A 72089-nucleotide genomic window follows, 5' to 3' on the forward strand; every position below is an offset into this window, starting at 1 on the left:
AAGGGCAACTAGGGTTGGGAAATAAATGCTGGCCTAGCCAGTGATGCCCATATCACGTGAATGAATAAATTAAACAAAATTAGAACAGGTGACCAAATGCTTGATCAAAAAGGTAGGTTTTAAGGAGTGTCTTAAAGGAAAAGGGAGGTAGAGAGGCAGAAAGATATAGAGAGAGACTTCTGGAGCATAGGACTTAGACAGCTAAAGATATGGCTGCCAATGATGGGGTAAATAAAAGAGATCAGAGTTTGAAGAGCAGCTCAAAGTGATGCTCAGAGTGAATCACTTTTGACTGCAATGATTGTTGGTAAGATAACAAATACTAATTCTATGTTCTCTGTCAGAGTGAGTATAAGACAGAGAGGCCAAATAGGACTAAAAAACAAAGAGTCTGAATTCTATATGGAGACACTAGGACATTGTTTTTGGGGGGTTAAAGGCATTTATAATTTACAACAGAAGTGTGAAGTCAGGTGATGTAAGATCTGACAAACAAACAGATGCGTCCACACATTAATCAATAAAGATATTCTACAATGAGTTTAAAATAGAAAAACATCTCAATACACCTCATAAATTTTTTTTCAAAATTCATTCTCAAGAAATGGACATCACTGGCAAAGGCTGTCAGTTATTGTCCATTGTTGGTTGCCCTTTAGAAGGTAGTGGTGGGCCTTCATTTTGAACTGTTGCAGTCTGTGTGGTGAAGGTACTCCCACAGAGCTGTTAGGTAGAGAGTTACGTAGGAACAAAAGGAGGCCGTTCAGTTGTTCCACCATTCAATGAGATCATGTTTGATTCGTATCTTATTTCCATTTCTGCACCTTCATTCTGTAACCCTTAATGTCCTTGCCTCGCAAAAATTGAACAGTCTCAGTTTTGAAATTTTCAATTGATCCCTAGCCTCAACAACATTTTGCGGGACAGAGTTCCAGATTTCTACTACCCTTTGTGTGAAGAAGTGCTTCCTGACATCATCCCTGAATGGCCGGTCTCTAACTTGAAGGTTATGCCCCCTTGTTCTGGACACCTCCACCAGAGGAAATAGCTTCTCTCTCTCTACCCTATCGAATCCTTTAATCATCTATAATACCTCAGTTAGACTCCCCCCACAATCTTCGACACTGAAACCTAGACTATGCAGTAAACTGACTCAGCGACAAAAAGCTGGATGCCAATGGAAAAGAGGAGAGATTGGATGGGGTGACATGAAGCTTGCTCGCAAAGAATAGCCTGAAAGAGGGAGAGGGACATGGAGAGGTGAAAGCAGGCAAGTGCAGAGCATGGGTCTCAGGTGGCCTACAGCATGGTCACCAATGTCGAGTCCATGGGAAAGGAGGCTGGAGCTCTTCATTTCCTATTCCAAAATAAAAACTCAAATCATTTACATTACGTGGTGCCTGAAACGTCTATGCATTCCTGCCCATGCTACACAGGGTGTTCATTTCTCAAGTTAACAAAAGGGAAACGTGTGTGATACAATCAAGACTTTCCATCAGAATTATCAATTTCCATTGGAATTTCCACTGACCCTTGTAACTAAATAGTATTGCCATGGTGATGGTATCCAGTTCCAAAGCATTGTTAAAAATTCAGCAGCTTGCTGTTCAAGTTCCCTCCGGAACAACAGCTCACCAGGTTCTGCAAGTGTAAAACTAGAGGGTGCAGGTTTTAACGTCTCCAGGACTCAACTGAGATTGGACATTGGAGCTGCTTTATCCACCACAAGAGTTGTGGATCTGGAGGACAAACTTATTACCGTTAAGAACATTTGACACTGCGTCAGTTAGTCAGCACTTAATAAAAGTTGCATAAATATTCTAAGTTGGATAATTTTCACACGGCTAACTTTTCATGATTTCAATGACAACACAAAGCTTTAACCGTGGAACCATAGAAAAGTTATGGTGCAGAAAGAGGCCATTCAGCCCATCATGTCTGCGCCAGCCAAAAAGAGAAAAAAGAATCCAGCCGGTCATTTTAATCCCACTTTCCAGCACCAGGTCCATAGCCTTGCAGGTTACAGCACTTCAGATGCAGATCCAGGTACCTTTTAAATGAGTTGAGCGTTTCAGCCTCAGTCACCAACTTAGGCAGTGAATTCCAGACGCCCACGACCCTCTGGGTCAAAAAGTTTTCCTCATGTCCCCACTAATCCTTTAGTTTTACCCCCTGGCAAACCTTTGCTACTGTGAAGCAACTTTATAGAATTATAAAACACAGAAGGAGGCAATTTGGCCCATTGTGCTTGTGCTGGCTCTCGGACAGAGTTATCCAATTAGTTCCATTCCCCGACTCTTTCCCCTTGGCCCTGCATTTTTCTTTCTATTTTCAGATATACATCCAATTCCCTTTAGAAAGTTACTATTGAAGTTGCTTCCACTGCCCTTTCAGACAGAGACTTCCGGATAAGAGCAATTCAGTGTATAAAAACAATTCTCATCAACCCACCCCTAGCTTTTTGCCAATTACCTTAACTCTGTGTCCTTTGGTCACAGTGTCTCCTATCTAACGCTATCAAAATCGCTCATAATTTCGAACATGTCTGTTCAATCTCCCCTTAACCTTCTCTACTCTAAAGGGAATAATCTCACTTTCTCTAATCTCATCTAGGTAAGTGAAATCCCTCATCTCTAGTGCCATTCTAGCAACTCCCCTGTGCACTTTGCCCAAGGCATTGGCATTCTTTCAAAAGTGTGGCTTCAGCTAAACAAAATTGGTGACAGCCATTTGCTGACTCATTTCTAAGGGCAATGCCTCAACCAATCAGGGTCAAGCTGTCTGGGTTTAAATTTCAAACAATGCTTGGCAGTTAAGTGTCAGTCACTATCAGTGGTGCATTCCCCATGACAATGCCACTTGCCAGCAAATCAGCACTCTCTCCACATACAGTATAAATTGTTGTTTTCTCCTTATATTGGTATTCTTGCGAGCATCCTGATGAGTGCAAGACAAAAAGCTTTGACAAATCTCTTTCTTCAGCAATATTATAATGTGGTTTCTTGATGAATTAATTTGATGTGAATTATTTTTGGGGGTTGGGGGTTGGGGGTTGGTGGGGGGGGGGGGGGGTGCTTGAACCTCTATGAAAATACATAAATATGTTTTGAGAAAGCATGGCCAATTTAAACTTAATGGGACTAAACTGAGGTGAGAGATAAAGATTTCTTTTTCACTGTATGAACTGATTGTTATTTCTGTAAACTCCAATCTCATTTCCAAATGGGCCAGTTCTAAATATAAAACTAAGGCCCCTTGTCGGGACTCCCTGACAAATGGAAAGACTCTGTCTACCATAGCAAATTCTTTAGTCATCTTATACATTGCCATCGGATCACTCCTTAAGCTTCTGCACTCGAGGGAATACAAGGTTGGTCTACTCAGCCTGTCCTTACAGTTTAACACTTTTAGGCCCAGTATCATACTGGTGACCAACTTGTGCCAACTCCAATTACCAATGCGGTCTCTCTTTAGTAGATCATGCTTCTGGCCCTGGCATCATGCAATGAAACATATACTGTACAAGGTGGCAAATTTCATCTTTAATTACTTACCTCAAATTTGCAGTACCTCAATTCCATTCTTGTTTTAAGGTGTGTCACTGCATTCATTTTAGGAAGCAGAATCTGAAGATTTAGAGAGGCCTTGATACACTCTGGAGCACATGCTGTACTATTACAAGTCCTGCATTTCATTTGGGATGTGAAACCAGGATCCCTTGTACCTATTCAGGTGAATGTCAAAGCTGTAATGTGCAGACAATAATTTTGGAAACTGATAAGACAAGTCCAAATTGTTTGAAGTGGTTAAAAGCAAAATACTGTGGATGCTGGAAATCTGAAACCAAAACAAAAAATAGCTGAAAAACTCAGCAGGTCTGAAAGCATCTGTGGAGAGGAACACAATGTTTCGAGAATGTATGACTCTTCACCAAAACCAAAGAAATATAGAAATGTGGTGAAATATAAGCTGGATGAGAGGGGTGGGACAGGTAGAGCTGGATAGAGGGCCATTGATAGGTGGAGGAAAAGAAGAGATTGCCAAAGATGTCAAAGACAAAAGGACGAAGGGGCATTCGTTGCTCCCAATGCGGTTTCCTCTACATTGGAGAAACCAAACGCAGACTGGGTGACCACTTTGCAGAACACCTTCGGTCTGTCCACAAGCATGACCCAGATCTCCCTGTCGCTTGCCATTTCAACACTCCACCCTGCTCTCATACCCACATGTCCGTCCTTGGCCTGCTGCATTGTTCCAGTGAAGCTCAACGCAAACTGGAGGAACAGCACCTCATCTTCTGACTAGGCACTTTACAGCCTTCCGGACTTAACATTGAGTTCAACAACTTTAGATCATGAACTCTTTCCTCCGTCCCCACCCCCTTTCTGATCCCCCTTTTTCCAATAATTTATAATTTTTTAAATATATTTTTATTTTCCCACCTATTTTAAAATTTATTTTGATCTATCGTTTTACCTCCACCTTTTAGCCCATTTCGATCCCTTCCCCCCCACCCACCCCCACTAGAGCTATCTGTCACTTGTTTGTCCTGCTTTCCACTCTTAATGTCACCATTAGCACATTCCTTAGATAATATCACCATTATCAACACCTCTTTGTCCTTTTGTCTATGACATCTTTGGCAATCTCTTCTTTGCCTCCACCTATCACTGGCCCTCTATCCAGCTCTACCTGTCCCACCCCCCTCTACCAGCTTATATTTCACCACATTTCCATATTTCTTTGGTTTTGATGAATTCATATGCACTTGAAACGTTAACTGTGTTCCTCTCCGCAGATACTGTCAGACCTGTTGAGTTTTTCCAGCTATTTTTGTTTTTGCTTGAAGTGGTTTCCTTATCCAATTATATCTTGTGAGTTATCGTCTTTCTGGGATGAATATATCCAAAATGTTGAATGGTACTGACCTTCTCAATCATTAATACATTTAATTCCTCTTGTTCTTGACTTCTCTGCCTGAAGATAGGTCCAACCCACAGTGCTGCCATCTCTACCATGGGTAGGGCAAGGAGACAAATCCTGCATCCCACCCCAGCCAGAACAGGAATCAAACCCCAGGCTGTTGGCACCAGTCTAATCCATACCAGCCATCCAGTCAACTGGACGCCCAAGGAGTCCAAGTTATTGTGGCAACATATACTGTTACATGCATGTTGTAGTCTGGAGCTATGGATGGTGATGGTAGAGGCTCCAACTTCTATCCATCACATAATTGACCAGAAATCTCTCCTACGCTTACCACCTGCCATTGGTGTGTGTTGGAAGAATTCATAAGTTGATACTCAACCTGTTTGGCCACACTATGAATGTACCTTCCTTGGTTATCAAGTCCTGAGTTGGGGCTTGAACCCAGAGCTTCTAGCTCAGGGGCAGGGATGTTACCCACTGCACCACAAGAGCGCTCCATTTATTTATAATTAAATATTATAAATTTTCAGTTTTGGAAGTGTGATTTTTCCTTGACAGGTATATGGAGTTTTCAGAAAGTTTTCTTGGTGAAAAATAATATCGATGTGGGGAAATGGAGAGGAAAATTAGCAAATAATGATGGAATTTATATATTGTACGAGGAGTGGGTAAATTTAAGAAAATGAACTGCAACACAGGTTAAGTTTTGGAAAAAAGTTTTATTTCTGCATGATTGTTATCCAGTCTTGCTCTGTATCTTCTGTACACTTAGTAATTCCAGCTAAGGCTATTCAGTGGAGACTCATATATCAAGAATGTATCATTATAAAGACCAAGTCAGTGTTCAAAATAGGACAAGGGCCTGGAGTTAAATAGGAAGGCACGCTTCTCTCGGGATGTTCAACACAACGTCCATGTCTGGTGTGCACCTGTAGGGTGATGGAAAAGAGGAGTTACTACTGTGAGTGAATCAGAGAATCTGTATCAACATCTGTCTCAGTGACTGCAATTCACCAAAGCCAATACTTGCAGCCAGTACCTTAAAATGCACCAAAGGAAAAAACTTTAAAAGATTAAACTAGTGGAACTATGGCTTTTTTTAAATTCATTCACAGGTTGAGGGCATAGCTGGTAAGGCCAACATTTTTTGCCCATCCCTAAGGTTCTCCTTGAATATAACTGCCCTCTGAAATGGCCACTCAGTTAACAGTCAACTGCATTACTTGTGTCTAGACTTGCATATAGGCCAGACCCAGGTAAGGAGGGCAGATCTTCCTGTCCTAAAGGACACTGGTAAAGCAGATGGGTTTTAACAGCAATCCAACGGTTTCCTGATCTCCGTTACCGTTACGGGCTTTTTCCAAGGTGGGATTGGGACTCACGTTGGCAGATCATTAGTCCAGGCCTCTGGATCACTAGCCCAGTAACATAACCAATATGCTACTGTACCCCAACACGCAACATAAATTTACCGGGAATGCGTCAAAAAGCAAAGGAGCTGGCAGTGATGTGACCCACACCCCCAATTTAAGCAAGGCGGAAACACTCGGCTGAATTTTAACGCTATGGTTTTACAGTTAGAATGTGTTAACTCCCAAGCCTTTATCTTTGTGCCGCTGATCAGTTGCCTCCTGGTGGTCAGGATTGGAGTAAAGGTGGAAGGGGTGAACTAAAAGAGGTCTTTAAAATAATGATGGATGTCGATAAAATGTTTTCACTTGTGGGAAGGCCAGGAATAGGTGCTATCAATGTAAGGCAGTCACTAATAAATCCAGTAGGGAATTCCGGAGAAATTTCTTTACTTCAAAGAGTAGTTAGGATGTTGAACATGTTACCACAGGGGGTAAGTTGAGGCAAATAGAATGAAATTTAATTAAGGGAAGCTCAATATGTATTTTGGAGAAGGAAAGAATAGAAGGATTTGTTGATACCATGACATCATATAGGGAGGGAGACTAGTGTGGAGCACAAACACCAGCTAAATCAAATGGGATGAATGGCCCTGTGGCTGTATTGCAAATTCTATATATATATACTCTCATATATTTTACTTTTTATTGGCAAGCATCTAGTTTCACATCAATGGTACTGTTTATGTTGGGAGTGGAGGAGGCTATTTGATCATTCAGCAATTTCCATTATCCAGCAATATGGGGAGAATCCCCTACTCTGGCGCAACAATTACTGTAATTACGTCAATAAACGGATAGCGGCCGAGGTGGGCAATCCCAATCTATTAACACCACTTCTTTTCGGAGTCTGCTTTTTATTTCTCTCTCCCCCGCAACCCCCTCCCTACCACCATCCCCCCCCCGCCCCCCCCAACTCCCTCCGGAGGCAGTCCTTGGCAACATCATTTTGTACAAGTGGGACATTTTCCCATGGGAAAATTGAACGAATAAATATATATATTTTTTTAAAAATCGGAGTCTCTGGCTTTCCCTTTCCTCTCTGCTGTTCAGCACGGAACTACTATCAGGCGGCTCCACCAGGAAAGCTGGATAAATTGCACTAGAAATGCTCCTACTGCTCGACCAAAGACGCAAACAGCCTTACTGGATCTGCTTCTAATCCTTCAAACGGCCACCACACCGCCACCGCCCCCCCCCAACCCCCAACCCACCCGTTCCTTCGCAAACATCAAAATGTACCTGAACAACAATAATTTACATACGTTCAATGTAGTGAAACATCCCAAGGCGCTTCACAGAAATGTTATCAAATACAATTTGACACCGAGCCACACAACGAGGTTTTATCTCCATACAACTTCCAGATAGGAGAATTACCCATTTGTTGATACCATGGCATCATATAGGGAGGGAGACTAGTGTGGAGCACAAACACCAGCTGAATCAAATGGGATGAATGGCCCTGTGGCTGTGTTGCAAATTCTATATATATATATATTTGTTTGAAGAGGTAGGTTTAAAGGACAGTCTTAAAGATGGGAGACAATACCTTGGCCAAGGATGCTGATAAGTAACACAATTAATCTCTGGGCTAGTGTGGTTCTTAAACCCTGATATTTTCTTCGTCTTCAGTATTGGTGACTGTGCCTTCAGCTGCCTTAGGCCTTGAGCCTAAGTCTCTCCCTAAATCTCTGTTTTCTTCAAGAAGCTCCTTAAAACCTACCTCTTTGACCAAGCTTTTAGTTAGTTGTCCTAATGTCTCCTATGTGGCCCGACTTCTAATTTTGTTTGATAATGCTCCTCTGAAGTGCCTTGGGCATAAAAGGTGCAAGATGTTTATATATATATATATATATATATTTATTGTCCACCCAGCATTGGACCTCACCATTTCACAAGGGGGCCATGTCAATCATGGCAGGAATACTCTCAAAACATTCAAAGGGGGTGCAGAAAGTTGGGTTAGGAGTGTTAGAGGTACAGGCATTTGAAAAGAAGATTTTTCTTGTTAATAATTCTAATGTCTACATAGTGCAGGCTAACACTCAGTGCCATACTGTGGCTGCAATGTTGAGGTGTCACCTTCCAAGATGGTGTTAAACCAAGGTCCCATCTACTTTGAGGCGACAGCAAAAAGATCCCTCAGACACTATTTCAAGAAAAGTAGGTGAGTTCTCCCTGGTGTCCTGACCAACATTTATCCGTCAATCAACACTTACAACAGATAATCTGGTAATTTGTTTAATTGATTGTGGGAGCGTGCTGTGCACAAATTGCCTGCCCCAACATCTTACATTATATCATTGACTACACTGCAAAAGTACTTTTTTTAATGAAACACTTTGGAATGTCTGAGGTCAGCAAAGGTGTAAATAAAATGTCGACTTTTTTAGTTAAAAGCAATGAATACAATCATAGTTTGTTTAAATAATGCACATCTCTTTTTTAATGTATATCATTCATGTATTCTTACAAGAGAGTGATAACTAAGGGAAAGTAGCAGGAGACTGAGCTGTGTTGGGTGACAGCTGCCATCTGCATGCTATATTTAGGGGAACTACTAAATTTAGCAGAAAAATGCAAGTACTAACAATTTCCTTTTAACGAAGAGGTTACTTTATATGGTTAGCTCGTCAGTGAAGAAGCCATAATGAACGTGCATTTTTACCGGTTATAGTCCTTTCAGCAAGCAGTGTGCTGTGGCGGATATTTTATTCATTTCTTCTTATTAGAGAGGCACACATGAATAATGTAAAGGGATTTAGTCTCACCATGCAGAGTTAGTGCTGATTGGAAACAAATGAGCCCAATTCATGTTGTGGCATCGGCTAGCTCATTTAATGTTGGGTGCAGCAAGAGCGGAAAACCAGTTCTAAGTTATATTCAACACTAAATCCACACCAGGCGTCAAACTACCCTCAAGCAGTGCACACAGCAAGTTTTCACTACGCTCACAGTTTAGCTTGAGGTACCAAGTAATGCAAATCTTTACAAATAGATTTATAATATTGTTACACAATGGAATTGGAGGTCGTAGACTGGGGATTTTTACTGAACGCAGAGGGAAGGACTGATGAAGGATGACTATTACAAGTGCCCATTCCACTCAATTTTAAGGGATCATGCTGCTTGAAACATGGGAAAAGGTGCAGACCATTCAGCCCCCCTCAGCATTTTCCTCCAATCAATGACGTCATGGGTGATGTACACCTTAGCACTATAGACGCTCTTTGGTTTTGTAATTCTTAACCCCCTTTGCTTGACAAAAGACAAGTAGTTTCAGCTTCGAAATTTTCAGTTGACCCGAAGCATCTTCAGATGTTTTGGGGTAGATTTCCATGAACCTTTTGTGTGAAGAACTGCTTCCTGACACCACGCTGAAAAGCCTCACTCTCATTTTAAGGTAATGGCCCCTTGTTCTGGACTCTCCCATTGGAGGAAAGCTTTTCCCATTTACCCTATTCAGTCCTTTAAGCATAAACATCTCAAATTAGAACATCCCTTGATCTTCTACACTGAAGAAGGGGATAAAGCTTTCCTGGTGATAAACTCTGCAGTGGTGTTCCTGAACTTGACAGGATGGTAGGACAAGGCTGAGGGATGAGGGTGCAGTGATCCCTTTCACTGCAGCCCCTGCAACATTGCTCTCTGAAAGTGGTTTTGGGAATTTTTTCAACCGACTTGATGGGTGATGTGACGCTATCATTGTATAAATTTGATTTCCTTTTTAAATTGGAAAAAAAAAATAGATGTTACAACTCTCCTCTGTTTCATCTGGATATTCTTGCAACTCATTAACCAACATCACAGGCATATGTTGTTCTGATGAAAGATCATGGCCCTGAAACATCAACTCTGCATCCCTCTTCAACAGATACTGCCTCCGGCCTGCTGAGCGTTTGCAGAATTTTCTGGGTTTTATCATTACATATTTGTTGGGTTGGGATTTTCCAGCCCTGTCATGGTGGGACGCACTGCGGGAGACTCAGCAGCCCAGCCAAAAGCCTACTGACTTTCGGCGGGACCGGACGATCCTGGTAGCAGGCGGGGCCAGAAGATCCCGCCCACGGTAGCGGTTCTGAAGCAAGTTATTTGAAAGTTAAACAAGTAGAAAACTCGTGCCAATGCTTATGCCAAGTTGCTCAGGTTTTGGATTTTTTTATGTCCCACCCCTCCTTGGATTGGTTCAGTATCAGTGGCGACGCCCACCCACCCAGTGGATTCCTGCAGTTGAATCCAATGGATTGCCTTCCTCCTTGGAAACCCATCGATCAGTTCCAGAAGGATGTGATTGCACTGGAGAGGGTGCAGAGGAGATTTACCTGGATGCTGCCTGGGCTGGAGGGTCTGAGCTATGAGGTAAGATTGGATAGGCCGGGGTTGTTTTCCTTGAAGCAGCAAAGGTTGAGAGGGGACCTGAAAGAGGTGTATAAGGTTATGAGGGGCAAAGATAGGGTGGATAGAAAGGCACTTTTCAATTAGTTGAGGGGTCAATAACCAGGGGCATAGATTTAAGGTAAGAGGTAGAAGGCTAAGGAATGATGAAAGATGACTATTACAAGTGCCCATTCCACTCAATTTTAAGGGATCATGCTGCTTGAAACATGGGAAAAGGTGCAGACAAGGTGGGAGTTGACGAGAAATATTTTCACCCAGAGGGTAGTGGGTGTCTGGAACTCACTGCCTGAAAGGGTGGTCGAGTCAGAAACTCTTGTAACATTTAAGAAGTATTTAAATATTCACGTGTTGCCATAGCCTCCAGGGCTATGGGTCAAGCGCTGGAAAATGGGATTATTGTAGTCAGATCTTTGTTGACCGGCACAGACACAATGGGCCGAATGGCCTCCTTCTGTACTGTAAACATCTGAGTTTACAATTTGAATAATCTGTGAGGCTTGATTCCGGTCCAAAATAATGCTTGCCAACAATTTAATTGGCGTTAGTGGAAGATTATACTTGCCTTGGAGATAGTGCAATGAAGGTTCACTAGATTGATCCCTGGTAAGAGATGGTTATGATATGAAGAGAGATTGAGCAGAATGGACCTATGCTGTCTGGAGTTTAGAAGGATGACAAGCCTCGGCATGCTAGATGCTGTGAAGCTGTTCCCCTGGCTGGAGAATCTAGAACTGGGGGTCATAGTTTCAGGATGAAAAGGTCAACTATTTAGGACTTTTGTGAGGAGAAATTTCTTTATTCAGAGGGTTACAAACCTTTAGAATTCTCTACCTTGGAGGGCTGTTGATGCTCAGTTGTTGAATATAATCAAGAGATCAATAGGTTTTTGGGACACCAAAGGTGTCAAGATATATGGGGATAGGGTGGGAAAAGGGGGATGAAATAGTAGATCGGCCATGATCTTATTGAACAATGGGATAGACTCTAGGGGCTGTGTGATCTACTCCTGTTCCTATTTCTTATGTTTTTATACCACAGTCTTCAGCATATCTTATATTTTATACAATGTGACAGCATGGCTGACAGCAACCAATTTTAAAATATGCACTGTAACCAGCAATAAAAAAATTCATCGAATAATTAATCATGGTCAAAATGTTCCATTCTTTTTATTACAGTGAGGCACATGACATAGCAGAAGTTTGAGAGAGATGTGGAGAGAGATATGGAGAGACAAAGTGAAATAAATGGGAAAGTGAAGATGATTATTGGTTAAAATTTCCCAAGAACCAATGTCATTGTTCATCAACGTCTCTCAAACAGCAAACAGCAGTTGGTTTAACTCAGCCCAGTGGAAAGAGGGCAAATGGGCAGTTAAAAACCAGCAGGTGATTTACCTGTTCAGATCTGGACCACTTCAACAACAACTTGCATTTATATGACATCCTTCATTGTAGTACAACATCTCCCAGGCACTTCAGAGGAGTGTTATCAAACAAAGTTTGATGTCGAACTACATAAGGAGATCAAAAGCACGGTCAGCTGGTAAGAGACCAGAAATTGGAGGAATGCAAATATTTCAGAGGGTTGGCAGGACAGAAATGGTTACAGAGTTGGGGTGGGTTGAGGCCACACAGCGATTTGAAAACAAGGATGGGAATTTTAACAAAGGCATTGCCAGAGCTTTTGTGATGTTACTCTACAGTGGTCCTACTACATGAATAGGACTCGGATGTAACTGCAACCAGGACCTGTGGGGCAAGCAGGTCAGTAGCAGCTTCCTGCCCACTGTCCCTCACACATATTTCTCAGCCCCACTCGCTGAGACTTCCCTACTCACCACTTAACTGGGAATTAACAGATAAAGGGTAGCCTGATCTTTGCCTGCCAGCAGCCTCTTATACACCCTCAACAGGTAGGTTCTGGGCAGGGAGGGAGGTGAGTGGCAGCATTTGAACATGGCATATTGGTTAAAATTGCTGTGGTCTTCATCTCCCTCTGCTGTGTGGGGAAAACAACTTGCTGGACCAGTTTATCTACATTGTTGTGGTGATCAGTTAATGATTAGGTAATATCCAGCTTGGGTTTTAAAACTTCATAGACTGTAGGAAGAGTAATCTATGAGGGAATGTTCAAAGAAGAGTGACTACAAGGATGAGACTGCAGTGCTCAAGAAGGCAGCTCACCACCACCTTGTCCAGGGTAATTAGGGATGGGCAACAAATGCTGGCTAACCATTGACGCCCACATCCCGTAAATGAATAAAAAGAAAAGACAAAGAGGGCGAATGAGGAAAGAAAACGGCAGAGTAAAGAAAATGATCCAACAATCATTTCAGGATATGGGAGCATCCTTGCATGATTTAGAAGGTAGTGGCTATATGGCTGAGTGAACTTTAATAAAAGGGTCTATGGAATGAGCCTTAGAAAGGATAGAGGAGGTTTACCAAGATGTTACTGGGGGGTGAGGGACTTCATTTATGAGAAGCGACTGGAGAAGGTGGGATTGTTCTTGGAACACAGAAGGTTAAGAGCTGACCTCAGAGGTTTTTGCAATGATGAGCTGATTTGATAGGGTGGATAAAGAAAAATTATTATCCTGGAAAGTGGCTCAATGACCAGTGTTAACAGATTTCAAATCTTTGCCAACAGATCTAAAGGAGGCATGAGGGGAATTTTTTCACCGAGTCGTCAGCATCTGGAGCTTTCCTGGAAAGGTAGTGGAAATTGATTCCACAAATAATTTTTAAAGAGAGTTGAACAAGTATTTGTGGATAAGAAACTTACAGGATTACTGACAACAAAGCAGGGGTGTGGGATTAAACATGATGGTTCTTTCAAAGCGTCAGCACAGGCAAGATGGGCCATGACCTTATCCTCAGCTGTTAAGTTTCTCTGATACTAAAGGACTTGTTTTAGCATTTTTCTTCCAGACTCTGGCCTTGTAATTATGCTGCAATGTTAAGAAAGCTTATCCCGTAAAAGCCAAATACCAGACACATTCCGCTGCCTATTGAACTACACAACAGAACAAACTCTTCAATGCCACTCTTTATACATCCTTTTACAAATTAGCACAACTTTTACTCACTTTGCAGCGTGCACAAACATTAACATTCACTGACAACCAGTCAATACCTCGTTAGTTCAACATAAATGACCATTGCAACTGGCCTAACCACCCTGCTCATCAGCAGTAAACATGAGTTGCAACCGAATGCAATGCACAAGGCTTTCACACCTGTACGTCTGTTCAGAAGGAGCAATATTTTCTTAACATCTTCTTTGTTTTTCAAAGTTTATTTTGTGCTAACTTAAAACATGCGCTGTGAGTAAAATGGAGGAATAAGATCCAATGGTTTACCAGAAGGGTTAGTCATGAGTGGCACTGGAACACAATCAAGATTCTGCATTATATGCCCACTCTATTATACATTAACAAACAAGTAATCTTTAAGAGAAATTTCTTTTTATACAGAGGTTGTCAGGATGCGGAATGCCTGAAAAAGAAACAGCAAAGGAAGCAGAATCCCTTTCTATCATTTAAAAGAGCAATGAATGTTGGATAAAGAAAGATTTAAGGTGATACTCATGGGAACACCACAACCTGCAAGTTCCCCTCCAATTCACACACAATCCTGACTTGGAACTATATCACTGTTCCTTAACAGCACTGTGGGTGTACCTACACCACAGGGACTGCAGCGGTTCAAGAAGGCAGTTCAGCACCACCTTCTCAAGGGAAATCAGTAATGGGCAATAAATCCTGGCACGGCCAGCGATGCCCACATCCCATGAATGAATTTTTAAAAAATGCAAGGATGAGGAAACGTGAGCTTTTCCAGAGAACCAGCACAGGAGTAATGTGCCGAATAGCCTCCTCCTGTGCTGTAAAACCTGGTTACTATAGGTCTCCACAGGGACACTGCAGCTATCTTATTCTCGATGGTTTACTTGGAAAATGTTCTAGAAAATGGCTATTAATTTGTTCCTTTGTTTTTGTGAATTGGTTTGCTTCATATCTGCCCCTGGTTTTCATATTTATCTTATTTCTTCCCCGCTCCGTTTTCTCTCTGGCACATCTGGCACACAGTTGTAAGGGTAATGGGCAAACTCCTGAATTGCTGCTCTTTATTCTTTGATTTGTTCTCAGCAGTGAGAGTCAGCTCCTAACAGTGCATCACGAGCTGTTCAGGCCATCATGTCCAGTATGAGTAAGTAGGTCACAATCAAGGGCAGGAACTGTCCTCAGTAAGAGTTCTGTAGCCAAAGCCCCATTGTTGAACACCCTCCATTCAGTTCACAAGCGTGACCTTGGGCTTCCAGTTGCTTGAAACTTCAATTTTCTGTCCTACTCTGAACTCTCTGTCCCCAGCCTCCCACACTGTTCCAATGAAACCCAACATTAGCTTGAGAAACAGCACCTCATCTTTCAATTGGGCCTTTATAACCTTCCGACCTCCATTAGAGTTCAATGATTTAAAATTGTAGCCATCGCTTCCATTTTTGTCCAGCAAGGTGCTGGTTCTGTTGTACCCATTCACACCTCCTCTAGACCCACCTTTTGTTTCTTTACTTGCCCCATTACCATCCTCTTCCGCCTTACACTGCCGTTCCTTTCATCATTTATTCACTCCTGCCTTCAATCACATCACTGATTTGCTCTGGGTTCCTTTCCTCTCATCCCTGCCTCCACCAACTCCCCGCCCCCCACCCACACACACACACACACACACACACACACACACACACACACACACACACACAATCTTCTCCACCTCTGGGTTTGCTTAGAATTTGTTAAATCTCTAACAACTTCCAGTTCCGATGAAAGAGCATCGCCTTGAAACGTTAATTCTGTTTCTCTCTCCACTGATGTTGTCTGACCTGCTGCATGTTCCCAGCATCCGCAGTCTTTGGTTTATGTCTTCCATAGTTGCCCCAGCCTGTGATCAGCAACTTGAGCACAGACCAGGGCTGAAACCGCAATTTCTCAGGCTATGGGGCTCTGTGCTACGCTGGGCCCCGTGCTTTTGGGGAAACTTTTTATTTATTTCAAACAAACAATGAGCTTCGCCTAGCGTCTGGAAGGATAAAAGCAAAAAACTGCGGATGATGGAAATCCAAAACAAAAACAAAAATAAAAATACCTGGAAAAACTCAGCAGGTCTGACAGGAAGGATATGTTGCTCAAAGTTTTGTTGACAGTTTGTTCCATTGTTCTGCAATGAATGATGGAGTTAAAACTTTTAACAGATTGACCCATCGAGGCGTAACTCCCGATCTGACAGGATTAGGAGTCCAAAAATCCCAATATGGGCACAGCAAACTCTGAAATCTTTTGGCTCAAGTCGCTAGAATGTTTTGTTTTGTACAAAAACACAGCCAAAGTATTTAGAACAGGAGCTAAGCTTAGGGAGATACCATCGCCAGCATATCATGCAGTCTCAGAGAGCCTGGTTGTGTCTGTTCACAAACAAAGTATCACCTTTGATGCTACAAAACTATGCAACCTGAATTATCCCCTGCGGTGTAATGACCATTGTTGTGGGGCAGGACACAGTGGTACGTGTGGGAGGAAGGGATAGAAGGATACACTGATCGGGTTGGATGGAACAGGGTGGGATGGGGCTTATTTGGAGCCTATACGCCAACATGAACCAGGTGGGCCGAATGGCCTGTTTCTGTATTGTAAACTTCTATGAAGTCTGTCTGTCTGAGGGTGCCAGCAAGGATGCTGCTGGATTAATTGGGATAACCTGGGCAATTACCTCACGCTGGGAGCTTGTCTTTGTTTTGTCTGGTATATAGACCTGCAGTAGGCCATTCAGCCCCTCGAGCATATTCTGCTTTTCTACGCGATCATGGCTAATCTGCATCTTACCTCCATTCGCCCACCTTGGCCCCAAATCCTTTCATGCCCTTGATTAGCAAAAATCTATTGATCTCAGATTTGAAATCATTAGTTGAGCTAGCATCTACTGCATTTTGTGGGATAGAGTTCTACACTCTACCATCCTTTGCATGAGCAAATGTTTCCTAATTTCTATCCAGAATGGCCAGGCTCTGATTTTCTGGTAATGTCCCCTTGTTCTAGATTCACCTAGCATAAAAGTAGTTTCTCTCCACCTATCTCGTTAACTCCTTTCAAAATGTGAAAATCTCAATTAAATCACCTCTTGCTCTTTCACATTCCATGATTGTACACACCTAGTTTATGTAATCTCACTCTTAATCCAACCCTTGGGTCTGTGGTAACATTCTGGCGAATCTTTGCTGCCCTAATTCTGAGGCCAATATATCCTCTTTAAGGGTCAGAGCCCAGAACTGTGCACAGCCCTTCAAATGTGGTTTAACCAGGGATCTGCAAACTTGAGGTCAACTAAAACTCTGCTGCTCATGTTTTAACTTGCATCAAGTCCTGTTCAGCCTGCACTTGCTGGTTCGTTGGTTCACAGTTAAAGTAACACCTCGATTTTAAAATTCTTACACTTGTTTCCTCCATGGCCTCGCTCCTCCCCATCTCTGTAACCTCCACCAGTACTCCTACCCACAACGCTGCTCCGATTCTGGCCTCTTGAACATCTATTATTTGAATCACTCCACCATTAACAACCATGCCTCAGCTGCCTGGACGCTATGCTCTGGAAATCCTCCCCTATAACTCTTTGCCTCTTTCCTCCTTTAAGACGGTCCTTAAAACAAAGCATCTGGACATCAGCACTAACTTCTCCTTCCTTGGTTCGGTGTTAAATTCTGTTTATGAAGTGCCTTGGGACATTTTACCACATTAGAGGCACCGTATCAATATGAGTTGTTGTTGTATAGCTGGAACAGAACTTCCTCCCCTTTATATCCTAACCCTCTAGTCTGAAGGACTAGAAGGTCTGCTGCAGTTTGAAAGGACAAACGCTTCAAAACTTTGTTTTGTATATCGTGAAGACATTTCCTTGTGTAAGGATGTGAAAGAGGACCACTGCAGCATCTATGATGGTTCACATATTGCACTCCATATCTATCACAATGGTTCCCTGACGCTGTGCCCAACGTAAATAATGTAGTATTTGTTAAGTTGCACTGGCACCAAACTCCTGCAGGAATCAAACGCCTCCTGCTTACTTCTCACAAGCAATCATTCTAAGGGAGGGAGAAAACCTGTCCAACAGCCTCTGAGGCTGAACTGCTTCGAAGGCTGAACTTCAGAATGTTCCAGCCTCTCACCTTCCACTGACCCCTGTTAGTTTGGGATTACAGAGTCTTTTACGTTTCCTTGATAACATCATTTAAAAAACAAACCAAAACCCCTTGTCCACAGCTTTAGCTTGTTACAGCAGCTGCCTAGGCCCTAAGCTCTGGCATTCCTTCCTGAATTCTCCTTGGCTTTCTATCTTCCTCTCCTCCTTTAAAGTACTCTTCTTTGATTAAGTTTTGGGTCACCTAATATCCCTTAATGCGAATCATTGTTAAGTTTTGTTTGAAAACCCTCTTGTGAAACAGCCTGTGATGTTTTTCAATGTTGCAGGTGCTATACAAATGCAAGATGTTGTTGTAGCTTTGCCACCTTAGGCCAGCTGATCATAGTGAACCCAGGTTGTCCCATCAGCAGTTTTTCTTACTTTAAAGAGAGATGGTAGTTTATCCGCACATTTACCTCATTTTGGTGTCCCTGGCGAAACCAAAACCTCCATCTTTTGAGGAACTGAGATGCAAATCCCACATCCAGTGCTCACCTGATGCCGAAAGTCTCAGCAAAGTCGGTGTCCAATGGATGGATCAGAAATCCCGGGTGATATTTTCCTCCCCTTTCTAAGCCAAAGGCAGAGACCAGTTGGAGCTGTCCTCCCCTTACCCTGGCTGAGCTCAGCTAACCCAGCATAGACCCAGGACCTCTCTGTTCTGAGAGGTTGAGTACCTTGTCGGATAAACTTTATGAAGCATCAGCAAAGCTTCACAGCCTATTCCTTTTTCTATAATTGCATTTCATACCTTTAACCAGTTTTATGCCACTGGACAACATCCGATTCACTTATACTTTAATAAAATCCTTGCAACAGTTTCAGTCGACCGACTGTTCCTGACCAGTGAAGGTACATACTTTGGCTGCTTTTTAAGAATATCTGCGAAGATCTCCTCTCTGGAGTCGCTCTTTGATTTCAGTAGTTGTAACAGTTTCTGCTGTAACGTCAAGTTATTTCTTTCCATATTCTTGTTCACCTGCATATTAAGAAAAAGTTTATAAAGTTAGCGAAACTAGTTTTCTACCTGGCACCAATTCTGATGTCAGAAAACAGATGATGGCATCTGATTGCTTCTTAAATGATTCTGAGTTTTTTTGTCCCCACTATTCTATCTTTAAGCTTATTTAATGTTGAAGCAGTTCAGAGAAGGTTCACTAGGCTGATTCTTGGGATAAGGGATTTGGCTTATTAGAAAAGGTTGAGCAGTTTGGGCCTATACTCATTGAAGTGCAGAAGAATGACAGGTGAGCTTATTGAAACATATAAGATTCTGAGGGGGCTTAACAGGGGAGATACGGAAAGGATATTTATCCTCGAGGGGGTTTCTAGAGCTAGGGGACACAGTTTCAAAATAAAGGGTCTCCCATTTAAGACGAAGGCGAGGAGAAATTTATTTTCTCAGAAGGTCATTCTCTTCCCCAGCAAGCAGTGAAGGCTGAATCATTGAATGTATTCAAGGCTGAGTTAGATATTTGATTGATAAGGGAGTCAAGGGTTATGAAGGTAGGTAGGGAAGTGGAGTTAAGGCCACAATCAGATCAGCCATGATCTTACTGAATGATGGAGGCTTGAGAGGCCAAATGGTCTAATTCTGCTTCCATTTCTAATGTAATAAAAACAAAAAAACTGCGGATGCTGGAAATCCAAAACAAAAACAGAATTACCTGGAAAAACTCAGCAGGTCTGGCAGCATCGGCGGAGAAGAAAAGAGTTGACGTTTCGAGTCCTCATGACCCTTCGACAGAACTTGCCAAAGTTTGGCAAGTTCTGTCGAAGGGTCATGAGGACTCGAAACGTCAACTCTTTTCTTCTCCGCCGAGGCTGCCAGACCTGCTGAGTTTTTCCAGGTAATTCTGTTTTTGTTTTCCATTTCTAATGTTCTTGTTTTTAATTCATTCATGGGATGTGGGTGTCGCTGGCTAAGCCAGCATTTATTGCCCATCTCTAATTGCCCTTGTTCAGAGGGCATTTAAGGGTCAACCACATTGCTGTGGGCCTAGAGTCACATGTAGACAGATGCCCTTCCCTACAGAGCATTAGTGAACCAGATAGATTTTTGTGGTCATCATCAGACTGTGAATTAAAATTTCACCATTTGCCATTGTGGATTTGAACCTGGGTCTCTGGAATACTAGTCCAGTGACAATAACACTATGCCAACCACCTCTTGGGTAGCAAACAATTTCCTGATAAATGTACTGAAAGGACTCTTCTCTAGTTTTAACCCATATCCCCTGGTTTTGGTCTCACAGTTTAAAGTAAACTCTGTATAAAGACCATGGGGGAACAGGGAAACATGGCGGGCAGGTAATTTTAATTTGACTCGCAGGTTGTGCAACTCATGGGATGCGCTCGAATGATGGTTTCACACCCCACCCAATATCACTATCCTGTGACTTCAATGGACAGGAAAACCAGGTGGGGTGTAAAACCATGTTGTGCCCTATCTCATCGGTTTCAGGAGGGGCAGGAAATAGATGAAAATTAACTCCATAATCTCTGCAAATACCCATGGCTAGACTGGCAAACCAACTTGACAACACAGACACCTCCGTCGCACACAGCTGGTGGTGTCACAGCCTCAAACTTCTACAGCATCAGGGACACTTCAAATAATGGCAGGAGGCATCTGCTGAATTACTCACCGCTGCAGCAGTCCCTAACCCCTCTCAGGACATCATGTGTTGTGGAGCTTGCATTATGGTGCAAAGGTCGTTCTCAGTTGAACTGTAATGTTTGGAGCACTGAGGCCTGAGCACAGCAGAGACATGACTGTGGCTCCTGTACTGCATTCAAGTGGCAGCACCACTTTGTTCAAACCAGAGTTCAGGGATATATCCACACAATACATGGAAATCGGAGTCAATGCTATGCATGTGCATTCAAACAGGTCAGAGATTATTCAAGTTATCATGATTCTCAGGACTTACCTCTCTGTGAACTTCTATTTCCTTCTTCATCACTGTATTGTGAAACATTAGCTCTTGCAATCCTGGAGGAATGAAACGGAATTGTTCCTGCCAGCATAAAATAATAACCATTAAAAAAAAAATCACTGCTCAACAGTGTCATAAATCTGCATTATAGCTGAAGTTGGGAGGATCTGGTAGTGTAATGGTTATGTTACTGGAGGGACCTTGACTAATAAGCAAAAGGATGGAAGTTCAAATCCTGCCATGGCACATTGAGAATTTGAATTCAGTATTAACAAGGACATTTGGAAGTGAAAATGACGAGGAAGTTGTGGGATTGTCGTAAGAACCCAACTGGCTTACTAACATTCGTTAGAGAAGAAAACCTGCTGTCCTCACCTGATCTGGCCAAAATTTGCCTCCAGTCCCACACCAATGTGGTTAATTTTTAACTGCCCTCAGTGGTAGTTCAGTGAGCCACTCAGTTTTATGTGGCTCAGTGTGAATTTTTGTTTGATAATGGCCCTGCGAAGCCGCTTGGGGTCTTTTACCATATTAAAGCTGTTATATAAATGCAGGTTGTTATCAGCAAAACTATTAAACATTTTCAGGGCAACCAGGAATGGGCAATAAATGCCAGCCCTAGTAACTGCACCTACATCCCAATGTTGAATAATTAAAAAAAACACTTGCAGTGTTGCACTACAGCATTGTTCTGCTTCAGAGTGCTGATTATGTTCCAACTGCATGCAATCACGATTGAGGAGGTCTTGCCAAATCGTGGTTATTTTCCGCTCTTTATGTTGAACATGCTGCAAGTCCCAGTGGAAAAGTTTCACAGGCAACACTCCTTTACATAAATGACTTTCCTAAAGGTGGAGTTTTATATTTGGCATAATTGTGAGGTCAAGAATTTCAAAACAAGGAATCCGTTCACATTTAGGTTTCAAAGAACCATGAGAAAATAACATTTTGGGATACAGTATGTAAGTAATTTGCGACCTGATGTGGAGAATGTAGCATGCTTGGAAAGAACAGGTGTCTTCAGACTTATGGCTTGCAAAGTTTTACACCACTGAGGGATTTCCTCACCTCACGTCTGATTCTGACATACATTAACTGATGAAGTCTGATTGCTACGATTAGCTAACAACTCCATAGTTCTTGCATCATGCAGCTAGAAGGCGAAATAGATGGACCTTGGTATTTCTTTCTAGCAATGTCCAAGTTTCTAAGTTTACCAGACAGAAGTGGAAATCAAGAAAAGCAAAATGAAGAAAATGTTAGCCTTCAGCCTCCTTAGTAAATTTGGTGATACAGTATTTATGAAGTGTTGGTGACATCTGGTGGTAGATGGTCAATACTGGACCCTTCCAAAACAAACCTGCCAACAGAAGATTGCTCAATTATAGCACCATTACATTTTTCTATAACTGCTGAAAATACAGTAAAGGAAGCCATTTGGCCCAAGTGCCCATGACCGCTCTTTGAAATGCTGTTCAATAAGCCCCATTCCCCTGTTCTTTGTCCATAACGTAACAAATTTTTCCTTTTCGTGTTATTTGTCAAATTCTCCTTTGAAAGTTACAATTGAATTTGCTCCCCCTACCTCTTTCAGGTAATACATTCCAGATCATAACTCACTGCATAAAAATAAATCTTATCTCCCTTACAGTATTATGCCAGTTAACCTCCTTGTTTCTGACTCTCCTGGCTGCTAGTCCCTATTTTTGTAGCTTTCCCATATTCTTTATAATTGTCCTTGCTCTCACTAATTATCTATCCAGTAAGGAGCAAAATCTTTTAAGTTTCAGCACTAACAACTACTTGCATTTATATAGTGCATTTAACTTAGAAAAATGACCCAAGATGCTCAACTGGAGCAACATGAATAAAACACAGAAAATGCTGGAAAAGCTGAAAATGCTGAAGACATCATATTGAACTTGAAACGTTAAATCTGTTGCTCTCTCCACAGATGCTGCCAGACCTTCTGAGATTTTCCAGAATGTTCTGCTTTTGTTTCAGATTTCCAGCATCCACAGTATTTTGCATTTATGTGAATACAAACACATCTGACTTTTTTTGACATCGAGCCACTGAAGGAGAAATCACAAAAAAATTGGTCAAAGTGTTAGGCTTTTAGCAGCATCTTAAAGGAGGAGAACAATAGAGGTTTAGAGGCAGAATTCCAGAGCTCAGGGACAAAGCCGCTGAAAGCACAGTCACCAACGGCGGAGCGATTAAATTCAGAGATGTGCAGGTAATCAGAATTGGTGGAGCCAAGAGAACTCAAAGACTTATAGGGCTGGAGTCTCCTATAAATACTGAAAATAGTCTCCCTATTCATTCAGTGAACTTGTTATTTTGCTTTACTCACTTTTAGGCTTACTGCATCATATTTGACTTGTATTCTTTTCTTCCCCACTTTTGCTTAAATATTAAGGACTGCTCATCTAGGTTGTCTACTTGCCAAATTTCCATTGTTTAATCTAGGGAAGGTCAGCCGTTAAAGTTTGTTTTTTTATTTTCCTAGTTAAATACTGTTGTGTTTGACTGCACATTCTGCAGGACAAGAACTTCCGACCTCCAAACGGATGATTCCATTGCCAAGAGCTCAACCTGATTAGTGAAATTTAAACATCAATACCTTGCATCTTACAACAACACATTTAACATCCCAAGGCATTTCACAGAAACATTATCAAACAAAACTTGACAGCAAGCAACAATAGAAGATATGAGGTCAGATGTTCAACGAGGTGGGCTTTAAGGTGTGTCTTAAAGGAGGAAAGAGAGTTAAAGAGGCAGAGCGTTTAGGGAGGAAGTTTCAGAGATTAGAGGCAAAATATTGCGCTCGTAGGGTGGGCACGCGCCTGACCCAAACAAGCATAGCGTGATGTGCGATGATGTCGGGTGAGGGTCCTGATGTCATCATGCAATATTCCGGTCGGTGGGTGTACGTGGGAGTCGGCAGCATGCCCGCCGACAATTAAGTAGCCTATTAAGGCCCTAAATCAACTGATTGTTTGGAGTTTTTCACTGCCCATCCAACTGTCTGGTCGGCGGATGGACAAAAAGGCCAAGCGGCCTTTGCATTTTTGACGAAACCTCATCCACGATGAGGTTGAGGATGAGATTTCGTCCAGTGATTAAAAAAGAACTTTTGCACTCATATTTTACATGTCCCTGCTCATGTGACAGAGTCAATTAACAAACCTTTGGGAGTAAGGAAAAATGGATTCTTCAAATAGGAAGGGTAAGCCATTCAGCCCCTTGAGTCTGTGCCTAAATTTAATTAGATCATGGCTAATCTGTACTTTAACATCATTTGCCTGCTTTGGTCCTGTGACTCATAATACCCATGCAAAACAAAACTCTTTCAATCTCAGTTGTGAAATAGTCAATTGACACCGCGCCTTGCCACCACTCCACCAACCTCAACATCTTTTATGGAGGATGGGGGGTGGAAGAGAAAAAGAGTTCCAGATTTCCACCAACCTTTACTACCTTATGCAGCTATCTACAATCTCACTCAGTCGCTAACCTCAGCGATCTTATGTAATATTTCTTGTTCTCTCTCCTTCAATGCACTTTCCAACTTCTTCTTTTCTTCAAGTGCAATCTGCTCTATATCATCCAGCTCAGCCTGTTCAATATCAAAGAAGGTTTAAATTAGAACACCTACCCATGATTTGTAGTTATGTTGCTTCTGGAACTTTTCATTCAAAGCCAAGCTCAGGCAACACCAAACACACATTACGTTAAGTGTAGAAATGCAATGGAATGCTGAACCTCCTCCTCATCTTGCATTACAGTGCTGTTCTGAAGCTTGGGCTACCATGGGTTACAGCTGCAATGTAACAGGCGCATGAATTGTTTCATAACAGATGTTTGGGAATGACATGAACAGTTCCTCTTACCTGGTGCTTTTCTGCGAGTTTCCCAATTTCTCTTTGCAGCTCTGCAATTTTCAAAGAGTATACAGGGAGCTCTTTGTCTCTATAGCCCTTCAGCATGTTAAGTTCCTCCTGTGCATTTCGAATGTTGGAGTCAACTTCTTCCAATTGACGATGCAACTCTTGGAAAGTAAAAATATTTATGACCGATTTGTTTGGTACTCCATTTTATTAAAATAAAAACAAAATATTGCAGATGCTGGAAATCTAAAATAAAAACAAAGTTCTAGAAATATTCAGCAAGACTGGCAGCATCTGTGTAGAGAGAAACAGAGTTTAATGTGTTTCTTCAGAACTCTGAAGAATCATAGTTGACTTGAAATTCCACAAATTTTTTTTTAAACAGTGCAGGAGGAGGCCATTTGGCCCATCGAGTCTGCACGGGCTCTCTGAATGGGCAATTTACTTCATGCCACTCTTCTGCCTTCTCCCTATAACGTTGCACATTGTTCTTTTTCAAATAAGTCTAAATGCCTTTCAAATGCTTCAATTGAACCTGCCTCCACCACACTCTCAGCAGTGCATTCCAGACCTTAACCACTTGCTGCGTGAAGACGTTCACTCTCATATTGCTTTTGCTTCTTTTGCAAATTAACTAATTATGTGCCCTCTTGTTCTCGATCCTTTCATAAGTGGGAACAGTTTCTCCCTATTCTGTCCGGTCCCTCATGATTTTATATATCTCTGTCAAATCCCCTCTGAGCTTCTTTTCCAAAGGAAAACAGTCCCAACTTTGCCAATCTATCTTCATAACTGAAGGTGTGATATGTCGTAGCTGAAATGATAAATCTGTTCCTCTCTCCATAAATGCTGTCAGACCTGCTGAGTATTTCCAGCACTTTCAGTTTTTACTCCATGTTATTACATCGTTTAGCATCTTTATTACATATAATACAGAGTCTGGTAACAGGGCGTTTGGCTAGACTGATCCATGTCGATGTTTCTTCTCCACACCAACCTTCTCCCACATAATTTCATCTCACCCTATCAACATTTTCCTTTTTCCCTCCTGTGTTTATCGCCTTAACTATGTCTTGTGGTAATCAGATCCACATTGTAGCTCATACCTGTACCTCAAGCTAGGGTATCTCTAAGCTTTTCCTCTGGATGGAGAGAAAGCAAGATCTTTCTCTTCGTTGACTATTCCAGACTCAAAATTACTGTCTTTTCCCCGCACCCCAACCCCACCCCCAACCTCTGCACACTCACAGAGAGAAGCAGCAAAGAGTTAACCTTTGCCCCTCCCCAACCACCCCTGTACAGCAGGCTAATTTAGTTAGCTGCCAATAAAAATTACCAACCCTCCTACTGGTGCTGGGGCTATGATGGCTGCACTGCCAATTTTTCTAGGACTCCTGCTCCACTCAATGAATGGAAGCCACTGTAACATTACAGGTGTAAGTATTTCTTGGAGGTAACCGTTGGTCCCCTTAAATCAAACTAAACTCATTTGCAAGAAATGCAATTCTGTAAACTACCTTGTTTGACTCCCGCTAGTGGCCTCAACGCACATCCTGAATCCCTTGGGTATTTCTGTGATTTAACCCCTTAGGAGTTGAATTTAACTTCGTAGCAACATTAAAATCAAAATGAACACAAAAGCCTTTTAGGCCAAATAGCCAAAAAGTTTAAAGGTGACAATTACTGACTAATGAACACACAGATTTTAAGTGATGTGTTACTACTACTGAGGCACTTGAAGGTCAATCTTACTGACTCAGTTCCATCATGCTACTGGGCTTAGCAACTCTTCCAAGTCAGTTTCTCCAAGTAGGTGCCCTAAACTCAATTATGACCAAAAACTTAGAAGGTCCTTCCTGATTTTCCAGAAGTACTGGATAGCAATCTGGAAGAATAGCCATGGCTGATTTCCCTTCTCTTTCAAAGGGAAATGAAGTGAGTTGCACTGCACATACTTACAAAAGAAATACATTCACAATACACAAATAGTTCTTCACTGACCTCCAGATTTTTGCCCCACTATTTCCTCAGTGTCTTTGAGGTCAATTTTTGCTGCTTCAATCTCCTGTCGCTTCCATTCACTTACACCAGAAATTCCTTTCTTACATACAAAACGAGGGAGGAAATTGAAAGAGCAACGTCAGAATTGACAGAACCAATCCAATTTAACCACACTCATTTCTGCTCCATTCTGCTCACAGTTTCTTGTTGTAAAATATTCTGGTACAAACAAACCATAGCTCTCATTCTGCAGCCTGCTGAAAAGGTGACATACTAAAGTTAATACTCGGGCCGTGAGTGCACTTTTCTGTTTGGCACCAGCAAATCAGCTGATTCTCCTGGCTTGGGAGTCTTGCGTGTTGAGCCTATTTTTATTCAGGTACTAGATGTTTAATTAAACAGTTAATTTTATGTCAATTTTGTACACTAGTTTCCATGCAAATTCCTTAGATCTATTAAAAAGATTTGATTCTCTTATTTTTCCCTGAGACAACTCCAGCTCTTTAAAATTACACATGCTTTGGTTCTTTAAATGCTTGTATTTTCCAGTCATATCCATGACCTACTTCTGTTCCTATTCTCTTGCTAGTCTCTCACCAGAGGTCCACACACTCCCACTTACTCAATGGTAAGCAGCCAGCTCCTAGCCTTTGCCAATCTCACTCTTCAATGAGATGCAATAGAATGGTTAGGTTTGACTGACCTTCCACATTTCACACTGGGGCTGAGTCTGGGAGCAAGAAATTGCAACGTAACACAGACAGGCTAAAAATGAATGAGGAAAACTATCACAGTTCAATCTGAGGGAAGTACCAGGTTATCTATTTTGAATTAGACAACTTCTAGTCTTTTAGACTTACAGCTAAGAAATGTGCTCAAATGGATATCACACGGCACACAGTCGGTCACATACCTTAAACTTGGTGTACTGAACCAGGAGGTTTCTGGAATCTTTCATAGCAACTTCATCCATCTCTTTCATTTCCTTTGCCAGTTTCATGTTCATATCCAGGAGGTTCTTGCTATATTGCTTGCACTCATCCATCTGCTTCTTCTTTGCTGTTATTAGATACTATGAAGCAGTATGGTTAAACATGAGGCTTTCAAACTACAAATGGATGCTCAGGTGAAGAGTTGAAATTGAAAAAGTGACCAGCTGCGGTGGGGTTTAATGGACTTCTTTAACCAAGCCCCGATCTCCCCACTTTATGTCCTTAACACAGATTTACACCTTGTGAATTCCAGGGCACCTATATTTGTAAAGAATTTAAAAAACTCTGTGCATTCCTTCTATAATGTAACACCCGATGTGTCTTAATTTCTTTTGCCTCTATTCTGTGTGAATAACCCAAGCTATACTGCTCTGTTAATCAAATTCACTGATGCAATCTGCTTGCAGGCCCCTACCAAAGATTTCCCATAACCAGATGCTTTGATGCACATAAAAGCAGTCCAGAAGTGATGCGTCTTCCAAATTCCCCTTCCTTACTGTGTGGAATTGTTTGCCTTGACAGGGAATTTTCATCAGCCTGAGTAAGGCAGTATGTTTTTCATAGGATATACTTCTCCAGAGGGAATGAAGCTGAGGAAGCAGTGATTTGCACAGAATGGTTCTATGCAGATTTTAGAATACTACTAGAGAGGAGAAGTAATAGCTTGTGTTCATAGAAACACCTTATTATGCTTCTGAGAAACATTTCAAAGTGCTTTGAGAATTATTTTGTAGAGCGGTGATGATTTACATGGAAGGAAATGATCATATTTCAGGATTCTGTGGAGTTCTAGGACTCCAAATACTACAACAGTAACTTCATCACATAATTAACTACAAAGTTAAAACGCATAGCAAAGTATTTTAGGTGAACATGTTATCCGGTGTGCTAAAACTAGCGCAAGGAGAATCCTGATGGTTGAATGGAAGTGTGATATGGAAATGTCACATAGCTGCAATGAGGGGTCAGGTCCTCTCCTGCTTTCCTTGCTTGGTGCTCAGCGAGAATGCACATCGCTAGTCAATTTGTTCAGCTACCTTTGCCCCAGCAGGAGTATTTTTCTTTTGTATAGGAAAATAGTTGCACTGATTGCTCAAAATTATGCAAGTGAAATAATTCAACTCGCGTTCATTGATCAGCTGCAGTTTTATATTTTGAACTACCAAAATGTATTTTTCCATCTGGGGAGCTAAAGTTGGATGTCTCTGCTCCCCTGGTTTATTTCAGTACATCAGGCTTGAGGTAGTGGCAGCAGTGTGTACATCCCTGCTATCTAACTTGGACGAGAGTTGATGAGGGGCAGCACTCTGGTGCAGGAGGTAAAAGAACAGGGAAAACTAGGGAAGGTGATTGAGTAGGAGATTTTGTCTCTTTATTCAAGATAGCAAGGAGCAAGTGTATGGTCAGGTAGATGGTGTGAGTAGGTTGGGGGAGGAGGAGCAGGTGTGTGGAACTGGGGAGACAGGGTTTCCTACTTTAAAGAAATAAATACTTGTGGCTTAGGCGAGCAACTTCAGCAGCTGTCAACGAGTCTTGTGGTCTCCCTCTAAATATGGAGATTACAAGAAGGGCAGGTGGCACAGAACTGAACATATAATAACACAGGCATCAAACTGTAAAGGGACGATAATTCTAACAAGTACTGAAGCAGCAAAAACGTTTTTCTTTGAACTCAACAGGTCAAAAATAAAGACCTTTTCTGACAATACCAGCATGTCCCTTAAGACAGTGCCTAATGAACCCTTGTGGAATCAGGACCACCAAGTTTTACCAGAAACAAAATGCCCCTGAACCAAACCCGGTGTTGTTGGGGCGAAGTTTTAAGTGCAAAAAATCTTTGACATTCATCTGTGTGAAATTTACATTGCTGTAACACCCTGCAGGTGCTGACACCAGAAAGGTCGTGGGGGAGATTTGCATGCTGTAAAGGAGCAAAAGATGAGCAAATTTTCTGCTGCATTGGACACATTTCTTGAGCACTATTTGCGAGCAAAGCAGAGGGAAATCTTTAAGATTTACTTCCAAGAAAGATAGAACCTTTCTCCCATGGCTAATTGATGTATTTATCAACTTGCAAGAGCTTGATGTTGACACTGAATGCACATGTTGGAAATACATCCTATCAAGGTGCCCCTCTTGAAACATTATTCATAAAATAATCCTTGTTCATACAGCTTAATAGATTTAGGAAATATTAAATGTTACATTTCAATATGAAATGTAGGTAATAGCAAGTAGACAGAAGTATTAATGGAAAATTAAAGTACAAGTCAAAAGTTAGACTAATAGGAATACATACCATGGGTGTATATTGAAAATGGTAGGGAATATAACTTTGTTTTTAAATAATTTACAAAGGGAAGAAGTTCCTTCTCATTCAGTGGATTTCCATGGAGTAGTTCAGATACAATTTCAAACCAAAGGCTTCGCTAATTATTTGATGCTTATTGGAATCAGTACACTGGTTTAGGGAAAAAATAAAATTGGGCAGCAATGCAGCTCTGTACACCAGCCGGTGGCCCTTGATGGTAATGCAGGTGTGTGAATGGTGGGTGAGGACAGTGACAGGCTGAGTGATGTGCTCCATGGTGGATCCTCATGATCCAGTAACAACCACTTGGGTGACTTACTTGGGTCACTCAGACAGGCAATTAACCAAATATGAAGCAAATTCCAGCAGGGACACCTCTTCGGCAAAAAGTACATTTTCTACTGTGTGGTCGCTCCAGTGACACACAGACACGCACACGTATATTATGAGGAAACACATTAAGCAAAAAATATACAAGACTTTCTTTCACATCCAGCAAACACTTGTAGTACTAGGTCTATACACTATAACAGTAATAGCATTATTAATAATTACCTTAAGTATAGCAATTTTTTTTTGCATTTCAACATAGCAGGGATCATCCTCCCTTACAACAATTCTTTTCTGCCAGGGATAATTGCATTTGCTTGAAGAGAGCTGATCTATATTCGGCCGGAACATACCTAACATAGACCAAGGTCTTCAGGTTATCCCGTCGGATACTGGCATAAGGTTGATATTGTACTGCAGGTCAAGTCAACATTGCTGTTAAAATGGTTGAATTTCATATAAATGAACTAAATGATCAAAAGTTCGTGCATTATGCTACATCAAGCACAAAGTGTTTTGAAATGCAATTCAGCTAGAAACATGGGGTAACATGGATTTTTTTTTTGCTATGGTAACAGGTAACCATAAGCTTATTATAAAGGCAGTGACATCAAGAGTGAAATCATTGTTGTAAGTTGTTAATCATCTTACCCCAAGATGTGTTAAAGTTTAAATAATATCTTCTGCTATTGACTGGTGATCAAGTCATCTTTTGGCTGAAGCTGGAAGTGCTGTGATTTGCAGCAGGGCCATTCTAGGGTAAATGGGGCAAGTCCCAAACAATTTACCAGGACAAAAGACGGGAAGATACGAAACTGCCAAACAATTTTTTAATGTATCTTTTTCTCTATAAAATACCTTGGAGATATATATATATATATATATATATATATATATATATATACACACACAATAGGGGAGCATGAAAGCGGCAGCAACAGAGCCATCCACCAAGGTGGGAGACTAAAGTTCAAAGCTAAGTCATAATTGACATCTATAGTCACGATGAGGAAACAAATATCAACCGGTCTCATTTGTTAGAAATTTGCAGGTTTGAGCTCCACAGCTCATGATCTAAGCAGATACACCAGTGCAATACTTTGGAGGTGCGTTATTGTTTGTATTTTGGATATGAGAGCCTCGAACTCAGAAGATTATGGGGTCAAGTCCTAATAAAGAGATTTGAGCACGAAATCTAAGTTGGTACTGCATTGTCACCCGGGTCACAAAGTCTGCCCTCTTACGTAAAAAGATCCCATGTAACTATTTCAAAGGAGAGCAGGGGAGTTACCCTAAGCATCCTGGCTAATGTTTATCCCTCAACCAACGTCCAGTCATTATGAAATTGCTGTCTGTGGCTTGCTGCTGTGTGCAAATTGTTTCCGACGTTACATTACAAGACTGACCATACTTCAAAAGTACTTACTTGACAGTCAGCTCTTCACGATGCCCCCAAGTGTACACAGTCTACTCTATAAAATATTTTTTTTTCCTTTTGAGACATTAATCTATATAGCTGTCTGTTCTGCAGACCAGTTTTTTAAATTCATTCATAGGATGTGGGCATTGCTGGCTGGGCCAGCATTTATTGCCCATCCCTAATTGCCCTTGAGAAGGTGGTGGTGAGCTGCCTTCTTGAACCGCTGCAGTCCATGTGGTGTTGGTACACCCACAGTGCTGTGAGGAAGGGAGTTCCAAGATTTTGACCCAGCGACAGTGAAGGAACAGCAATATATTTCCAAGTCAGGATGGTGAGTGACTTGGAGGGGAGCTTGCAGGTGGCGGTGTTCCCATCTATCTGCTGCCCTTGGTCTTCGAGGTGGTAGTGGTCATGGGTTTGGAAGGAGCTGTCTAAGGAGCCTTGGTGAATTGCTGCAGTGCATCTTATGGATGGTACACACTGCTGCTACTGTGCGTCAGTGGTGGAGGGAATGAATGTTTATGGATGCAATGCCAAGCAAGCAGGCTGCTTTGCCCTGGACAATGTCCAGCTTCTGGAGCATTGTGGGACGTGCACTCATCCAGGCAAGCGGGGAGTATGGAGGTGAGTTACTTGTTGCACAATTCCTAACCTCTGACCTGCTCTTGTAGCCATATGGCTAGTCCAGTTCAGTTTCTGGTCAATGGTAACCCTCAGGATATTGATAGTGGGGGATTCAGTAAAGGTAATGCCATTGAATTTCAAGAGGCGATGGTTGGATTCTCTCTTGTTGGAGATGATCATTGCCTGACACTTGTGTGGTGTGAATGTTACATGCCACTTGTCAGTCCAAGCCTAGATATTGTCCAGGTCTTACTGCATTTGGACATGGACTGCTTCAGTAACTGAGAAGTCGCAAATGGTGCTGAACATTGCGCAATCATCAGCGAACCTCCCCACTTCTGACCTTATGTTGGAAGGAAGGTCATTGAGGAAGCAGCTGAAGATGGTTGGGCCTAGGATACTACCCTGAGGAACTCCTGTGGTGATGTCCTGGAGCTGAGATGACTGACCTCCAACAGTCACAACCATCTTCTTTTGTGCTTGGTATGACTCCAACCAGCAGAGAGTTTTCCCCCTGACTCCCATTGACTCCAGTTTTGCTAGGGCTCCTTGATGCCACACTCAGTCAAATGCTGCCTTGATATCAAGGGCAGTCACTCCCACCTCACCTCGGGAGTTCAGCTCTTTTGTCCATGTTTGAGCCAAGGCTGTAATGAAGTCAGGAGCTGAGTGGTCCTGGCAGAACCCAAACTGGGCATCAGTGAGCAGGTTATTACTAAGCAAGAGCAGCTTGACAACACTGTTGATGACCCCTTCCTTTACTAATGATTGAGAGTAGGCTGATGGGGCGGTAATTGGCTGGGTTGGATTTGTCCTGTTTCTTGTGTACAGGACATACCTGGGCAATTTTCCACATAGCTGGATAGATGCCAATGTTGTAGGTGTACTGGAACAACTTGGCTAGGGGTGCGGCAAGTTCTGGAGCACAAGACTTCAGTACTATTGCTGGAATATTGTCAGGGCCCTTAGCCTTTGCAGTATCCAGTGCCTTCAGCCGTTTCTTGATATTACGTGAATCGAGTTGGCTGAAGACTGGCATCTGTGACGCTGGGGACCATAGGAGGGGGCCGAGATGGACTATCCACTTGGCACTTCTGGCTGAAGATTCTTGTGAATGCTTCAGCCTTACCTTTTGCTCTGTTGTGCTGGGCTCCTCCATCATTCAGGATGTGGATATTTGTGGAGCCTCGTCCTCCAGTGAGTCATTTAATTGTCCACCACCATTCACGACTGGATGTGGCAGGTCTGCAGAGCTTAGATCTGATCCACTGGTTGTGGAATCGCTTAACTCTGTCTATCACTTGCCGGTTATGCTGTTTGGCACGCAAGTAGTCCTGTGTTATAGCTTCACCAGTTTGACACTTCATTTTTAGGTATGCCTGGTGCTGCTACTGGCATGGCCTCCTGCTGTCTTCATTGAATCAGGTTGATCCCCTGGCTTGATAGTAATGGTAGAGTGGGGGATATGCCGAGCCATGAGGTTACAGGTTGTTTTTGAGTACAATTCTGCTGCTGCTGATGGCCCACAGCGCCTCATGGATGCTCAGCCTTGAGTTGTTAGATCTGTTCGAAATCTATCCCACTTAGAACAGTGGTAGTGCCAAACAACACGATGGAGAGTATCCTCAGTGTGAAGGCAGGACATCGTCTCCACAATGACTGTGCGGTGGTCACTCCTACCGATATGTCCTGGACAGATGCATCTGTGGCAGGCAGGTTGGTGAGGATGAGGTCAAGTATATTTTTCCCTCTTGTTGGTTCTCTCACCACCTGCCGCAGTCTAGCAGCTATATCATTTAGGACTTGGCCTGCTCAGTCAGTAGTGGTGCTGGACAGTGAAGTCCCCCACCCAGAGTACATTCTGCACCCTTGTTCTTCCTCCAAGTGATGTTCAACATGGAGGAGCATCAGCTGCGGGTGGGCGGTACATGGTAATCAGCAGGAGGTTTCCTTGCACGTTTGACGTGATGCCATGAGACTTCACGGGGTCCAGGGTCGATGTTGAGGACTCCCAAGGCAGCTCCCTCCCAACTGTACATTGCTGTACCGCCAACTCTACTGGGTCTGTCTACCGGTGGGATAGGACATACCCAGAGATGGTGACATTATCGGTAAGGTATAATTCTGTGAGAACGACTGTTCTGTGAGACAGCTCTCCCAATTAAGGTGAGGACGATTTTGCAGGGTCAACAGGGCTGCGACTGCCTTTGTCATTTCCGCTGCCTAGGTCCTGTTTCACTCCTTTTTTTTGTGACTTTGTAATGGTTTGTTACAACTGAGTGGCTTGCATTTCACAGGGAATTTAAATCATTGCTGTGGCCCTAAAAGAAATTAGTGGGTTTTCACAACAATCAACAATGGTTTCATGGTCATCATTAGAATTTAATTCTTTTAATTCCAGATTTTTATTGAATTCAAATTCCACCATCTGCCTTGGCAGGATTTGAACCCAGGTCCCCAGAGAGTTCTGGGTCTCTAGATTATTAGTCCAGCGACAATATCACTATGCCATCACCTCCCCAATGACTTTAGTGAATGCTAAAGTTTCCAAGGCACTATTCGAAGGAGGGTATGAAGTTCTTACGATACAAAAAACAGAAAATGCTGGAAAACCCAGGTCTAAACAGCATCTGTGGGGAGAAAAAGAGTTAACGTTTCGAGTCCGTATTACTCTTCTTCCAAGTATTTTGCTTTTATCTAAGTTCTTATGATGCCCTGACAAACATCCCTTCCTCAACCATCATCAAAAATTCATAACTCAATTTATGTCAATAATGAGACTTTGGATTAGCAGCAGCAACCTCACCTTGAAGTTAGAAGGAACTCTGCTCCAGGCAGTCCGAGCAGCCGAAAGCATGGCCACCAATAGTGGAGTGATTAAAATTAGGGATGCGCAAGGGGCCAGATTTAGAGGAGTATAGAGAGCTCAATCAAAGGGTCACGGGGTTGGATGATGTTAAATAGGGAGTTTTGTTTCTCTACTTAATTAGTTCCTTAAGGTGTTGAGGCAGTGCAGGGATGAGCTGCTGGGCTGGTCCCTAATGTCAGAGTTATAAGGTAAGATTGGAGAAACTTGGGCTTGTCAGGCTGAAAACAAGTAAGAGGAAATGATCTTATATAATGCTTAATGGAATAGCCAAGGTAAATTTGGAATACTTTTAAAATTAAATTTCAAGAGAAAGGAAAGAGATCACAAATGGTTAAAGGTAAATTTAAGAACTGATTTCAAGAAGTTCCTCTTCACACAAATAATGATCAGCTCAGGAAAGCACTTCAAGACAGAAAAATGGAGGCAAAAATCATTGAAATCATTTAGGGAGAAATTAGATGTTGAAATGGGAGTGCAGGGCAGTGGGGAGAAGTGGAAGCTGGAGGGTTTTTCCAGATGAATGAACTGTTACAATCCCAGCTGAGGTTGCCCCTGGACAAGCCTGGTCCCAGAGTGGAACCCAGCTTGATAGATCCTAACTTTTAATTTGTTTGTTTAGATACATGGAGAGTGACCACTGAACCAGAGTCCGCTAATGAACTTTTAACAAAAGAATAAAACATTTATTTAACAAGAAAAGATGAACTATATTACAATACTTCTTCACCCACACGTATATCTTTACAGATATATACAGATTTGTAAGGATAATGCAAGTTACAAAAACCATCTTATACTCTAATGTTCACAGTAAGTACACAGTCTATGTAAACCAATAGACATCATGTGGTCAGACAGACCACAATCTGAAACTAATTGACCTCAACCACCTCAACCAGATGCTATGGATCTCTCCTCAATTCCCCCCAGACGCTCGCCACACCGTGGCCAACTGCTCTCACTGCACACTCTGTCTTTCACACGAGGGTTTACAATCTCCACTGTCCAAGACCTTGCTTTGGAATCTTCTCCCAAACAGACGCTTTCTCTCAGGCACCTTCTGCGACGATTTACCTCCAGGGCTTCGAATGCTCCTTCCGATGTTCCTTTCCCATGGGTCACCATATGCATTCAAGCTGTCTTCCACAATCTCTCTCATTGATTTAGCTGTCAACAGTACACCACTGCTTCACATGCCCATAGCAAAGAGTTACAAACCTTTAGCTGTCTCTTTGGACCTTCTGGCTACTTGCAAGCTGTTCTTGCTTTAAATCTGTTTTCTGCAGCTTGTCTCTTTAAATTTGAAGCTTGGAGCCTTTCTCTCTGCCCCTCACTCTTTAACTTCACTGACAGGACCTTTTCCAGGTTCTTGCCCTTCTCTTTGTCCCAAGAAGACCTTCTAGTCTTTCTCCTGTTCCACTCCCTAGGATTTTTGGGGTCTTTTCTTTAGCTTGGGACTGGCTTTCTGTCCTCTTTGCTCCAGTTTCTCCTGGCAGCTACTTTAAAAAATCAACTGAAATCAAACAGCTTCCAAATCAAGCTGCTGTTTCTAGTTTCTTGTGTGGGAGGGACCTACTTCTCTGGAGCCATGTTGCTCGGCAACAGCCCAGTTTCTCTACTCGTTTGTTTAATTTAGCTGCAAATCATAAAACTCTCATTAGAAATGCAAGCACTTTTTCAAGTGAAACTCAATTTGATCTTAACACAGATACAGAAATAAAAGTCAAACTTAAACATTAAAGCTAAAACACATTCCTAACACCCACAAATAATATAACTTACTTAAACTATCTCTAATATGAACAAAGATGGGCCCATTAGCCTACCTTGTCCATAATTATCTTGTGAACACTTTGGCTGTCTAAGAGGAGATAACGTGTAGAATTTTTGTACTAGGCATCAGTATTGCCAAATAGTCGTTGGTAGCACAGAACTTTCGTGTTGCTGAAAACAGAGACATGTTGAAGTTTTTCATCTTGCACTCATAAGGACACTTTGCAAGACCACCAATATAAAGATGTTTTCTTGCAGTGTCCTGATGAGTGGAAGATGAAAAATTTCGACATGTTTCTTTTTTCAACAATATTCCTATTATCCAAACAGTTTTATTACTGTCATATTGTGTTTATTTTAGCATGAGTTAAAACAAAGCTGTCAGAACAGGAAGACTGGAATTTCCCAATGCCTCCAGGCAGTCTTGGAATTCAAAATATCTTCTGAAATAAAAACAGAAAGTACTGGAAATACTCAGCAAGTCTGGTAGCATCGATGGAGAGAGGAGCAGAGTCAACATTGAGTTGAATGATTTTTCTTTGGAACTGAAGGGAGGTTGAAATGTGGTGAGTTTTATGCTGTTGACGGGGGTGACGGGAGGAAAGAGAGTAAGAAGGGGGAAATAGAACAAAAGAGAAGGTCTGGCATAAGGTAGAGGGTGGGAGAGATTAAATAACAAAGGTGTCATGGAACAAAAGACAAAGGGAGCGGTAATATTAGTAGTAAAGAAACAAAGCATTGGTCCAGAGTAGATATTAAAGGCAGAATAAAGATCAGCTCTGTCTGAAAGCAAAAACATGAAAACAAGCAGCAGATTGGCACTTGGCAAAAAACAAAATTCGAAATGAGGGACAGAATTCAAGGCCTGAAGTCGTTGAACTCAATATTCAGTCCAGAAGGATGGAAAGTGCTGAATCAGAAGGAGGTGCTGTTTCTAAAGCTTGTGTTGAGCTTCATAGAACACAGCAACAGGCCAAAGACAGAAATGTGTGCGAGAGCAAGGTGGCGAATTAAAATGGCAAGCAACCAGAAGCTTAGGGTCATGCTTGCGGACTAAGCAGAGGTGTTCCGCAAAACGGTTACCCCCCAGTCTGCGTATGGTCTCCCCATTGTACAGGACCAGCAAATACAATAGACTAAATTGAAAGCAGTACAGTAAATCATTGCTCCACTTGGAAAGAGTGTTTGGGACCTTGGTTAGTGGGGAGACAGGATGTAAAAGGGCAGGTGTTACACCTCCTATGGGAAGGTGACGAAGTATTGGGGGTGATAGAGCAGTGGAGCAGGGAGTCCCAGAGGAAACTTTGGAAAGCTGAAAGAGGAGGGGAGAGGAAGACGTGTTTGGTCTTGGCATCATGCTGGAGTTGGTGGAAATGGTGGAGGATAATCCTTTGAATACAGAGGCTGGTGGGGTGGGAAGTGAGGACAAGGGGAACCCAATTGCGGTCCTTGGAGGGAGGGGAATGGGTAAGAGCAGAAGTGTGGGAAATGGGTTGGACATAGTTGAGGGCTCTGTCAAACAGTGTTGGTGGGGGGGGTGGGGGGTGGAAGAGAGAATCCTCGCTTGAGGAAAAAGGAACACATGTCAGAAACCCCATTGTGGAAGGTAGCAGCATCAGAACAGATGCGATGAAGGCCCAAAAACTGAAGAATACCTTCTGACTTGTTCTGCTGTTGAGGAGCACGATATGCTGCTGATTTTTCCCTGTCTTTCTTCACAATCGCCCAGTGATTTCCTAAAGCTTCTGGTGACCACTTGATGGGTGGAAGTGAAGAAGTCTGTGCACTGCGACTCCTTCCATGTCTATCTGTTCTCTCCCACTGACTATAATCCTAAAAAAAAAATGCAGAAAGTAAGAGCAGTTAGAGAGGTGTTTTAACAGATGAATTTAAAAAAAGTGATCCCGTATCAGGTTGGCTTACTCTGATCTGAATTAGAAGGTTCAAACGTCTTTCCTTAACTTGGGTGCGTAAACTAGTAGGTATTTGAGTGAAGTGCTAACAGAGTGCTGCATGATTGGAGGAGAGGCCTTTGGATGGGAATTGACAATTTCAAGCTCAATTTGCTTGGTCAGTTGGCTATAAAAGTGAAATATAAGATTTCCTCTAGATGTAGGTTATAGTGAGCTTGCTCATGTATGGAATATAACTAATACTCCATGGAGAAATATTGTGCATGCCATTTATAGATATAAAGCCTAATAAAAAGCAGTTTACAAAGGATACCAGGTCTACTTTATATTGTACAGTCTAACTTGCAGGACAGCAAGGGGAGAATTGATCTGACAGTGGGAACTGCTATGGTGACGACAGAAGAGCTAATTATACTCTAACTCAAATGGGTACAGCTGCCTTACAAATGAAGCCTATTCAGGTTGTCAAAGAACTAAATCCAAACTTCAGCACTTGAACACAAAAATCAGTGCAGTATGTGTAAGATCCCATTGCATTTTTTGAAGGAAAGCAGAGGAGTCTGGTATTCTGGTCAATATTTATCCCTCAACCAACCTCACAAATATAGATTATCTGGTCATTATCACATTTCGATTGATTGCCATGTTTCTTACATTAGAACAGTGATTGCCCTTCAAAAGTACTTGGGATGTAAAGCACTTTTGGGTATCCTGTGATTATGAAAGGTGCTTTATAAATATAAATCTTTTCTTCTTTCAGATCTGGAACTGTACTTACTAGTTGGATTTCGGCTTCAATAATCAGGGGAAGTAGTTTGAATACCAAGTGCCATGTAGTTTTTCTAATGGTTGAGAAAAATTATGACTTCTGCTATCGTACCACATCTGGTCAGTGAGAGGCCCAAGATGCTGTTGTTAGTCACACAATCATCAAATGCACTGTGAAAATGAAACTAGCAATCTCAATAAAGTAGTACAAGTGTGCAATGTTATTCCCAGTCTTTCAAAGCCTTGGGAATGTGAACAGGGGAGAAAGCTCATCCTGAGTGAAACACAGCCAGAGTGAGTGTGGGTATTGGCAATTTGGTGCACAGTGGGAATTGAACTGGTAAGTCTTTCTCTTTAATTTTTGTAAGTTCGGTAGTCTAGTTAAAAGGTTGGTAAGGTAGCTGACTCAGCTGACTGTGTGGCAGTTAGCTGTCAATCACCTGAAGCCCGATTAGGGCCTGAATAGCTGTTGATTACTATTTGAAGCTTAACTAGTGATAGTTATCTCAGCTCTATTTAAGAAAGGGACTATTTAGAAGCACGCTACACAGTGAGCTTGCACACGAACAGGGGAGAGAGCTCACTGTGAGTGAGACAAAGCCAGAGTGAATGTGGGTATTGGCAATTTGGCGCACAGTGGGAATTTGGTACATAGGGGAAGAGGTGCTCTTTGCACTTTTTCTTTGCTATCTTCTTAAATCTTCAGAGTGGTCTTGCCCTGCTGCAGTAGAAGAGGCTACAAGGGAAAGAAATGACTGGTAAGTAGTGGGTAAGGTCGGATAAGTACTTACTACTTTTATTGCTTATAGTTTAAGGTCTTTTGTGGTCTATAGTTTGTATATTCTGTAGTAACAAGGATCAGGAAAGAAGGGCCCTAGGGTAATTGATTTTCAATGTTTAATTTAAAGGGGTAAGTCAAGGCAGGAGAGCTCACTGCCATGGTGTGCTCCTCATGCTCCATGTGGGAAGCTGGGAACATTTCCAGTGCCCGGGACCAGCACGTGTGCAGGAAGTACGTACAGCTACAGCTCCTGGAAGCTCGGGTTTCAGAGCTGGAACGGCGGCTGGGGACACTGGAGCATCCGCGAGTCTGAGAGCATCGTGGATAGCACATTTAGAGAGGTGGTCACACCGCAGCTGAAGGGACTTGAGGAAGGAAGGGAATGGGTGACCACCAGGCAGTCCAAGAGAAACAGGCAGGCAGTTCAGGGGCCTCTGGGGTCCCACTCGCAAATCGGTATTCCACTTTGGAGGCTGATGAGGGCACTAGTTCCTCCAGGGAGTGCAGACAGAACCAAGCTTCTGGCACCACAAGCAGCTTGTCTGTACGGGAGGGAAGGAAGAGAGAAAGAGCAATAGTAATAGGGGATTCTATAGTCAGGGGAACAGATCGGCGCTACTGTGGCCATCAACGTGACTCCAGGATGGTGTCTCCAGGAAGCCGGACAGGTGGCTGAGGTGGTGGTGAGAGAGCATTTTAGTGATAGTGACCACAAGATGGTGCAATTTAAGCTTGTTATGGACAAAGAGACAAGTTGCAAAAAAATGTTTTGGATTGGGGGAGAGCGGATTTTAGTAAAATAAAGCAGGATCTGGCCAAGGTAGGCTGGGAACAGCTACTTGTGGGGAAATCTACAGAGGAGCAGTGGGGGGCATTCAAAAAGGAATTGGGGAGGGTACAGGCTCAACATGTTCCTTCTAGGGTGATAGGAAGGAGTAACAAGTCCAGAGAACCATGGATGACCAGGGATATTCAGGATATGATGAGAAGGAAAAGAGAGGCTTTTAGCAAGTACAAGGGAAGCAAATCAGTGGAGGCATTAGTGGAGCATAGAAAGTGCAGGGTGGAGCTTAAGAAAGCAATTAGGAGAGCAAAGAGGGGATATGAGAAAGCTCTGGCTGGTAAAAGTAGGGAAAATCCCAAGATATTCTATAAGTATATCAATGGGAAGAGGATAACCAGGGAAAGAGTAGGGCCCATAAGGGACCAAGGGGGCAATCTATGGGTGGAGCCAGAGGACATCACTAGAGGGTTGAACGGATACTTCACATGCGTCTTCACCCAAGAGAATGAGGATGAAGGTATCAAACTCGGGGAGAGAGGGTGCGAGGTTCTTGAGCAAATTGATATAGGGAGTGACAAGGTGTTGACAGGCTTAAAAGTGGACAAATCTCCGGGTCCGGATGATTTGTGTCCCAGACTGCTGAGGGAGGCAAGGGATGAGATCGCAGGGGCTCTGACCCAAATTTTTAATTCCTCTCTGGGCACGGGGGAAGTGCCAGAGGACTGGAGAACAGCTAATGTGGTTCTGCTATTTAAGCAGGGTTGTAGAGATAAGCCAGGGAACTACAGGCCAGTGAGTCTCTCATCAGTGGTCAGGAAACTATTGGAGAAATTTCTGAAGGAGTGTATCTATCTCCACTTGGCGAGGCAAGGTTTGATCAGGGATAGTCAGCATGGCTTTGTCAGAGGGAGGTCAAGCCTAAAAAATTTGATTGAATTTTTTGAGGAGGTGACTAGGTGTGTAGGTGGGGGTAGTGCAGTTGATGTAGTTTATATGGATTTCAGCAAAGCCTTTGACAAGGTTCCAGATGAGAGACTTATAAAGAAGGCAAAGGCACATGGGAGACAGTTCTGTTGAAGGGTCATGAGGACTCGAAACGTCAACTCTTTTCTTCTCCGCCGATGCTGCCAGACCTGCTGAGTTTTTCCAGGTAATTCTGTTTTTGTTTGGGATACAGGGTAGTTTGATAAGGTGGATTCAAAATTGGCTTAGCTGTAGGAGGCAGACGGTGATGACAAAAGGATGCTTTGGTGACTGGGAGTCAGTGTCCAGTGGCGTACCACTGGGATCTCTGCTCGTTCCCTATTATTTGTCATTTATGTAAACAACATAGATGACTATGTGGTGGGTAGGTTTAGTAAGTTTGCGAATGACACAAAGATTGGCTGGGTGGTTAACTGTGAGGTTGAGTGTCTTGGGCTACAGGAAGATATAGATGGGATGGTCAAATGGGCAGATAAGTGGCAGATGGAATTTAACCCTGAAAAGTGTGAGGTGATACACTCTGGAAGGAGTAATTTGACAAGGAAGTATTCAATGAATGGCATGGCACTAGGAAGTTCTGAGGAACAAAGGGACCTTCTGAAGGCAGAGGAGCATGTTAGTGGGGTGGTGAAAAAGGCATATGGGACACTTGCCTTTATCAATCAAGGCATAGATTACAAAAGTAGGGAGGTCATGTTGGAGTTGTGTAGAACCTTGGTGAGGCCACAGCTGGAGTACTGTGTGCAGTTCTGGTTGCCACATTATGGGAAGGATGTGATTGCACTGGAGGGGGTGCAGAGGAGATTCACCAGGAAGTTGCCTGGGATGAAACATTTAAGTTTTGAAGAGAGGTTGGATAAACTTGGGTTGTTTTTGTTGGAGCAGAGAAGACTGATCACGGTGTACAAGATTATGAGGGGCATGGACAGGGTGGATAGGGAACAGCTGTTCCCCCTTAGTTGAAGGGGCAGTCACAAGGGGACATAAGTTCAAGGTGAGGGGCAGGAGGTTTAGGGGGGGATGTGAGGAAGAACTTTTTTACCCAGAGGGTGGTAATGGTCTAGAATGCACTGCCTGGGAGGGTGGTGGAGGCAGTTTGTCTCACATCTTTTAAAAAGTACCTGGATGAGCATTTGGCACGTCATAACGTTCAAGGCTTTGGGCCAAATGCTGGTAAATGCGATTACGTAGGTAGGTAGGTAGGTCAGGTGTTTCTCACGTGTCGGCGCAGACTTAATGGACCTCTTTTGCACTGTGAGATTCTGTGATTTAATTTAAAATATGTCAACAAATTACAACATTATTACTCTTGATACTTACTATCATATCAAATTCCTTTTCTAAGGATTTTACAATACAGGTATTGCTTTCGATCATTGTCGCCATCTTGGTTCAAAGGTCCTGTGGATAAATAGAGCAAATGATCAAACATTTGTGATGACCACAGCTGACGTTATTGCTGAGCAAGCCAGACTCCTGAGTGAAGTCTGTCTTGTTGATCATAAACACTTTTTTTAAATTGTGAAAACAAGGAGGAAGAACTACTGACCTCAAAAGCATAGAATGCCAGTAACACCTTTATAATAAATCTTTTATTTTCTTAAAATTCTAAAGAAAACTTAAGCACGCAAGATGAAAGTTACACAGTTAAGACAGTCTTAACAGAACTCTCCCCAAAAAACATGTTTGGTTAAAAGTACACAATTAAATACCTTTTAGATTTTTTAACCATAAAAATGGAGTAAATATTACCCAAGTCAAGGAATTGTTATCACTTTAATAAAGGTACACCTCACGGCTTTTCTCAGACACTTCTACTCTGATGTGGAATTCCAAAAGGGGGTTCAGGAACAAACTGTTTCCTCAAACAAAGGCTATCCTGGCTTAGCACTAAGTTGCTTTCTTCAATTTAAATCTTTCACAGCTTTTCAGCACTCCAGCACATATAAGCTGTCTTAAGTGGGCATCCCCCCACATCAACTCTCTACAGTTAAACAACCCTCTCCTTAAATATCTTTTTCCCCTTTTGTCTCAGGTTCCATTGTCCTCAAACACCTTTTTGAAACTCAACTTCGCCAAATATAAAAATCTTTCATGTTTTCAATTTGGCCTCTACTTTTGGGTCACAAAATTTAATATACCTTCCCCTGTTTACTCATGGAACCCCTGTAAGATGTTCCCGCTCACCTCTCAACTCCCTTTTGAAATTCAACAGTGGGAAAAACCAATTTCTCAAGTTATCTCAATGCAAATTTCAGATCCAACCTATTTACTTGTAATTCAAACCCACCATAACTTCTCATTACAAATGCACAAACCTAACACCTTTAACTTTCCATCTCTTAGGACTCACAGACAACCCGTCTCTGGTAAACAACCCCCTGTTTAATTTACTCTGGACACACACCCACAGCTTTCAACACAGACAACATAATCACAAAAATAAAAATATACATCTATCATCACACATATAATACAGTATATTGAGAGTTCATAGATTCACAGTCACAGGGTTTGTATCTGCCACCGTCCCACTGACAATGACGACACTGCTGCTGGTACCATTAACGCTATCTATATAGAGAAAAACGTTGTAAAATTTCCAAAGGCATTTCACAGGAACACTATTAAATAAAATATGACACTTAGCTACAAGAAGAGATATTAGATTAGATTACCAAAAGCTTGGTTTAAGAAGGGATTGGCAACCTATCAGACGCGTGGCAGATGATTTTGAGTAGCGCTCACACTGCTCAGCCAACTAAGGTCACGAAAAGTTCTAAATCTAATATTTTATCACTTACTTATCCCAAGAAGGTCTGTTACATTTTTTTATCAATGTATAGAATTTAAATAGTAAATGCTTGAATTTTATTCATTACTGGGATATCTAAGTCCCGATTTGCTGCTTATATCAGTAGCACAATATGGAACTGTGTTTGATGTTGTGTGTGCCATCTGTCCTGATTTTTTTTTTACCATAAATTGAGGGCCACATTTGATGAAACATCAGCTCCTAAGAAAGCAAAGTTAGATGTCTGTTCATTTCAGCCTTATTGGACAGATGAGTTATTTAAAAGAAGGACCGTACTGTCTGTGCTTTCTGTTGTGAAAATGTTGTTTGCTGCACATCAAATGCTCAACGACATTTTCAAATGAAGCACAAATAAACCCTTCTTGACGAAGCGGAATTGTGGATATCAAAAGTTTAAAGATCTGCAGAGTGCACTTCAAGCTACTGAGAGGGATGATGGGGCCTCTGTTCTGACCTGCTGGACGTCCCTGCAGCGAAATTTAACTGTATGAAGAAAATTGCATTCACAATTCTTTCAGTATTTGGATCCACACACCTGTGTGAACAGGTATTTTCACACGTGAAGTCAGTCCTCTGTCCCTCTCAGAGCCGGCTAATAACTGATCACTCAGAAGCCGTGTGTGGCTTAAAGTATCTGAATGCATGCTGTACATTGGAAAACTGAGCAAGGGCAAGGATCACACTAAACAGCAAAGATCTGCATTTTAATTTAATTTTAAAATGGAGCTTCTTTAGCATTTTAAAAACCTTATTTACTTGACATAAAACAATAGCTTAATTATATACAGTGAGCTTATAAACGTTAAATTCATTATTGGCACACAAAACCCAGGTTGAATAAATGAAGACTTCGCACACCACTTTTGAGCAGTTACTGACTGCTGGTCTAAGAGGTAGGTTTTAAGGAATGTCTTTGTAATGAACTTCATGTACCGGAGAGGTTTCTTACTTGAAGCAGATAACTATTGCAGAGGGCTCGTTTAGAAGCTACATGCTTGAACCAAGTCCATGACTTGAAAGCTCCGCCCCCAAGATTAGCCACACTTAGGGCTCATACGTCGAGCTCAACTTCTGTTGACCCCTAAAGGCAGTAGGAAAGGTTATACCTACAGTCACTACATTTTCTCCCCTTTAGTATTTTTTACATTTCCTATTTACAAAGAATACTTAACCCACAACATTTATATATATATACACAGGTCATGTGATTAAAGATTAAGACTTTGAGGTAGTTTTCTAATTCGATTAGAGTGATGTAACTATCACTTGAGATTCTCCCACTGGATCGACATGATCGGGAACTGCAGCGGCAGGGACAGCCTTAGACAGTGGCAGTTCAGGATTAGGTAATTCAGAGACATCAGGTATGTCTATTGTAAATCAATCTGTCACCTCAGGGATTAAAGATTCGACATCAATTACAGGTGGAATAGCTGGTTGTCGGAATGTTTCTCTACTTCTTAGATGATCCACATGTTTTCGAACAATCCAGTCTTCCACTTGGAACGACAAAGGTCCTGTTTCAGAGACGATTATACCTGGAACCCGACTCAAGTTTTCATGCAGAATTTTGGAAATGGACTATCTCCCACAGTAAATCTTTGAGCTTTGCTAGGAATATCATGGTTCATTTTCTGACTACTCTGGTTATTCTCTACTTCCACTCTTAAGTTTGCAACACCACATTTAACCTCGTACGAAGGCGGCATTTCATCAGTAATTCAGACAATGTTGAACCTGTATTGCATGAGGAGTCATACGATAAAAGCAGGTAGAAAACTTGAAATTTGAGTTTCTGAAGTGCCCTAGGATAACTTCTTCATTCCTGATTTGAAAGTTTGCACTGTTCTTTCAGCTAACCCATTTGATGAGGGTTGATATGCTTAATTTCATTTAAACTAAAGAGCCTCAAATTCTGCACTAGAAGACAGTACCATCATCCAAAATAATGACTTCCAGTAGGTCATGTATACTAAAATACTGGCGCAGCTTTCAGTAGTTGCACACAATAATCAGTAATCTAACTTCATGTGCATTAAGTGGATGGATGTGTATTGATGATCAATAAAGACATGGTACCTAAAAATGGACTATATAGTCTGTACGTATTCTAACCCAGGGTCAACCAGGCCACTCCCATGGATAGAGTGGAGCTGAAACGGGCAACTTCTGTTGTTGCGGACACTGGAGATAGTGTTTAACCATTCTTTCTAGATCACGGTCTATACCTGGCCACCAGACATAGCTTCGTGCAAGCATCATCTTCATCTTCCAAATGCCTGGATACACACCATGAAGTTCTGTCAAGAGTGGTTCTCTTCCTTGTGAAGGGACGACAACTCTCGATCCCCACAACAGGTTTCCATCTTGACAACTTAACTCTGTTTTACAGACATGGAACGGTCTTATCTCTTAAGACACTGGTGAATTGAGCCATCCTTGCAATACCTGGTCTCGGACTATTGACAAAATCGGGTCCCTGTTTGTCCAATTCTTTATTTGCTTCACATAGACTGGTGAAGGGTCCAAGAAATTTAATACAAGTGCAACTTTCTGTGGCACTGGAGCATGTACAATACTATCTGGTAAAGGAAGAAGACTGCATGTGTCTGCATTTGCAATGTGCACACCAGGACAGTGCATGAAGGTGTACTCATACACAGAAAAATCAAAGCCCACCATTGAATTCTGGCTGAGGCTATCAGCAGAATTGCTTTGTCTTCACTAAATAAACCCATTAGTGACTTATGATCGGACAGTTTGGTAAAATGTCGACCGTGCAAATACTGATGGCATTCCTTGACTCCAAATATTACAGATAAACCTACTTTCTCAAGTTGTGAATAACCCTTTTCAGCTGCAGAGAGGGCTCTGGAGACACAGCCTTATGGTCTCTTGAAACCATCTTGGAACACAGCTCCCACACTAAGGAGATGCATCACAGGTTAATATTAATTCTTTTGATAGGCCATAATGTACTATTAGACATGAGGAGTGTAATAGCTTCTTGACTTTTATGAAGGCTTCTTGTTGTGCCTTGCATGTCCAACGATGGTTTGTTTCCAATAATAAGTGTAAAGCGACTAACACTGTTGACAAGTTTGGCAAGAAGTAACTGTAATAAGTTATCGTGCCCAAAAAAGATTCAAGCTCAGTGACACTGGTAGGCGAGGGCTCCTCCTGACTGCCCTTACTTTCTCCTCTACTGGATGCAACCCCTGGACATCCACTCAATGACCTAATGAAGTGATTTCAGTCGCTTGGAAAGTACACTTCTCTTTCTTCAATCATAAACCAGCTTCCAAAAATCTTCTAGAAACCGCTTCTAGGTTGGCCAAATGTTTGGCTTCTGTTGATCATGTCATCAGGACTTCATCCAGATATACTACTACTTGGGGAAGTCCTTGCAATAGGATTTCCATGGTCCTTTGGAAGATTGCACAGGCAGATGATATACATGCCTACCCTTCGGTGTATTAATGCAAGCCCTTGTGTGTGTTGATGATTACATACCCTCCAGCTGTTGGTATGCACGGCTCATGTCCAGTTTGGTGTAGGATTTTCCTCCAGCTAGCTTAGCGTACAAATCTTCTATCCTCAGGATAGGATACTTATCCAGTTTAGCAGCCTTGCTCAGTTAATTTGTAGTCTCCGCAAATGCGAATAGTTTGATCTGGTTTCATCACAGGGCTAAGGGCATTGCCTGTTCCAAAAAGTGGACTGGCTGGATGATGCCTAGCTTCTTTAAGTGGTACAATTCTGCATCCACCTTCTCCTTTAGGGCATAAGGCCCAAGTCTGGCTGTAAGGAACTGGAGTGTCACCTCTGGATCTACATATATTTTTGCTTGCAAGCCTTTTATCTTTCCCAGTTCACCACGAAATACACTGTCGTACTTCCTTAACAGCTCAGGAATTCTTCCTGTTCGCATTTGAAATATTTCTGACCAGTTGAGCTTAATTTCTTTTAACCAGTTGTAGCCTAGAAGACTAGATCCTTCACCTGTTACAATGATCACTGGAAGCTGGGCTGTCTGTTGCCTATAAGACACAGGTATTGTGGCGATTTGTGGCCCTTTACCTGTATTGACACTCCAGTGTATGCCTTCAATTGAGTCATGGCTTGCTCCAGCTTTAGTGGCTGGGAAATTTCACTTAGGTAATTAAATGTGTTCTCCCACAACTATGGTCGAAGTTCCCGTGTTGACCTCCATGACTAGAGGCTTCCCATTCACTTGAAGGTTGACGGCTATTGGTTCAGTTTTTACTGCTTTGACATTGTATAGGGAATAGATATCAATATCAGCAGGTTCTGGTTCTGTTATATTGTGCACTACAATCATCTTTATCTGCTGTCTGATTGGCCTTTTCAATTGCATTATTACATGCCCTTTTTTGTGGCAGTAATGGCATTCTGCCTCCTTAAATCTGCAGGCTTCTGGTACGTGGTTACCCCCACATCATCAACAGATTAATTTCTAATTCGCTACTGAGATGTTTCCACTATGTCTTTTCATTTTTCGAGCAGCAGAGACTGTCTTCTGCTTCACAGCTGTCTCTCTGGTTTCTGTGCCACACCTGGTGGTAGGTTCCCACCCCAACTGAAGAACGGCGCCATGTTGCACACTGTAAAGCCCGTGAGTCCCTCTCAGCATTTTTCATTGTGAGCGCTATTTCCATGGCGCGTGTCAAATCAATATTAACTTCTGCAAGTACACGGTGCTGAATGGCGTTGTCTCGAATACCACAAACCAACCAGTCCTGCAACATGCACTGAGTGTTTCTCCGAAGTCGCAGTACTCAGTCAACTGTTTTAACTTCACTATATAAATTGCGATGGACTCTGAGGGCCCTTCCTTTGTAGTTAAACTTAAATCTCTGCATAATTACTGATGGCTTTGGATCAAAATGCATCTTCACGAGGTTTACCAATTTGTTAGATGATTTAGAATTGGGTGCACTTGGGGCCATCAGACTGTGGATGAGGTTATGTGTCTTGCTACCACAGACACTTAAAAGAATTGCTTTCTGTTTCTCCTCCACTGTTATTTCATTCACCACAAAATAAAAACCTGGGCGCTCTCTGTACTGGATCCAGTCTTCCATGGACGAATCATAAGGGTCAATTCTGCCGTTGTTGGCAATACCAACATTTGCTGCCCATCCTAACTGCCCTTGAACTTGCTTGCTAGGCCATTTTAGAGGGCAGTTAAGAGTCAACTACATTGCTGTGGGCCTGGAGTCACAGGTAGGCCAGATGGCAGTTTTCCTTCCTTAAAAGGGCATTGAAGAACCAAATGGTTTTTCAACAATAATCGATGATAGTTGTCATGGACACCGTTACGGAAACTAGTTTCTAATTCCAGGCATTATTAAGTGAATTTAAATTCCACCTACATCTTGTGTGGTAGGATTTGAACTCATGCCCCCAGAGCATTAGCCTAGGTCTCTGGATTACTAGTCATGCATATACTACTGAGCCACCGTCCCCGCTGTGGAATCAAGAAGCCCTAGCAAATTTGAAGGCAATGGAACCGGAGGATAGCTTGCCACTGGTTAGAATCAAACCTAGCACAAAGGAAGATGGTTGCAGCTGTCAGCTCAGCCCCAGGAGGTCGCTGCAGGAGTCCCTCAGGATAGCATCCTAGGTCCAACCAAATCCAGTTGCTTCATAAATGACCTTTCCTCCATCACAAGGTCAGAAACGGGCATGTTCGCTGATGATTTCACAGTATTAAGTACAATACCATTCACCACTCCTTAAATACTGAAGCACTCTGTGCCTGCATACGTCAAGACCTAGAAAACATTGAGGCTTGGACTAATGTGTGGCAAGAATTAATTAGGAGCTGGAGTCATTCAGCCCCTCAAGCCTGCTCCACTATTTAACAAGCACGAATGTTACTTGCCACTTAAGTGCCAGGCAATGGCCATCTCCAACAAATGAGAATTTAACCATCTCCACTGGACGTTCAATGATACTGCCAAAGCAGAATTCCTCACCATCAATGTCATGGAGGTTACCACTGGCCAAAAACTTAACTGAACCGGCCACATAAGTACTGTGGCCATAAGGGTAGGTCAGAGCTGGGAATTCTGAAGCTTTTGAATCCCCAAAGGCTGCTACATCTACAAGGTAGAACTCAGGAGTGTGATGGAATACTCTCCACTTTCCTGGTTGATTGCAGCTCCAACAGCACGCAAGAAACTAGACACCATTCAGGACACAGCATCTCTTGGTCAGCACCCCATCCACCACCTTAAACATTCATTCGCCTACCACTAGTACACAATGCTGTTACAGTGCACCATCTACAAGATGCATTGCAGCAACTCACTAAGTCTCTTCCTTCAACATCCTCTACCACCGAGAAGAACGAGGGCAGCAGAGAGCAGATGCATCAGAACACAAACACCAAATTTCCCTCCAAGTCACACACCATCTTGACTTGGAACTACACTGCCGTTCTTTCACTGTCGCTGCGTCAAAATGCTGGAAGTCCCTCCCTAACGGTGCCATGGATGTATCTATACTACATGGATTGCAGCAGTTCAAGAAGGCGGCTCACCACCACCACCACCTTCTCAAGGATAATTAGGGATGGGCAACAAACGATGGCCCAGCCAGTAACACTCACGTCATATGAATGAATGAAATAAAATCATTGGCACGATGATTAACAGAGTAGATAAAGGGAAACTGGTGGATATCGTATAGTTAGATTTTCAGAAAGCTTCTGATAAGGTCCCACACAAGAGGTTAGTAAACAAAATTAGAGCACCTGGAATTGGACAGAATATACAGGCATGGATTGAGAACTGGTTAACGGATGGAAAACGAAGAGCAGGAATAAATGAGTCATTTTCAGGTTGGCAGGCTGTGATTAGTGGGGTACAACAAGGATCAGTGCTTGGGCCCAAGCTATTCACAATCTATACAACAATTTGAATGTGGGGATTAAAGGTAATATTTCCAAGTTTTCAGATGACAAAACTAGGTGGAAGTGCCAGTTGTGAGGAGGATACAAAGATGCTTCAAGGGGGCTTGGAGAGGCTAAGCGAGTGAGCAAAAAATTGGCAGATGGAATACAATGTGGAGAAATGTGGGGTTACCCTCTTTGGTAGGAAAAACAGAAAAAAAGAGTATTTCTTAAAATGGTGAGAGGCTGGGAAATGTTGAATTTCAAAGAGACTTGGACGTCCTTGTTCATGAGTTTCTGAAAGCTAACATTCAGTATAGCAAGCAATTAAGGTGGCAAATGGTATGTTGGCCTTTATTACAAGAGGATTTGAGAATAGGAGTAAAGATGTCTTCCTGCAATTACATAGAGCCTTGGTGAGATCACATCTGGAGTATTGTGTGCAGTTTTAGTCTCCTTATTGAAGGAAAAACATGCTTGCCACAGAAGGAGTGCAATGAAGGTTCACTAAATTAATAACATAAAAGCAAAATGCTATGGATGCTGGAAATTCAAAACAAAAATTAATTCCTGGGGTGGAGGGATTGTCCTTTGAGGAATGATTAAATAGGCTGGGCCTTAATTCTCTGAAGTTTAGAAGAATGAGGTGATCTCATGAAAACATATTCTTACAAGGTTCGATTTAGGTAGATGCAGGAAGGATGTTTCCCCTGTGTCTAGAACCAGGAAATTATAGGCAACAAGCAGATCAGCCATTATTTTAATCAAAGGATGGAGCAAGCTCAGGGGCTGAATGATCTACTCCTGTTCCTAATTCAGATGATCATATGTATATTAATATGGACATAAAAAGACCTGGTGTGTTATTTTGAAGAGCAGAGAAGACCTAACCAATATATCTCCCTCAACCAACATCAGCTACAACAGTGGCATCTATCTGGCTATGTGGAAAATTGCCCAGGTGTATCATGTACACAAAAAGGACAAATCCAACCCGGCCAATTACCAGCCCATCAGTCTACTCTCGATCATCAGTAAAGTAATGGAAGGGGTCAGTGTTATCAAGTGGCGTTTGCTTAGTGATAACCTGCTCACTGACGCTCAGTTTGGGTTCTGCCAGGAACATTCAGCTCCTGAGCTCATTACAGCTTTGGTTCAAACATAGACAGATGAGCTGAACTCCAGAGGTGAGGTGAGAGTGACTGCCCTTGATATTAAGGCAGCATTTGACTGAATGTGGCATCAAGGTGCACTAGCAAGACTGGAGTCAATGGGAATCAGGGGGAAAACTCTCCTTTGTGCTAGGTATGAATCCAACCAGTGGAGGATGGTCGTGGTTGTTGGGGGTCAGTCATCTCAGCTTCAGGACATCACTGTAGGAGTTCCTCAGGGTAGTGGTCCTCAGCCCCAGCACATTCATCAATGACCTTCCTTCCATAATGAGGTCAGAAGTGGGGATATTCACTGATGATTACATAATGTTTGGCACCATTCGTGATTCCTCAGATACTGAAGCAGTCCATGTCCAAATGCAGGCTTGTGCTGACAAGTGGCAAGTTTCATTAATGCCACACAAGTGCCAGGCAATGACCATCTCCAACAAGAGAGAATCTAACCATCGCCCCTTAACATTCAATGGTATTACCATCACTGACTCCCCCACTATCAACTTCCATTGATTAGAAACTGAACTGGACTAGCCACTGTGGCTACAAGAGCAGGTCAGAGGCTAGGAATCCTGAGACAAATAACTCACCTCCTGATTCCCCAAAGCATGTCCACCATCTACATGGCACAAGTCAGGAGTGTGATGGAATACTCCCCACTTGCCTGGATGAGTGCAGCTCCCACAACACTAAAGAAGCTTGACAACATCCAGGACAAAGCAGCGCACTTGATTGGCACCACATCCACAACATTCACTCCCTCCACCACCGACGCACAGTAGCAGTAGTGTGTACCATTTACAAGTGCGCTGCAGGAATTCACCAAGGCTCCTTAGACAGCACCTTCCAAACCCATGACTACTACCATCTGGATGGACAAGGGCAGCAGATAGGTGGGAACAACACCACCTGAAGGCTTCCCTCCAAGTCACTCACCATCCTGATTTGGAAATATATCACCGCTCCTTCACTGGCGCTGGATCAAAATCCTGGAACTCCCTTCCTAACAGCACTTTGGATGTACCTACATCACACAGACCTCAGCAGTTCAAGAAGGCAGCTCACCACCACTTTCTCAAGGGCAACTAGGGATGGGCAATCAATGTTGGCCAGCCAGCGAAGCCCACATCCCATGAATGAATAAAAAAAAAGGACAAAGCAACCCCCTTAATTGGCACCCCTTCCACAAACATTCACTCCCTCCACCACTGATGCACAATGGCAGCAGTATGTACCGTCTATAAGATGCACTACAGAAACTCACCAAGGCTCCTTAGGCAGCACCTTCCAAATCCATGACCTCTACCATCCCGAAGGACAAGGGCAGCAGATACATGGGGACACCACAACCCACAAGTTCCCCTCTAAGTCACTTACCATCCTGACTTGGAGATAGATCACCGGGTCAAAGTGCTGGAACTCCCTCCCTAATAGCACTGTGAGTGCCTACACCACAGGTACTGCAGCAGTTCAAGCCACCATCTTCTCGAGGGCAGTTAGGGATAGGCAATAAATGCTGGCCTAGCTAGCAACACCCACATCCCATAAAATGAACAAAAAACACAATTTATTTAATTGCCTTATGTGGGACCTTGCTGCGCACAAATTGGCTGCTGCATTTGCTCCAAATCAGCAGTAACCACACTTTCAAAGAGGGCTGTCGTTGGCCTCGACTCAATGGGCTGTATGACCTCCTTCTGTGCCACAATGACTCTATTGGCTACAAAATTGCTTTTTGAAGGAAAGGGGGGGGGGGGTCCCGAGGACCTGAAAGACACTATATAAATGCAAGCAGAAAAATGTGCATTTATATAAGCATCTAAAGCACTTTGCAGCCAACCAGGTCCAATTGAAGTACGCTCACTGTTGTAATGTGAGGAATTGCTTGCTGTTCCGGACTGGAATCATTGACTCAGGAGGCTTGGTGTTGCTGGTTGCTATGGAAACCCAGCTCACGCCTGAGGCCTAGGAGTAAAAAGTGAGTTGGATCTTCCACTAAATGCTGAAATAAAAAACTGCAGCCCCTCTCTCATGGCACCACAAGGACCCGGTTTTGGCTGCACAGAGGTCCGGCCCAGATTACTCACCGCCTCTGAGGCCCTGGCCTCTTAACAATCCCCGCCGCCGCCTATCCTACCGAAGCCGCCCCCTCCTCCGCCTGGTCGCTGCGCATGCTCACTTGCCGGCAGACGGGTCAACTATTGTTACGCCTGCGCATGTGTTGCCAAACCTGCCCGCAGGCGCACGCGCGTTGTGCTCGGGACTGAAGCAAGCGCGGTGCGCTCGGGACTGACCCACGCGCATGCGCGTTAAATGCCCTGGACGCACGCCTCTCCCGGATTGGCATGAGCATGCGCGACCTGCACTTGTCATGTCAACCTGTGAATGCAGTGATGCCAGTGAGGGTTAGGAACCCTTTGCTGACCTGTCATGTTGCAGAATGATTGATGAAGACACTCATTAAGGAATGTTTGACAACAGTTAGTTTGATGAAAATAAAGCATGAGGATTCTGGACAGAGTAGATAGGGAGAATAGGGTTGCCAACTGTGATTAAATGTTCAACTCTTTCTTGGACTCGAACTCAAGTTCTGTCGAAGGGTCATGAGGACTCGAAACGTCAACTCTTTTCTTCTCCGCCGATGCTGCCAGACCTGCTGAGTTTTTCCAGGTAATTCTGTTTTTGTTTTGGATTTCCAGCATCCGCAGTTTTTTTGTTTTTATCTCTGTGATTAAATGTATTCCTGGAGATTTCATCACATGACTTGCCCCCATCCTCTTGCTATTAGTCGGCCAACATGTCCACCCTTGTGTCACATTGCTTGCCAGCTCCAAAATATTGGAAAGCAAAAATAACTCATTACTCAGTTGGATGATGCTTGCCTATTTTCCCCCATTTTCAATATTTTTACATCTGGTAAAGAGAAATATTCAAAGAAAATGACAAAAAAAACCTTTTTGATGTCCCGGTGGTTTTTCTCCAGGGTTGCATACAGCAGTGTCCTGGAGATTGATCTTTACTTCCAGGCTAGTACTGGAGGGTTGATAACCCTAAGGGAAAAACTTCTCCCAGTCATGAAAGGATCAAAAACGAGAAGGGCACAGATTTAAAGTAATTTACAAAAGAAGTAAAAGTGAAAAGAGATAAAACTTTTTCACACAACAAGTGGTTAAGGTCTGGAATGCACTGCTTGAGAGTGTGGTGGAGACAAGTTCAATAAAGACATTTAAAAGGGAACTAGACTGTTTGAAAAGGAACAATTTGTGCAGGGTTATGGGGAGAAGGCAGGAGACTGGCACTAAGTGAATTGCTCATTCGGAGAGCCAGTGCAGACTCGATGGGCTAAATGGTCTCCTTCTGCACTGTAAAAATTCTGTGATTCTGTGATATAGCACTCTCACTTCTGAGCCAGGAGGTTGTAGGTTCGAATCCCACTTCAGGATATGATGGCCAAGGAAGCTGTTTTCATAGCATGGCCAAACAGGTTGAGTATCAACCTGCAAATCTTTCCAACACATGCCAATGGCAGGTTGTAAGAGCGGGAGAGATTCCTGGTCAGCCATGTGATGGCACTTCCTTTAATATCCTTGGATGCATCTTGTCCAGTCCTGGTGTCAACTTTAAGTACCAACAGTCTATTCAGCCCTTCCTTCTTATCCATTTTGAACCCTCCCGGTGACAGAGTTTCCTCGTCTGTCACCATGGCCTGGGTAGCATATACCTCCTTGGTAAGGACGGATGTCAAGTATTCATTTAATACCTCAGCCATGGCCCCTTTGTCCATGTGTAAATTCCCTTTTAGGTCCCTAATCAGCCCTACTCCTTTTATCACCCTTTTACTATTCATGTGCCTATAGAAGACTTTGGCATTCCCCTTTATGTTGGCTGCCAGTCTTTTCTCATAATCCCTCTTCGCTTCTCCAATATGCTTTTTCAACTCCCCTCTGAACCTTCTGTATTCCTCTTGGTTCTCAATTGTATTTTCTACTGACACCTGTCATAAGCACACATTTTCTTCTTTATCTTAATTTCTATCTCTTTTTTCATCCAGGGACCTCTGGATTTGTTTGCCCTACCTTTCCTTTTCGATGGAATATGCTTTGACTGTGCCAAAACCAATTCTTTTTTGAAGATAGCCCATTGTTCAGCTACAGTTTTACCTACCAATCTTTTGTTCTAGTCTATCTGGCCCGGCACCCCATCAAAGTCGGCTCTTGCTCACTTAATTTTTCTTACTCCGGATTGTCTATTGTCCTTTTCTATCATTATCCTAAAATGTATAATACAATGAGCACTGTATCCTAAATGTTCCCCCACTGACACTCCATCTGCTTGCCCACCTCATTTCCAAGAACCAGGTCCAACAGTGCGTCTTTTCTTGTTGAATTGGATACATATTGCTGTAGAAACTTTCCTGAACACAATGTCCCCCATTATAACTACTCTATAATGATTACATCTCCCTGGAATTTTCCTGCAGTTTTGTTCTTCTACATCCTCCTCACTAGTTGGTGGTCTATAGACACAATGAGCAATGTAATTGCACCCATTTTCTTCCTTTGCTCTAGCCAAATTTATTCTGTCCTTGAATCCTCTGGGAGATCCTCTTTCTCCAGCACTGCAAAGCTCTCCTTGACCAATACCGCCACCTGTACTCTGTTCCTTTCTTTCATATCTTTTCTGAACACCTTGTACCTGGGAATATTTAACACCCAGTTCTGCCCTTCCTTGAGCCAGGTCTCTGTTATTGCCGCAACATCATATTTCCATATGGCAACCTGCGCCTGTAACTCCCCAATCTTATTTACTATACTTCGTGCGTTCACGAACATGCATAGTCACCCTAACTTAGATTTTATTACTTTCTCCTTCACCCCAATTTGACCTATTAACTTACTATTCTCTACACCAGTGCTATCTGTCCCTTCTGGTATTTTGTATACCATGGTATTCCTCGCTAATATTTTCTCTTGATTACCAAGCCCCTGCCGAGTTAGTTTAAAGCCCTCCCAACAGCACTAGCATAAGAACTCACTCCCAGCTCTGTTCAGGTGCAACCCATCAGGGTTGGACAGGTCCCATCTCCCCCAGAGCCAGTTCCAGTGTCCCAGGAATCTAAAGCTCTCCCTCCTGCACCATCGTTCCAGCCACGCATTCATATACTTTATCTTCCTTCTTCTGTACTCACTGGCAAATGGCACTGGGAGTAATCCGGAGATTACTACATTAGAGGTCCTGCTTGCTAATTTTCTACCTAGCTCTCTAAATTCTCATTGCAGGACCACATCCCCCTTCCTACCTAAGTCATTGGTACCAATGTGGACCACAACCTCTAGCTGTTCTCCCTCCCCCAGAAAAATGTCCTGCAGCTGCTCTGTGACATCCTTGATCCTGGCAACAAGGAGGCAACAAACAGAATCACAGAAATGTTATGGTGTAGATGAAGGTCATTCGGCCCATCGTGTCTGCACCTGCTCTCTGAACATTATAACTTAGTGCCAATCTCCTGCCTTTTCCCTGTAGCCCTGCACACTGTTTTTATTTGAATAATCATCCAATGCCCTTTTGAATGCCTCAATCGAACCTGCCTCCACCACACTTCCAGGCAGTGCATTCCAAACCCTAACTACTCGCTGTGTGAAAAAAATCTTTCTCACCTCACATTTGCTTCTTTTACAAAACACTTTAAAATTGTGGTTCTCGATCCATTTACGAGCAGGGACAGTTTCTCCTTATCTACTCTGTACAGATCCCTTATGATTTTGAAAACTTCTATCAAGCCTCCTCTTAGCCTTCTCTGCTCCAGGGAAAACAGTCCCAACTTCTCCAGTCTTTCCTCATAACTGAAGTGCCTCATCCCTGGAACCATTCTCGTAAGCCTCTTCTGCACTCTCTCCAATGCGTTCACATCCTTCCTATAGTGTGGCGCCCAGAACTGTACACAATACTCCAGCTGAGGTCTAACCAGTGTCTGATATAAGTTCATCATTACCTCCCTGCTCTTGTACTCTATGCTCCTATTAATGAAGCCTAGAATACTGTATGCTTTAGAAACAGCTCTCTCTGCCTGTCCTGCCACCTTTAATGACTTCTGTGCATATACACTCAGGTCTCTTTGCTCCTGCACACCCTTTAGAATAGTATCCTTTATTTTATACTGTGTCTCCATGTTCTTTGTACCAGAGTGCATCACCTCACACTTCTCCACATTGAACTTCATTGAACTTCAACTACCATCCTGGAGTCACATCTACAGCCACAAAAATGCCTGTTTGTTCCCCTAACTAATGAATCCCCTATTACTGCTTCTCTTTCTTTCTTCTTCCTTCTCTCCTGTACAGCCGAGCCGCTCGTGGTTCCACAAACTTGGTTCTGACTGCACTCTTCTGAAGAGCCAGCGCTCTCACCAGCTTCCAAAATGGAAAACCGATTTGGTGAGTGGGACCCCAGGGGACTCCTGCACTACCTGCCTACTTCTCTTGGACTGCCTGGTGGTCACCCATTCCCTCCCTGTCTCCAGGCCGTTAAGCAGCGGTTTGACCACTTCTCTGAACATGCGATCCACGTAGTCTCAGCCTCGTAGATGCGCCACAGTGACTCCAGCCGCCGCTCGAGCTCTGAAATCCGGAGGTCAAGTTTCTGCAACTGGCAGCACTTCCTGCACATGTGGTTGTCCAGGACACCGGTAGCGTCCATGAATTCGCACATATTACAGGGCATGCATTCTATTCAACTGAGCTGCCCTGCCATGTCTTAACTCTACTTCCCTTATGTTAACTTTACTCTACTTTGGATTATTTATATTACTTTATTATATTGGCCCTAAATTTCCCTTATTGCTGGTGCTTCTCAGTTAAATCGAAGTATAGCTACTTGTTTAAAAATAGTACACTTTTCTAATTTACTCACCAGTTCCTGCTTCTGGAGGAAAGGTAAAAAAGGAAAGGAAAACTCCTCCCTCCTCCCCAAACTCCCTCAGTCACCTCTGCTTTCGAACTCTCGCCGCTTCTCGTGCTATTTTTATAGGTCCTCTGCTCTCCTCTAGGTGCTGCTGACTACCTGCCCCAGGGTCCTCCTCTCACACTCTCCTCTAGGTGCTGCTGACCGCCTGTCCCAGGGTCCTCCTCTCACACTCTCCTCTAGGTGCTGCTGTCTGCCTGTCCCAGGGTCCTCCTCTCACACTCTCCTCTAGGTGCTGCTGACTGCCTGTCCCGGGGTCCTCCTTTTGCACTCTCCTTGTACCCTTGTTTCGGTTAACAAAACTGACTTTTAAAAGTCCAATGTATGAATCCAGCAATGAGTTAAACATTAATATTTGCCATGAGTATGAAGAATGAAACGTGACATTTGGGAACATTTCATTAAAAAGTGACAAATAAAAATAAAAAAAACACAGACACACACACACACATGTTTAACCTTACCATTATGAATGTGCCCTGTTTAAGTTTTGAAACAAAGTGATTCTGGTCTCTGTTAAACTCTAGATAAAGCATTAGGTTTTCTCTTTGGGTGGTAGTTCCTGGCATTACAGTACTGAATTTCTCTGTTCTTTTTGGGGTCAGGCATAGGAATGGTATTTGTCCACACCCCAGCGTTTCCTCCCTTTAAAAATTCTGATTAGGTGTTGTCTAGGGCTTGGTCATTCACCAGCATTTAGGGTTAGGACTCTAGTTGTGTTTCTGTTCCCCAAATTTCTGTTGACACCCAGGTTGCTATCTCTGTAGTCGCAATGGTTGACACCCACAGCTGCTGTACAGAATTGCCCATGCTTTGCAAATGTCCCTGACTGCCTGCCTGGGTTGCTTTCACTGATTTTCACCTTAAACAGCCATGTCTACAACCCAATAGTCTAATAGCTTTGTTTCAGGCATACCAACAAATCTTATTTCTACGGTATTAGTGAATTGTAACTGACTTTAATCTCTGGCAAGGAATCTGGGTCTTCCCCTGGCATCTTATTTTCAGTGGACTTTACAGCTCGACTGCTGGGTTTATTGAGATTTAATATCTTCTTCGAAGTCGTATTGGACTCGAAACCTTAACTCTGTTTCTGTCTTCACAGATGCTGCTGGACTTGCTGAGGTTTTCCTGCACTCTTTGTTTTTGTTTTAGTTTTATTGTGACATGCCTTTCCTTTATCATTCCCCTTTTCTCTGCTTTAGCATTGTCTGCCTCTCTTCTGTCTCTCTCTAGTCTGTGAGAATTACCAGATCCCTGTTTACTTTGGGTCAGGGTTCTGCGGATCAATTGTTACAAGGGCTGCCCGCCTTGATTTGGAAACTCTTAGCTCTTCCATGTAGGTTTTAAGGAGGCCGTGAGCTTTTAAAATCCTCCAGGAGAATTGACTCTCTGAGGCTTTCATAGGTGGAATTTATCTTAAGCGTCACATCCATTGATCAAAAAAAAGTTGCTTGACCCTTTCAAACTTAATGTAAGTTTGCTCCGGCTGCTTTCAGAGCGTTTGGCATTCCTGTCGGTATGCTTTGGGCACCAACTCATAAGCGTTTAGAATAGCCTTTTTAGTCATCTCATAGTCTGCCAAAATCTCATCTGAGAGACCAGAAATCCATTACTCTTGTTGAAACACCTGAGGCACAGAGAAAACATTGCTTGATTGACAGCTCAGGTGCTCTGATCTCTGCTGTCAATTTCACAATGTTTATTTACACAAGGTTAAGTGGTTTCAAGAGCTTGCAATTTCTGTTATTAACGCTTTAATGGGTCTGGATTATTGCCCTGTAGTGAAAACATAATGGAAAGTAATGGATGAATGACTTATTTTAAAAGCTCTTTTAAATACACATCCTACTCTATAGGTTTCATTGGTTCTGTATATTGGGTCAATGGACATAGCAATGCCATAGCTTGGCATAGGGGGCATGACAGGCCATGGGAGATGGGCAGGTGGGCATAGCTTGCCATGGGGTATGAGGGGCCCAAGTGAGGTGTGTGGGGTGACATAGCTTGGCATAGGGGGCATGAGGGCCATTGGGGGTGGGTGGTGTGCCATAGCTTGCCATGAGGTTATGAGGGGCCATGGAGGTTGGGTGGGGTGCTTTACCTTGGCATGTGGGGCAGGAAGTGGACCTTTTGAACTCACCTTTTAAAAGGTCCCCTCATGCAGACCAGGGTTCATGACTTGTATGACAGGCCATGATCCACAAGTTGTTAAAATCCAGGCCCGACTTTATGAAAATTGCGAAGGAGTCAGACATACCTATCTCTGCAGAGGAGCTGGCCAGGTTGGGAGTTCAGGGTGCGGGCTTAGGACCCGAACTAGCCAGCACTCCCGAAATATGGCAGTTTAGGAATCAGGTCCCGCCCACCATTTTTAAAAGGCTCCCAAGTCACCCTGACTCAGTGAAAATCCAGCCCATTAATAGTATCATTTCCATGGCTCCTATGGCCCTGAGCCTTCCATGGGCACAGACTCATGTCTACTTAGGGAGGCCTCTGGACTCTACATGCAATGTAAAGCATTGATGACACAATATAATGGGTATACATCGCCATTCCCTCTCCCATAACCCATGGAAGCTGAGTGTACCCTGGGCACTGTGGAGAAGTATATCAGGGCCATTAATTTTGTGGTGCGGTGATTGCTGCTGTGTTGTCAAATTATTTTTTTTTTAAGTTAGACCTTTTCATTACCCTAGCACAAATTTAATTTCTATTAGCCTCGTTATTAGGATAAAGTGAATGAATGCCCACTGTCAGCAAGAATTCTTTGTTTGACAGGAATGCAATGTTGCTTGGACATGATTCCAGGATCCACACTCCTATCAGCCTTTGCAAAATGTGCCCTATTGTCTATTAACCGTCATTCTAGGATCCTAAGGCAGGATTGGTAGAGGAGAGATCAGGCAGGGTCATGAAAAGGTGGGACAAGTAAGAAAGGACTGAAGACTAACAGGGTCATAGGAGGAATGGAATATTAGAGGCCTTCTGCTTTCAACTGGACAGCAGTAGCCAGCACACCTCCAGGCCTGGTCATCTATAAAGGAATTACAAATGAAAATAGCACTTAGCTTCCCCTGCCTCTCTGGTCCTTGCAGGCTCCTCCTATTGGGGTTTTTAGAAGCAGGGCTTAATACCAGCTTCACTGAGCACCTTCCTTTCCCCTGAGGTGGGAGGGCCAGATATGATTAAGTTGAGTCTTATTTCCATGGCAGCCTTGCCCCTGAGTTTGTCATAGGCACAGACCCATGTCCAGCGAACTAGGGGAGCCTCTGGACTCCTGATGCAATGTAAAGAACAGGTCAGTTCTCAGTTAAGTATGGGGGAGGGAGAGGCAGGGAAAGGGGGTAGTAGCAGTGGGGTGAGACAGGAGACTGTTTGGGTCAGGGGAGTAAAGTGTTGCTGGGTCACCGAAACAGGGATGTATTTCTTGCAGAATGGTAGATTCTTCGAAGAAGCCAATTGTTACCCTGTCTCCCCTCTCCATCTTCAAAATGGAACTGAGCAGTGCAAAATTATGAGAGCTGTGTAAAGCTATAATTTATCAATCTGACAATAAGTAGGTTTTTATTGTAATTCACAATGTGAAGGACTGTGCAGATGCAGCTACCAGAGTGATACAGATTAACAGTTACATATGCTTCAAAATTCTGTTCCAAAAATTAAGGGGCCTTTACTTTCTTGTTGGCCCTGGGATCCATTTCATTTCTTCACCTGTACATTAGCAGTCGGGTTGAGTTCCATACGCGCCACCAGCTCGGTTACAAGGCTTTGTAACAACCTTGCCCTCTTCTTGCCAATACTCAGGACAGCTTCGTGGTCCACCACCTCATTGCTGTCGTACTCCATCGTCACTTTATTGGTGATCAGTGAAAGTCCGAAGACCTGCAAGCCACAGTGCCTAGCGACGGTGACCTCAGGAACTGTACTCATTCCTGTAGAGTGGTAGGCAGCAGAAGAAGTGCGTTAAGAAGCATTGATTTACAGCACAAAGAAGCCCTAAGCACATGAGATGTCCATGGACTCGGTTTGATTGCCTGAGGGGGAGAGTCTTAGAGTCATTATGACACAGAAGGAGACCATTTGGCCCATCGTGTCTATGCCAGCTCTCTGTCGAGCAAATCAGTCAGTCCCATTTTTCCCACTCTTCCCTTGCATTTCTCCAAGTTTATTTCCCTCTTGTGCCCATTCACTTTCCTTTTGAAATCAGTGTTTGTGCTCTACTTCCACCAGCCTTGTAAGCAGTGATCCTCAGTTCATTACCACTTGCCGTGTACAAAAGTTCCTCCCCCTGTCTCCCCTTGTATTTATTGTCCAAAACTTTAAATCTGTGCCCCCTTAGTTCTTGCACCATTAACTAATGGGAACAGCTTTCCGTTGTGTACCTTATCTAAACCTGTCATTATCTTGTACACCTCAATCAAATCTTCCCTCAATCTCCTTTATCCTAAGGAGAACAACCCCAGCTTCTCCAGCCTAACCTTGTAGCTGAAATCCTTCATCCCTGGAACAATTCTAGTAAATCTCCTTTCCATCTTCTCAAGGACATACACATCCTATGGTCTGGTGACCAGAACTGAAAGCAATACTCCAGTATCAGAGAGGAAATTTTTCAGGGCATTTTTTCCCTTATTGGTCCCGTTTTCTTCTCTCTTTATTTGCCCCTCCTAGAGGTAACATGGTAATGAAAGGGGAGTGGAGAGGAGAGGAGCAGGCATTGGTAGTATCTCCTCATTTTGCCTTGTCAGCATTACAGCGCACAACATGTTTGATAGACTTTTTCCTATCATATATTCATAATTACAGTGGATTAAAAAATCCAATATTCCAAGAAAAACTAACTTTCAAGTCGGGGAATCTTTCACATGACATTCCATTGGGAAACTACTGAGCCAGAAGTAATCCAGAAGCTGCGCTCTATTAACTCAGAGGTAATCCATAGGTTGTGGCTTAATAAAACAAAGGTAATCCAGAGGTTGTGGACTAACCCAGAGATAATCCAAAGGTGGTGGATAAGTAACCCAAAGGTAATCCCGAGGTCGTGAGTTAGTAAACCAGAGGTAATACAGAGGTTGTGGATTAGTAACTCAAAGGTTCCAGACTATTAATCCAAAGTTTGAGTGTTCAAATCCCACTGTAGCAAACTGTGAAAGTGAATTTTGATAACTTGTGGAGCAACATTGGAAAAATGACCATGCCAGTTTCTGGATTGAGAAATTGCTTGACCTGATAGACATTTTTAAGATTACGAGAGGATTTGATAGAATAGACAGAGAAAAGGGCGTTTTCACTTGTCAGAGAGACCAGAAGTAAGGGCCATAAATATAAAAGATAACCATTAATGAATCCAATAGGGAATTCAGGAGAGTGGTTAGAATGTGTAACTTGCTACCACTAGGAGTGATTGAGGCAAATAGCATTGATGAATTTAAGAGGAAGCCAGATAAATACACGATAAAGAAAAGAATAGGAGGGTATGTTGATAGGGTGAGATGAAGGAGGAATGGGAGGAGGCTAATATGGAGCATAACTACTGGCATTGACAGATGGGCCAGAATGGTCTGTTTCTGTCCTGTAAACTTTATCTAAGGATCTACAATGCCGAATATTATACAATTTTTCTATAGAGAAAAAGAGGACAAAAGAGGGAGATAGCTGAACAATTAAAGGGCAACTGGGAATGGACAAGAAACACTGTTCAGGTCCCAAGGATGAACAAAAAAAAGAGATAGTAATGCCAAAATTTCAGGGGAAGATTGTGGCAAAGTGGTAAATGCACTGGACAAGTAATCCAGAGGCCCAGGCTAATGCTCTGGGGATAAAAGCAAAATGTTGCTGATGCTGGAAATCTGAAATAAAAAACAGCTCTGAAGAAGGGTCATACAGACTCAAAACGTTAACTCTGTTTCTCTCTCCACAGGTGCTGATAGACCTGAGTTTTTCCAGCATAATAATAACATTAATAATAATAATAATATTTTGAGGACATGGGTTCAAATCCCACCATGGTGGGATTTAAGCTGGTGGAATTTAAGTTCAATTAATAAATCTGGAATATGAAGCCATTATCAATAATGGTGACCATGAAACTCTCACTGATTGTTGTAAAGACCCATCTGGTTCACTAATGTCCTTTAGGGAAGGAAATCTGCCACCCCTACCTGGTCTGGCCTACATGTGACTCCAGACAAACAACAATGCGGTTGACTCTTAACTGCCCCAGGGCAGTTCAGGATTGGCAATAAATGCTGCTTTGACTGTGACAGCCACATCCCATGAAAGAAAGAATTAAAAAAAATATCAAACAGAGGGAGGACTGAGAGATAAGCATGTAATCTATTTATTGTATGTGATGAAGCTCAGGACTGTGTTTAATAAAAATACATTTTTTGACATCAAAGTTTGAGGAAATGCAATTAAAATGTTTACATGTTAATGGGAATGAAAAGGGGCTACGAGCTGTGGTGGCATTATGAGTGTGAGTGGGATTGAGCTGACTGTCTCTGTACACTGATGCTCTAACTGATGTGGTGTGTTCTGCTGCTTAGCCCACACCCAGACATCATTGCCACCTTTTAGATGTCAATCTTGGTCTTGGTTCTTAGTTCTCTCATTCCTCAGTAAGCAGGTTGTGAGTTCAAGTCCCACTCCACACCCTAGTGCAGTATGGAGGGAGCGCTCCATTGTTGAATGGATATAAATGATTCCTTGGCAGTATTTGAATAGTAGCAGGGAAATTCTCTGGGGCCAGAAACTTACCTATGTCGGGTTGGGGTGGGTGTGGAGCCAATTGCTGCCCACGATTGGCTGCGTGCTGCCATATTATGTGGGTGGGCCAATTAAGACCCACCCAGTGTGATGTGCGGTCTGTGCGGGGGGGGGGGGGTTGGGGTGGGGGGGGGTGGTGGGAGGAGGGAGAGTTGGGGCCTACGTTCTTTTGCACATGCACGTGAAAGAGTACAGCAATCTCCGAGGCATGGAGCTGCCTCAGGGAGGTTAAGTTGCTTTTTAAATGCTTTATTTAATTATTTTAATATCAGTCTAAATATGTCCCCTCATATGATGAGATGGGACATGTTTTTATATTTCAGGAATATTTTTTATTTACTTAATAAAACTTTCAGGAAACCTCAAGCCGCCCGTGGATGAGGTTTCCTGAAAAATGCGAAGGCCGCTTGGGCTCTTCATCAACCTGAAGGCTGGACGGGCAGCGCTGTTAGTTGGCTTAGTTAGTTTCCTAATGGCCTTAATAGGCCTGTGACAGTTCGGCTGTAGGTGGCTGCACACCCGCTGAACGAAGGATCTAAATGACGGGTGATGATGTCAGGACACACACCTGACATCACCTCGCATCATTTTACGCGCCGGCATGTTGGGCCCCGCCCAGCCACCCCCCACCACCCACCCGCCAACGGCAATATTCTGGCCTGGATGTTTTGACCAATAAGTAACACTGAAAACAGATGACCTGATCATTTTTTAAAAATTGCTGTTTATGGGATCTTGCTGTGCATAAATTGGCCACTGCATTTCTTAACTTACAACAGTAATGTCAAAAGTACTTCATTGGCTGTAGGGGCTTTGGGATGTCACGAGAAACGACGGACAGAACTAAGTTAACTGTCATTCTGTAGCCTGCTAAAGACACATTGTGTACTGATTGGTATTAAATGCTTACCCACAGCATCAACTCCGAGTTTGTGAAGAAGACGAGCTTCAGCAATCGTCTCAAAGCTGGGACCTCCGACCATGCAGTAGACGCCTTCATGTGTATAATTAGAGAAATCCAGCTCCCTGCTTATACCCAGAGCCAGTTTACCCAGGGCCCGGTCATATACATCAGACATACAGGGAAAGCGGGGTCCAAACCTATCAAAAAGAACATCATAACAATTCTACTAGAAGATTATATAGTATGAAGTCTTTTCCTTCGACAGCATCCTCCAAACCCACAACTTCTACCACCTAGAGGCACAAAGGCAACATATACATGGGAACACAACCAACCGCAAGTTCCTCTTCAAGCCACTCACCACCCTGACTTGGAAATATAGCGCCGTTCCTTCACCTACGCTGGTCGCTGGGACTCCCTCCCTAACAGCACAGTGGGCCTGCAGCGGTTCAAAAAGGTGGCTCACCACTTTCTCAAGGGCAACTAGGGATGGGTGTTACGACAGCAACTATAGGTGCCAATTACTTAAGGGCAACTTGAACTTTTTAAGAAAGACCTGTGTTGCTTTTTAAGAAAGAAATACAACTAAAAAGACACTGAGCAAAATATAGCTGATAATGTAAAATGACCACTTCCTGGAAAATTATAGTTGACTGATTGGTCCTAAGAGGACAAGGAATGTCGCACCTGAAAGGTGTCACGGCCTTCTTCAAACAAATTCCCTTAAAACGGAGATAGGAAAGATGCAAGAAACTGAATTTATTCTCCATGGTTGTGGAGACAATAGACTGATTTGCACGTCTTAGCAGTTACCCAAAAATCCATCTCCTGTTGCTTGATATCTCAGAATATGTAAATGGTCTAAGATGAAAAGAACATGGAATCTGTGTGCCAGCCCTTCCAGAATACACAGAGAAAAATAAGTTAAAAAGGTGGTGTGCTGGCGTGTGAATGTGTGTGACAGCAAGCAGAAGAACAAGTCAGTCAATCCCTGCAGTTTGCAGTGACAGATTGCTCTCTCTCTCTTTCTGTTGCTGAAGGCAAAGCTCAGTAGATGCCACAATCTAAAGGAAATAGGACAGCCTTTCAGCTGCCCTGCAGAACCAAGTGTCTCCAAACTAACTGCGAAACTGCCAAAGTCAGCTCTACCAGAATCACCCAACTTAACAGCTGCCAGGTACCACCATCTACACCTCACAGACAAGCCAAAGACAGATTCACACTTTTTAAAAAACCTTTATTTGGACTCAACTTCTCATTTCTGATCTGTACATTTGTGTGTTGCATTTTTATTATTTTTCCTCTGGTTTTAGTAACTAATAAGCTGACTCTTCCTTTTAAGACTTTCTTTCTCGCTCAAGAAAACTTGGTTAAATTGGCTCCTTCTAAAAAATAAATACATTTGGACTGGGAAAAAGTATCCACGGGGGGAGGGATCCCCTTTAAATTAGCCCTGTTGTGACCAACCAAGGGGGCTGAATGAAGAGGGGATGCCAGCTCATTCCTCCTCACTGGGAGCATAACAAAATTGGGGTCCTGTTTGGGTAGTTAACAAATTGGGGGACCTCACCTGGAGACGCGTTGTAACATGGACAATAAATGCTGGCCTAGACCTGCGCTCAGAGTCCATGTTCTTTTCATCTCAGGCCATTTACACACAGACATAAATCAACAGGAGATGGATTTCAGATGTCTGCTGAGACATGCAAATCAGCCTTTTGTCTCCACAACCACAGGAAAATAAAGTTCAGTCTTATGCATCTTTCCCACCTCCCTTTCAAGTGTGACATTCCATGTTCTCTCAGGACCAGTCAGTCAGTCAGTGCCACCCATATTCCATGAACAAATATAAAAAAAATAGTATTTACATACCTATTTACAGAAATAGACCATTTGACCCAACAAGTCTATGCCGGTGTTTATGCTGCACATGAACCTCCTGCCACCCTTCAACTAATCCTAACAGCGTATCTGTCTATTCATTTCACCCTTATGTGTTTACCTGGCTTTCCCTTAAACACACCTATGCTATTTGTCACAGCCACACTGTGGTTATGAGCTCCATATTCCAGCCACTCTCTGGGTAAAGAAGTTTCTCCTGCATTCTCAATTGGATTTATTAATGACTATTTTATATTTCTACTTTTGGTCTTCCCCACAAGAGGAAGCATTTCCCTATACCTTCCCTATTAATTTAATAGAATTCTATTTGGCCACCCCTCATCTAGGCAGGACGCATCTAGATGAAAATGAGAGGGGGTGGGGGAGGAAATCTGAATGGTTGTCCTGCAGCACTCTCTGCCCAGTTTGGCCAACAGAGGATTGCACTGTGCTGATAGCTCATAAATCATGTGCAACAGAAACCAGAATGAAAAACAGGACCTGAGGTAGGGGGTACACAGAGCAGTTCTGAAAAAACAATCAATCTGACCTGAAGGACAGTAACCATTCAAAACGCACAAAGCGTGGTCTACACTATGGTTTTCCTTTAGTAAGATTGCGTGAGCAGACTCTTGCACTTTAACAATAAATTCTGATGCTGATAGCTTAATTTATCCAATCATCTATTGCATGCCTGTGTTTTTGTGTATTTTTATTGGAAGTCCTTCTTTCTACATTCTTAACTGACGTTCATTACTGTGAACGCTTTGTTTGCCATTATAGTGTTTCCCATTAATAACAGTGACAGTGGATAAGTGAAATGGAGCTTCAACAGACCAGAGCATGGTGTGTCTAAAACTTATTGAGCTGCATCCTTTCGTAGGCTAGTACAGTCTGCCCAATCATAAACTTTTATTGCACTCACTTAAGTCTCCATCCACTCAGTTAGAGATTTTGTTAGAGTAAATGAAGAAGAACTATTTCCACTGGGTGGCCCATTGGTTAAAAACAGGTAGTTTATAAACACCAGTTTAGTTAAAAGAAGTTATCTATAATTTTGTACAGAAAAGGTATAAATCCTTGTACAAAACGAAAAGGCATTCTTTTCATCAATGTGTAAATCTTCAACAAATGCCCTACTCCAGAATGTATGTCTACATATAAAGGTGGTAATCTCCAGATTACTCCCAGTGTCACGTGCAAGGGAGTACAGAAATAGGAGGATAAGGCCAGATGAATGTGTAGCTGGAAAGATAGTGCAGGAGGGAGGGCTTTAGATTCCTGGGACACTGGGAAATTCCAGCCCCGCGTGCTGGCGGGATCTTTCTGTCCTGCCAATGTGAACGGAGATTTCAATCGCTTGCTGACCCCACCGTGGGGAACCTGCCATTGGGGGGGTGGTGGTGGTGGTGGGGCTGGAAAATTCCAGCCTGGGACTGGCTCTGGGGGAGATGGCACCTGTACAAGCTGGATGTGTTGCTTCTGAACAGAACTGGGACTGAGTTCCTTGCGGGGCATTTACCATTGCTGTCGGGGGCTGGGGGGGCTTTAAGCTATCTCAACAGGTGTGTGGAAACCAGGAGAGGATATTACAGAGCAATACCAAGGTGCACAAAATACTGGGAGAGACAGTTGGCACTAGAATAGAGGTTGGTAAGTTACTAGGCAGAATCGGACTAAAGGCAGAAAGTAATGAAGTCTAAATCCGGGTTATACTGCATATACAGTGAATGCACGGAGTATAGTAAATAAGATTGGTGAGTTACAGGTACAGATTGCCATATGGAAATATGATATTGTGCATCATAACAGAGGCTCAAGGAAGGGCAGGACTGGGTGTTAAATATTCCTGGGTACAAGGTGTTCAGGAAAAATAGGGCAGAAGAAAAGGAGAAGGGGGTGGCAGTATTTGTTAAGGAGTGCATTGCAATGCTGGAGAAAGAGCACGATCCAGAGGGTTCAAGGACAGAATCAATTTGGCTACAGCTAAGCAACAAAAGAGGGTGCAATCACATTGCTTGGTATTGCCTATAGGCCGCCAACTAGTGGGAAGGATAAAGAGAAATAAATCTGCAGGGAAATTACAGAGGTACAAACGTTATAGGGCAGAATGTTATGCTCAGCGTCTGGGTGTGCGCCAGGCACACCTGGGTGTAAAATGACACATGATAATGTCGGGCATGCGTCCCGATGTCATCGTGCACTTGCGCGTTATTTCGTTCGGCGGGTATGAGCTGGAGTCGGCTGCGCGCCCGCCAATAATTAAGAGGCCTAGTAAGGCTAGTGACAATCTAATTAAATTCAAATCCACGCTATCC

General features: G+C 42.9%; 2 protein-coding genes across 4 annotated transcripts in view; both read right to left on the reverse strand.

Moving 5' to 3' along the window:
* Positions 1–5654: 5654 nt before the first annotated feature.
* Positions 5655–55426, reverse strand: c14h20orf96 (chromosome 14 C20orf96 homolog). Of its 3 annotated transcripts, XM_041204902.1 has the most exons (11): positions 55346–55426; positions 43679–43759; positions 38784–38961; positions 30668–30795; positions 27723–27881; positions 26810–26909; positions 24812–24969; positions 24436–24537; positions 20907–20993; positions 18834–18952; positions 5655–5858 (listed from the first exon to the last, which is right to left on the reverse strand). In XM_041204902.1, exons 2-11 carry the CDS (start codon positions 43742–43744, stop codon positions 5798–5800), a joined length of 1158 nt encoding a protein of 385 aa, XP_041060836.1. In that variant the 5' UTR covers positions 43745–43759; positions 55346–55426; the 3' UTR covers positions 5655–5797. The 3 variants fall into 3 exon arrangements, with proteins under 3 accessions (XP_041060836.1, XP_041060838.1, XP_041060837.1); XM_041204904.1 differs by lacking the exon at positions 24436–24537; XM_041204903.1 differs by lacking the exons at positions 43679–43759; positions 55346–55426 and adding an exon at positions 43480–43507.
* An 8400-nt stretch (positions 55427–63826) lies between these two features.
* The window catches only part of pnp4a (purine nucleoside phosphorylase 4a), a 21421-nt gene continuing 13158 nt past the window's right edge, over positions 63827–72089 (reverse strand). The window contains exons 5-6 of the mRNA XM_041204460.1: positions 67897–68087; positions 63827–64153 (exon numbers count right to left, since the gene is read on the reverse strand). Of these exons, the coding sequence (XP_041060394.1) occupies positions 63921–64153; positions 67897–68087 (424 nt within the window). The 3' untranslated portion in view covers positions 63827–63920. The remainder of the gene's footprint in view (positions 64154–67896; positions 68088–72089) is intronic.

This window comes from Carcharodon carcharias, chromosome 14, assembly GCF_017639515.1.
Source record: "Carcharodon carcharias isolate sCarCar2 chromosome 14, sCarCar2.pri, whole genome shotgun sequence".
NCBI classification, from domain to species: domain Eukaryota; kingdom Metazoa; phylum Chordata; class Chondrichthyes; order Lamniformes; family Lamnidae; genus Carcharodon; species Carcharodon carcharias.

Coding starts and splice junctions, on each gene's coding strand:
- c14h20orf96 (XM_041204902.1), bottom strand. CDS start 43,744: ATGGCGACAATGATCGAAAGCAATACCTGTATTGTAAAATCCTTAGAA. Junction 38,962..43,678: donor AAAAGGAATTTGATATGATA/GTAAGTATCAAG, acceptor TTTTTTTTTTAG/GATTATAGTCAGTGGGAGAG. Junction 20,994..24,435: donor TATTACATAAGATCGCTGAG/GTTAGCGACTGA, acceptor TTATGCTGGCAG/GAACAATTCCGTTTCATTCC.